This window comes from Gopherus evgoodei, chromosome 2, assembly GCF_007399415.2.
Source record: "Gopherus evgoodei ecotype Sinaloan lineage chromosome 2, rGopEvg1_v1.p, whole genome shotgun sequence".
NCBI classification, from domain to species: Eukaryota; Metazoa; Chordata; order Testudines; family Testudinidae; genus Gopherus; species Gopherus evgoodei.
In genome coordinates this window covers 226,058,291-226,130,379 of record NC_044323.1, presented here as the reverse complement: position 1 = coordinate 226,130,379, position 72,089 = coordinate 226,058,291, and the positions used below count along the sequence as shown (strand labels likewise).

Genomic DNA, 72,089 nt, shown 5'->3' with positions numbered 1-72,089 from the left:
AGTCTGGTTCAGTTCGGGGGTCCTGTGAGACACACTGCGATAACAATTTGCAATATTCAACAAGCTGGTCACCCATGACATACAATTCCCCCCCTCCAATGCACAGATTTCCTGGCATCCTCATCGCTCGCCCTGTCAGCATTTCAAAAGGAGATAAGGAATGTGGATTAGTAGGACTGGTTCTCATAGACATGAGAACCGCTTGCAGGTTGGTGACCCAGTCTTTCCCTGTAACAGAAAACATCCGTTTGCTTAATTTGTTTTTAATGGTTCGGTTAGCTCTTTCTACTAACCCCGAACTTTGGGGATGGTAGGGACAGTGGAATTTCTGTTTGATTCCTAGTGCCCTACATACAGTTTTCATCACCTTTCCTGTAAAATGTGTACCTTGGTCACTATCAATGAAGCATGGAAGTCCCCATCGGGGAATTATTTCAGTCATCAATATTTTAGCTACATCAGCTGCAGTGGCCTTGGCCACTGGGAAAGCTTCTACCCATTTAGTAAAGTGATCTATGATCACCTGAATATATTCTTTACCTCTGCACCTTGGCAGGGGACCAATGAAATCTATTTGTAACTGCTCGAAGGGCTATGTTCGTCTTGACTGATGTCGCATTCTCACTTTTACTGTGGGAGCAGAATTACATTGAGCACATGTTACACACCTTCTCACATAATCATGCACATTTGCATTAAGCTTAGGGTGCTACCAGGTGTTTGACATACGGTGAATCACCCTCCGTGCTCCATCATGTCCCAACATGTGATACACTTGTATCATAGTTCCCATTAGCACATTTGGTAACACTAATGTGTTCCCTCGACCTCTCTAAATGTTATCATCACACAGTTTGCCCCCATTATCCATCCATAACCACTTCTCTGCCCTCGGTGCAGTGTGCTGAATGTCCTGTAATTCAAAAAAGTTTGGGGTTTTTATGAGAGGCTGTGTTGCAGCAATTAATTGGGTCTCTTTACTTTCCACTGCTGCTTGTTTAGCTAGTTCATCTGCCCTTCAGTTCCCCTTGCTATGAGGATCTGTCCCTTTTGTATGGGCCTTTACTTTTATTACTGCTACTTCAGTAGGTTTCTGCATGGCTGCATGAAGTTTCTGCACTATCCCCCCATTTTGTATTGGGGATCCTTTTGTATTGGGGATCCTGTACTTGTAGGAATCCTTGATTTACCCACAAGTTAAGGTAATCATGTACAACCCCAAACACGCATCTAGAATCAGTATATATGTTTATAGCATGACCTTCCGCAACTTCACATGCTGCAATTAATGCCTGTAGTTCTGCTACTTGGGCCGATGCTCCAGGTAAACTGCCATGCGCCACCAGCTGCCCATCTTGAGTACAAACAGCCCATCCTGTGTGTCGCTTGCCGTTGACATAGAAGGAAGAACCATCCACGTATAGGCAAGGGGCATCAGGTATTTTAGTTTCTTTTACCAATGGAAGGTCCATGGGCTCTACCTTAAGGCAACCATGATGCGGGTGTCCCTCATCTGGGCTAGGAATGAGGGTGGCAGAGTTTAGCAATGATGCTCGTTGCAGATGTACTGAAGGCATTAGTAATCTCGTTTCCCATCGAGTCCATCTTGCCACATGGACTGCCGAAGATTTCTTTCCTGATAAAATAGCAAGGACAGCATGAGGCACAACAATATTTACATCCTGTGCACAAATAAGTGGTAAGGTCTGATTTAGGGCCATAGAAGCTCCTTCCACTGCCTGGAGGCACGGTGGCATTGCTTGAGCGACAGCATCTAGTTTAGAAGAATAGTATGCTACTGGGCGCTGTTTATCCCCATGTTTTTGTGTTAACACTGCTGCCATATGTCTCTCACTGACATGTGTGTACAATGTAAAAGGCATTAATGGATTAGGAAGTCCCAACCCTGGGGCAGTACTTTAGCCTCTGTTTCAATGTGGTAAATGCCTGTTCACATTCAAATGTCCATTCAATTGCATCATGTGGTCCACCAGCACCCTTCAGGAGATTATTAAGGCACTGGACAATTTTTGAATAACTTGGGATTTGAGTTTGGCAGAAACTGAATAGCCCCAAAACTTTTCTTACTCCCCTGACCGTAATCGGTCGTGGACATGCATTAATAGCCTTAATGGGGTCAACAGTTAAATGCTTGTACCCCTTGGATGTTAGATACCCCAGGTATGATACTTCCTCCTTTGCGATCTGAGCCTTTTTAGCTTTACATTTTACCCCACTGTCTGCTAAGTGCTGCAGGATTATTTCTAAGTCTTTCATGTGCGTTTGGCAATCTGGTGAGGAGATAAGAATATCATCAACATACAGTACAATACAAGAAGCCATGTCTGGCAGCTTTGCCAGCACATCAGCTAATGCTCTATGAAACAAAGTAGGTGAGTTATGAAAACCCTAGCTTAGGCGAGTAAAGGTATATTGCTTTCCTTTAACAGTAAATGCAAACCAAAATTGACTGTCAGGGTGCACGGGAACAGACCAACAGCCACTGCTAATGTCCAAGGCTGAAAACACTATGTGATCATCAAAAGCATATAAGCCTCCCACTACCATCCCCTCCTGTACCCTTCCCCAGAAGGGTAGGTTTGGGTTATTAAGCTGCAAAGATGGCAATTCCTTTAACATGCTCCGCAAATCAGATGGGCTTATAGGAGTATGCTCTAGACGACTAACAATAGCAGGGTTCCCTTCCCCTTGATTAGGATTAGGGACAGTGTGCACTCTCACTGGAGCCATGAAACTAGACTGATAGCCCCATGTTCCATATGTAGGGTCCAAAGGTGCTGACGGACAAGATCTCTTTCCCTGCAACTCTGCTTCTTTATACTTTTTTGCTTCTGCTTGCAGTTTTTCTACCTCTGCTTCTAACTCTCCTACCCTTCCTTTTAGCATATCACTCTTTCTAACCAGCTGTTCATAATCAACAATTAAACACATACCAGCCATTTCATCCTTCTCTTTGCTGTTTTTTAACCTTGTACACCAACAGGCAACATGGGATGTTTAGTTGGATAATCATAATGTGTTGGATATCCTTGTTTCAATGCCTTGTCATACTGAGACAGGAAAGATTTCACAGCCAGCAACCTTACATCTACACTGAGGACATCATCTTCCTCAGATAAATATTGTGGTTTATGCACAAAATCAATGTTGCCTGCCTGTAATGGGGGGTGGTCATCCTTTATTTTAATCATACAGCCAAAATATCTCCACAAGAAAGCTAATAAACTTACAACTACAATAGTTATAAAAGCACTAACTATATACTCTTCATATTGTGGATCTTTATATCCCTTCATCTTTCCAAATTTATAACTACAATTCTGTTTACAGACTAACAACAATTTATTCCAATAAAACACACCAGACTGAAATGCTCAATCAGCAGATTAATCCTTTTTCCAATTTATTTGATCTGCACAATTACAATGTCCAATTAGGAGATCTGGGCCTGCCAACACATCAGCTAGAGGTACTTATGGCTATACCTGCCCCTACACTAACTGTTGGTCCTTATAGCCTCTATGATTTCCCACTTCAACAGCACTTAGTCAGAGGAACTTACAGCTTAGCCAGCCCCCACACTAAGTACAATGCCTTAAGACTGCAACAAACCCCCTGAATTCCCCAGCACCTAGACTTGCTTACTACAAAAGGTATGAGAGTCACCAGTCAGGTCAGAGACACACAACCAAATAAAAAATGAACAATCTCACGCTCTAATTTGATTGTAGGTCGTGATCCTGAAGGATATTTCAAACCCTGCTCCCTGCGCCAAGAAACTGTTGGGATTTGGTGGTTCCCAGTGAGTCTGATGCTGGGTAGAAATCATGGGACTTCGATCCAATGAGATTCAATTCAATAAAGCTTTAGTCAATATGTGCAAAAAGAGAGCCCTGGTACAAAGAATCAGGCAGAGTCCCTCCAGCAAGGAGCCCCTCCCCTTGCTACTTTATAGCACATGGTGCTTATATAACAAGTTATATAACAACTTACATAACATGAACCTTTAACCGATCAGAGTTAAACAAACCTATATATGGGTTTGTTTATCACATGCTCATAGTGCTCCAGTCCACATGCCAAGCTCACACCCCTCCCCGTGGCCTTCTCCAGAATGTTGCTAGGCCGGTGAGCCACAGCATGCTTCCCTATGCATAAGCACCCTGTAAACCACATTTTATTTAAAATAAACACAACCATACCCTTCACACTGTTACACAGAGGCTTCTGTTTAACTGAGTGTGTAGACAGGTCTTGGAAGAAATGCTCTCATTAGTTGTGTTGCAGCTCTTTTTAGAAACTGAACATCATGCTGAACATTTATTCCATGCCTCAGTCCCTCTGAGTGGAGTCTTTCCTAGTTGCAGAGCTTCTGTCTACAATAGTGTTTCCCAAACTTGGGACACCACTTGTGTAGGGAAAGTCCCTGGCGGGCCGGGCTGGTTTGTTTACCTGCCGCCTCCGCAGGTCTGGCCGATTGTGGCTCCCATTGGCAGCGGTTCATTGCTCCAGGCCAATAGGAGCAGTGGGAAGCCGCAATTGTCCGGACTTGCGGATGCAGCAGGTAACCAAACCAGCCCAGCCCTCCAGGGGCTTTCCCTACACAAGCAGCGTCCCAAGTTTGGGAAACTCTGGTCTACAGGATTCCTATGCAAGCAAAAGAAATAAATTACATGGTATCAGAAACATTATGTATTACATGAACATTATATGTTATCCCTTGGCTTGTTTACACCATATGAGTATAAGCATTTTTATCTCCTTTAATATCTTGTGATTTTATGGCCTGTCTGTGGCAAAAGTGGAGGTGCTCTGTGATAATTTATGACTACTGTCTGTGACCTGGTTATTGGGAGGTTTACTATATGGATATGTTGGTTTAGTTTAATAGCAGGCTTTTGGAAAAAGAAGCAGGAAACAGGACAATGACTCAAGATAACCACTGATCTGCCAACACATAAGGAACCATGCAAGAGTCTTTTGCTTTAATGTCCTGTCTGTAAACCCCCATGGAGCTCACCAAACTATTTTTGGGCAGCAAGGTCTAAGATTTTGAACACAGGAGGAAAAAAGACCCCAAATAGTTTTAAAAGGTCCCTCTTTCAGCAAGGAAGAGACATAGTTGAGTGAAGCAGACTGACACCCAGATCCAAGAGGTTTAGAATATCTAAGATTAGAGGCCTGCCTAGGGGCTCTTCCAAGGGATGGTAAACCTCTAGGTAAGATAGATATTAATATAGACTTTTAATTATTTTAACAATTCATTTTCTCTTAAGTTTTGCTTTATTCCTACTGTTAAGATTCAACAATACTTTGGTTTAAGAAGGCTGTCTGATTGCAGTATTCCCCCCTGATCACAAGCTTCTGAAGGCAAGAACCACAGGTGCTAAACCCAGTCAGACCTGCTTGGGCAGTATGATTGAGGCACAAGGTATAGCAAGTAGCCCAGGGCCCAGTGTAAGAGTGGGAGAATCACGGGACTCCTACCAGGAGAGGTAAAGGCTCAAGATCTGAGACTTGAGCAGGTGCACCCAGAGAGAAGATGTAAACTGTAACACTGCCATTTTAGCTCATTTTACAAAAGTAATTTTACAGTCAGTGAACATCTCTCCAATACTATTTCTTGTGTGATTTTTTTTTTAAGTTTAATACTAAGGGATACATGATTCCCTATTGCCTCCTTTGGGCACTGACTACCTGACAGGCAGCTGATGAGGTTCTGCTGAACTGCGGGTAAGAGGCAGAATTTACAGAGCTTGTAGTAGAGATGGAGGTGGGGAATGCAGTGGTTAGCTTTTAAATTAGATGGAGCTTGACCACCTTGGCTATAATGTATATATTTTTATATAATGAAAACCATTTATTTCTTTTTCTTCTTCATTATATAATTTGTTTTTTGCATGAAGTTTGCTTTATCTTGGCAACCCTTTCCACTTTTGTAGCATGATTTCCTTCTGCTTGAGTTGCCTACACAATTTTCTATAGTTTTGTTAATATGAAGTTTCTCATTATCTCTTTCAGAATCTCACAACAAACTTACAGCCAAATTCAGCCATATACAGTAGTACCTTACGTCATGAGTCTCATGATTTAATGAGACTACTCATCAAGTAAGGCACTACTCAGAATGCATAATGGTGGCATAATTTGGCCTTTGTAATTTACACGATCCATTTAGTTGCTTGCTAATGTGATCATCTCCAGCATACACAAATGTCATTTTTAGCTTTTCTTTAAGTGATTGACAAATTGATCATAGTCCCATTTTCTTCTTGCATCATTTGTCTAAACAAATGTCTGTCACTTTGGCACATTTACATATGCTGCAAAACAGTAATATACTTTTCAGACTCGTTTCCATAATTACAGTTAATTTCAGTATCCATAATAGGATCAAATATATCTTTAATAGGCAAACTTCAGAGTGTAACACCTCACACCAGTGGTTTGTCTGTGGCTCATATACAGAGTTGAAGTATCTCCTATGTTTTTTCATCTTCTGATGTTGCCAATTCACACATGTAATCAAACAGCTCCATTATTACAAGGCCGCAGTGTTTGTAGATAGATATTAAGATTTGAGCATAAGCCTTTCTGTCACTTAGTGTTGGAGTACTTAAAATATAATTAGGCACATAATTTAATGACCATTATTCATTTGCAGATTGCACTTATATTTATGGTTAGCATCCCTATGATAGATACATATTGTAGCACCTACACCCTCTGCTGTTTGTATTGAATATAGCTATTAAAATGATTAAATTTGCTTTGCTTTTTTTATTCTTCACTTCAGAGAGTGATTTGGAGTACATCCTGTGCCAGCTTTGTTACAGTATTTGTGTGCATGAGGACAATGAGAATTAAGATTTCAGGACCAAGCCCGTGTTTGGTTCTCAGACCTTAACATCTTTTTCTCATTTGGTGGTATTCCTCAAATGCTGCAGTTTTCCACTGCATGCTAAAGTTTCAGTTACGTATTTTTCCTTCCCTTAAATGATACTTGTTTTGCATATTATGTGTTGCTAGGTTAGTGTCAATGCAGTTTTATAAAATCTTGGAATTCAGTTTGAGTTGTGTGTCTGAAGTACCAGTGATTGCAAAGTCACACTGAATCTTAGCTCTTTACTGATGGCACTACTTGCAGGGTTTATTGTTTTTTTTTAAACTCACAATTTCTCCCCATCCCAACACTTCATGAAAGTCTCAATATCTTTGCCCTGCATTGGTGTTTCTGCTTGATTTCATTCCCTCTTAGAATCAAGTGTGCTCTTTGCTGTGTCAAGTGAAAAGCTTTGTTGTTGTTGGGTATATCAATTACTTAAAAAATTAAGATGTAAAGAGCAAGGCAATGGCACAAGAGAACGAGGAAGTGGGAGAAGCTCAGGCTCTATGAGTTGTGAGTTGCCTATGCAGAGTCAATGTATTTTTTCGTGTAATCAACAGACAGATGGTGATTGAATAAAATTGCTATTTCTTGGTAGTCCTTTTTTTCAGCATCTGGTATATTCACTCCATCTTATCTGTTCCTTATTTCTGTCAGACACTGGAAAAGTAAGTAAACAATCTAAGCCTGATGAAAAAGAGACTAAGAAGCACACTGATGACACAGTAGTCTAAAATACCCAAAATCTCTTTTGGTGGTTTCTGTTTAAACTTAATTCAACAAGAAAAGAAACAAGATTGAGTCTTCTGGAGTCCAAGAGCTGAAATCCATCTGGGAAGAATAGTAGTCATTTTAGTAGACAGCCTGCACAGCTCAGGGATCTTTCCAAAAGAAATTAACAGAACTATTTTAAGGTGATTTTTGACTGTGAAGCCTGGCAGTGACTTCTACAGCATCTCAGGTTCTACAGTACAAAAGTCTGCTGAGAGATCAAATAGTATCAGCACCAGCAGATTATGAATCACTGACACTAACATTATTGCCATTTCTTGTCCAGGTCTATATCCTACTTGATTGGAAATCAAGGAATTGGAGGATATCAGATGCTGTTGGAGTTGGTCAAACATTACCTTCCCAATGGCCTTCCTCAAAAGGAGTGGTTGGATACCAGACAATAATTAGGAGAACATTAAGGACAAGAAATTTCCTGAGTATCCTTGACCACAGGTTAAGAAGTTGCTCTCTTTAAGGAAGGTACTAAAAATCTCTGCCCGTAAAGGGTTCAGGTATTCTCAGCAGCCATGAAGATATTGGATGCAAATCACAGGCGGCTGACTGCAGCTCTTCTGGAGCATTAGAACCTCTAGTTGCAGAAACTGGATGAAAGTCAATCAGGGAAGGATGTGCATTTGCTCCCTCCTGCTTTCATATTGTTACCATAGATCCTGTGAGGTTGCCCTGAATCTGGTTAATGTTATGAGAAAAGTAGATTAAAACTCCTCACAGTGGGAAAGTGCCCAGTGGGAAATTGCCTGAAGGCAATCTGGATTGACTGTATGGACCACCATCTCCAACAGTTTTACTGGGTGTGACTTCATAGAGATTATCACAGAGAAGAAGGACCTCTCTGTCCATTTGATTTAGGAATTAAGTCCTTATGTTGCAGTTAGTCAGATTTGGTGCCCAAATCTTTATCCTCCCCGTCCTTTATTGATGCAGCATCTTTACCACTCTTCATTCAGGAAATATTTGGCAGGTACTGTGTCATTGTACTGGTAAACTCCCTAGTTGGTTATGTTTCACTGTAGGGCTCCCTCCTCTATACATCTTTCTGCTGGAGGAATTCTGGGTTCTGAAAAGAGAAGAGGAAGGTGACCCAATGCTTGGTTGAGCTTTTTTCCTGAAGGAGCAATGGGTGGCTGTACCAATGACTTACTTTAAAATAGAATGTGAAAATCTTTCATTGGCAGATAAAAATGGAGCCTCCTGAGAATGAAGTTTAAGTGTTTACAATACAGTATATCTATCTACATGCACATGAGCCATGTAGGAATAATTATTTTATATTCTTCCCCCTTCCTTCCCCCCACCCTCTGGAACAGGATAAAATATAAATTCCTGACAGCTAGATTTCGCACAGACAGCTATCATTTCTGAATGCGTGTAGACAGGAGAACTTGGTTCCCATAGCAACCAAAGCCACTTGAAAGCTTTTTAAACTCGCTCTCTCATTATTCAGGTCTCTTCTATTGTAGCTGTTGGTCTATCAGGTAGCAAAGAGAAAAATAGTTATCAGGTGGACTAAAATGGAGCAAGCTAGCATATATTTGGGTGGTGGTGGTGGTGGGGGGGAGTGTGACTAATTATTATTTCCCAGAAGACTAAAAAGAGGCCTTGCTAATGATCACAGTCCCCACACCAAAGGTCATGGTTGAACTTCAAGTTTTCAGCTTTCTTCAGAGTTTAATTTACAAATCTCAAAAGACTATTCCATCTTCAGGGAACAATAATCGAAAGTGTAGCAGAAAACGAGACTTTTTTCATTCAACAGGGCTTCACAGCCTAATCATCTAGCATCTGGCAAAATGACAGAGACAGCAAGTAGCCTGCAGAAACGCCACTGTCTGTCATGATCCAGTCAGCTTGCAGAAGATGAACAGGGTCAGCACTTAGATGGGAGAGCTTAAAAGACACCTAATCTTCTGAGATGGTGACATCATTCCCATGCTGCAGCCTGCCACATAGGTGCTAGAGAAAGTAATGCTGGTGATTCAGTAGGTTTTGCTCTTACAGCTGAATCAGTACTGAATTAATGTCCTAGTATGTTGTTAGAGGGCACTGTGCTGCTGGATATGCCTTTTTATTTTCTTTTCTGATGAGTCTGAGGCCCTGCCTACTTGTTTTCATCAAAGATCCTAGTACGTGCAGGACAGCTATATGTTAATTAGATTACGTTTGACAGGAAATGTCAGATATATGGTTATCTGTGCAACCACATTTATATTGCATAGGCGACCATGCCTCTTGTTACTTTGTGCATCCAATCTGTGCAGTGTAGGAGGCAGGGGTTGTATGGAAAAAATATGTGATCATGTGATTATAGGATACCATAGCACAACTCTGGCATTTTTAAATATTTGAGTTGCTTGAATCTGCAACTTAAATAATATTCTTTTAATATACTATTTTGTATGTATTCTCCTATTTTTAAGGGAAAAAAGTAAAAATGAATTCCACTATGTATATCAACCGTGTATCCCCACCTCCATCATCATCAGGTCTGGAACCCTTTATTTTCATTACTGTAGCAGAAGCTGCAAGACTATGTACTGGCACTATCTGCTGGGTCCAGGGGCATGGCCTGGCTTGGATTTCTCTCTCCCTACCCCTCTACCACCCTGGGAGGCAGGGGGATCTTCAGTCCCATATGGTGTCCCCAGAGAAGGACATGGGCTGCTGAGTGGATTGCTAAGAACTTTTTTCTTTTTCCCCTTACCCATGTGAGTTGAAGGATCTCCTGTCACTTGTGATGACAGTTACTCCATTCAGTTGAGGATAGGGTTGCCAATGTTGGTTGAACATATTCCTGGAGGTTTCATCACATGACATAATTTTAAATCTTTAATTCCTGGAAACTCCAGGACAATCCTGGAGGGTTTGGCAACCATAGTTGAGGATAAGCATAACTGTTTGCATAACTTTTAGTACTTGGGGATCCTTTGTGATTTATAAGCCATAACCATACTCATTACTTACATAGAACTTAGATGGAGAATGCAAGTTGGGAGGAGGAAGGGTGCTTTCTTATCTAAACCTGAACACTTTATAAAGTTCAGGGTCAGTTATTAATTAATCTTACTGTATTTATTCACCCTCTTCATTTTAGATTTGTCTGGAACATCCAAAATAGCAGGGGGGTTTTCTCCATAAGAACATTTCTGATCCACCTAAAGTAACTGGAGAACAACAAACCACTTCCTCCTCATCCACCCTATCTTCAATTTAACAATCATAAGTCACACTTTATTGATAAATTGACCAAAATGCAGCCTATGTATATATATGTTACATGTTACCTCTGTAATATGGAAAAGTTCAAATAAAATGTTAAAAGTAATTGAAAATTACTGAATTAAAGTATAGATTAAAAGTGACAGCCAGTAAATTCCCCCCTAGCCAACACTTCAATCATATAGGCACCTATTACCCTCCACCCCATCCTGATTTTTCACACTTGCTTTTTGGTCACCCTACTTCAGTGAGGCCCAGATTAAAGATGGTCGCGTCACTGCGCACTATGGAAGTTGGGGAGCCCCCACCTTCTGTAAACTAGACAGCAAAAGTGTCCACCCAACACAGATCCCAGAATTCCCCTCTCCTCACCACACACACACAAACCTAAATGCCTCTCCCACTGCACATATATTCCACCAACTCTCCACCAGCCCCCATCCCAGAAACCGGGTCGTTCATCATACTCATTGCAGTCCCCAACACCTCAGCTCCACCAGCCAGAGCTCCCAACATTCCAGTCCTCAACACCACTGCTGCCCCATCCCCACTCCTGCCATAGCACCTCCAACTCACCTCTCTGCCTGCAACAGCTTCTCGCTTCCCAACAGCCCCCAATCACACCATAGCCCACCAGCTACTCACCCACAGTTCCTCATCTGCCGCCCCCAGGATGCATCTGGTCACTCTCCTTCACTCCTCTGGCTCAGTGCTTTGCTTCCAGGCCAGGGTGGCTCCTTCTGATCTTGGTGGCCCAGTTCTGCTCATTTCCATCACCTGCTTGCACTTACACAACCCCCACGCCACTCAGGTATAGCACAGCTGCCCCTCTGTCATGATGGAGGGACAGCCAAGCCAAATTTGAGCAGAGCCACTCAATTTTTTTTTCTCCTGGTCGTCAGGGGCCTCCCTCAGATGAGGTAGCTGTGCAAGTGCATATTGGTTAATCCAGGTCTGACTTCCATATGTTAAGATTGGCCTATGGGCTGCAGCCGGAGGAAGAAGAGAAGCTGTGGAGAGCAGCTTTTTTCATGGCAGTCCATAGGTCATTGCTACATCTTTGAAATGTGCATGACTCACTCAGGGACGTTTCTGTCATGTATTTGTTGCATATGTTGTTTTTGGTAGTTTCAATTTTATTTAAAACACTACAGCTTCATCTACATATTGGAGAGCAGAGAAGTATGCTGCGAAACATGGTTTGGTTTTGGCAAAAGTCAAGCATTGTGATTGGGTTTTCAAACCACATCGGCCCATGGGTTTGGAGCCCCTTTCTAAGATGTTGTTAGTCCATTATAACTCTTCAATGAAATCAGAGCATGGAGTCAAGTCTCTGCACTACAAAAGGAGCAAGAGGAACACATACCACCCTGTTGAACTCCATCAAAATGCACAGAAGCACTTTACACTCCGTCACCTGCCATTGTCTTTTTGTGGGAAGCCCTGCTTACCCCACTGTCCATCCTTACAAAGACAGCTAGTCTGTTTCTTCTCTCTGCTGCAGAGTGTGAGCCTAGAGGATCTTCTGTTTTGCTCACCGATTTGGCCTGTAGAGAGAAACCTAGCAGAGCTGTCCACCCTCAACTGGGGTCACATTAATTAAATAGCATCCAGAATGATGTTCAGGATCCAAATCCTGCATGACTGAATATTTTCATCTGATATTCAACTTTTAGGGATTGGGGTTGTGTACTCTCCTCCCCCCATATGCTGCTGCTTTGGGATATAGTTTATGGTGGAATCCCTCTAAACACATATCAGGTCCCTGAGGGGTTAGTTTCTGGTGGAATATAATATTATGGTGTCATGTGGCAATGGCAAAGACTCACAAAAGAGCTGCTTTCTTTTAACACTGTACAAGGAAGCTTATGAGAAAAAGAACAAGGATATTTTTTCTAAATCTACTGTCTCACTCTCTGCGTCCCTGCCGAGCTTCTGCCTATAACTTTCCGTAGATCCCTCCTAACTGACTTCTTGCTGTAGATATAATGAAATATTACACAACCTCCCAATGAGGAACAGTTTGGATCCAGTTTCATGAATCTACATTCTGCCCTCCCCAAAATATATTATGAAACACAATGTGCAAACTTTCCATTAACAGGAAAAAGTCAAAAGGGTTTCATTTGAGATTCCTGTTTTGTCCAGTGTCTTCTAGTTAGCAAAATTTGAAATATTCAGTAAGGGAGCAAGTACCATTGCGTGAAGGCCTTAAAACTGCCTAGGAGGGAAAAAATGGGACAGACAACTTGGAAAAGTGTGTAGAAACGATACATTCATTTAGTGTAGAATTTGTCTGTCTTTCCTTTCAACTTGTCTGCCTGTCAATGTTTAGACAGAAGTCATGTGAGCTTTTGAGCTGCAGGAACTGAGATAGAGGAGAATGTGTGCATTAATGCAGAGTGCTGCTGGAGCCCTGACAGAGTGAGAGTGAGACAGAGAGTGTGTGAGTGTAAAAGGGGGAAGTGCAGGGAGTTGTAGCTGCAGCAGCTGCTGCCACCTCGGAGCTAAAGACTCGGATTAAGCTCCATCTCCAGCACGTTTTCAGCTCTCCAGAGGCATAGATGCTCCAGGTTCAAGCATCCTAGAAGAAGAGTGACACGTCCAAGAGCTGAAAGGATGCTCCTCTACTACTCCTAAAAGCATTTGGGGACTCTGCTCCTTTTTCAGGACTGAAAGAGGTAATTATTGAAATTTTGTTGATCTCATTTAAAGGTGTCACATCTGAATGTGGAAAAAACTCAGGCAGAAAGGCACACAAATGCGGTGAAGGGGGTGGGGTGGGTCCCCCCCCTTCATTGTAGTCAAGGCAGTAAAAACATCTTGAGATTAAGGCACTGTTTGACTTAAAAAAATGTGGTGGGAGGGGGAAACCAGAGGAGTGGAACTGGGCTGTTTCTAAATTCTTATGGTCTCTCTTCTGTTTTGTTCCTAATGTGTAATCTCTAAGTGGAGGAAACTTTAGCCATGCATCTCATAGAGCATTTACCAGCACTTACCTCTTACATTAAACAATGATGAGATTTTAAAATATTGCATTTAATTAAATGGGATTTATTTAAACCTCTGCTTATTAAAATATCCCCTCTCCCCGCCATTGACCCTCCCATCCACCACACACATGATTTTGAAATGCAGGTCTGTTTGAATGGAAAGTTTGCACAGTGTGTTTCATTCTCTCTCTTCTCTTTCAAGCCTATTTGCCTTCTGCTGTCTCCATCCTTGTCCCATCCTGCTCTCTGCATGTGGTAACAATGGATCCCGTGGAGCCCCCTGTGCACATTTTCCGTGAGGAGCCACCCTCCACCTGCTCTCCAGGCCCCTGCCTCCTCCCCAGCAGCAGCAGCTGGTTCCTGGGCTGGGCTGAATATGGCAACAATGCCACTGGTGGCTTTGAAGACTTGCAGCAGAACCACACCAACATTTCCCCAGCAATCCCCATTATCATCACTGCTGTCTATTCTGTGGTCTTTGTGGTTGGCTTGGTGGGCAACTCTCTGGTTATGTTTGTCATCATCAGGTAAGGGATCTTGGGGAGAACTGTTTGGCTTTTGAATACCACACTAAGAAGGCTTCAAATGATACCCCATTGGAAGGGACATAAGGGAAGGAGTGGGAAGAAAGCTTTTTGGGAGGTATAAGGTGTATATCCTAAGAGCCATAGGGAAATGACTGAGCTAGTTGGCAGCTGTTCACATTTTGACTTTTGCCTGGAAGTACAACTAGAAACCCAAAGGAGAAATGGATTAGAAAGTTATAAATTCTGTAGCCTGTGAGTTGGAGGAGAGGAGGTGCTGCCTGGCTGTGTACTGGAAATGTGTGGATAGAGCCCCCACAAGGATCAGAAGCAGTTAATGTTATAGAAAAAGATGAACTAGAATAAAGAGACTTCTTCTGCAAAGCATCCTTTTCCTGGGTGAGGCACCATAAAAGAAAAGAATTGTTTATGGTTCCAGTTTGCATTATTGTATTATCATATTATCTTTTACTGATTTTTTTTTTAAGATAAAGATTTTATAAAAATTTGGAAAGTCTGAATATAAAGATGGGAGTAATTTTTCTTTAAATTAGGCTATTATGGTAGTTTCCAGGATTAAATGCCATTATTGCTTTTGGGCCTGATAAAATCAAAGTAAGCATTGGTAGGGGTTGCTTTTCATATTCCAAATGACAGGACAAAAAAGAGATTTATTTGCACTAATTGGTGTTCACGCTAAACAGCTTATTTAAATGCACTTATATTTACACATATATATTAATGTATATCTTTAATCCCCAGGAAATGATGGGGTGTGACTTTTTCTCTCTACTTTTATAATTTCCCTGTGCAAATTACTGTATCAAAGTACGCCATATAGTGCAGCTCAGAAGGTTTATAGCTCACTTCTTGGTGAGTGAAATCACTCAACCTTTATGTCTCCTGCTTCATAATGTATTTGAATCCTGCAATAAACACTGTGCAATTCACTTTCTGGAGCATTTCAGTGCTTGAGTAAGATAAGTCCATATATGAAAATTAAGCTGACATGAATTCAAAAGGTTCTGGTCTCGTTTGGGTCAAGCAGTTCCAAAATGAAGAAAAAATGTCAATATTGATTCAGATTGAAGTTAGGTGGAAGACAATGTAGTTGTTATTTACAATCAGGTGAAGCCCCTTGATTTTTAAAGGGATTTTATTTTTATTTTCAACACAGTAAATAAGATGCCTGTTTGACAATGTAAAATAATTAGTTTGCTCCAGGCTGTAAATTTTATGCTGCTACCTGCTATCTACTCTGTCCTTTACATACAGTAGAAAATAAAATCCCTAATGTATAGGGAGGACGGAGTCTTTCCCTGACACACCCGCAGTCATAAGGGGAGAACTTCTTTAAGCTGTCAGTCTAATAGTGACAATTAACTAGATGGGCAGCCAAAATAAACTCAGAGCCTCAACCCTGAAAGCAAACTAATAAGTATTATACTGGCTTGTGTGTATTTCCTCTCTCTCTTACTTCTTCCCTCTTGAGATTTTTTTTTCTGGCATCCCCTGCTAGTTATGCATTTCTTTCTGTTCTCCACCTCAGCTTTTTTTGTTGCTCTTTCCTCTTTGTGTCTTCCCTACCTATATTTCTACATGGAAAAGCCTGAGATTGTTCACAATATCTTCCCCCTTCCCCTCCCCTTATTTCTCTGTGGCAAATGGTTTAAAAGTTCTGACATCATTAGAATATATAAAATATACAATAAACCCTAATTTGAAATGTTCCAGTTGGTGTTGCATTGAGTGTTGCTATCTGATTTTTCATAATTCAGTGAAAAATATATTTTACATGTTGCAACAAACTCCTTTTCTCCACAAACACTGGCTCTGCGGGTAGCTTTGGAGAAAGTCGCATTGGAGAGTTATTTCCCTCTGCCATTTCATTTCTTTTTTCTTCTCCTTTCCCTGCTGCCCCTAGCAGTCTTAATGGGGAGGATGATGACACATTGTTGCTCCTCTTTTTTTTTTTTTTTACTCCCCAGACATGTGGGGGAATTCATGTGATGCCCCTCACTGCTGTTTCTACTCCGTACAGTCCCTTCAGGCTAATGCTGCTGTTCCCTTCCTAACATCAGTACTGTTGCTAGGCATTGATGCTGGGATGGGGAGACTCCAGCTTACTACTACTTCAGCTCTTCAGGTAATCAGTTGCCTAAAGGAGGCAGGGCTTTAAATAAGACACCTAAAGTCATGAGACTCAGGATAAGATTGTGAAAATTGGCAATATTGTATCACATGTAGGAGACCCACAGAAGCATTTGGGGACCTGCTGAAGGGCAGAAGAAGTGAGGAGCAGTCTGGAGGGCTAAATAAACCAGCCAACATCCAGCCAAAAGCTGCAGAGTAGAGAGGTCTGCCCTATTCCTCACCCCTCTTGGAGCTGTTAAAACAGCTTGTTGCTAAACCACAAAGAAAAAGAGGTGTCTCTTAAGCTGATTTTTCCTGACCCAAAAAGACTAACTTAATTGGCTTATGAGCAGACTGGGATGGAACTGAGACTTTGATTCACTAGCTGTCTTCCCCCCTGCCCTTCTAGATGGCCCAATGGGGAAGAATATCTAGTCAAGCTCTCCAGAGAATGTTCATTCTGTTTCATGCAAACTTCTGAGGTTTTGAAATTTGTCTTTGTGCCAATGCGGAACAAAACCAAAACTTTAAACAATTTTAATGAAGTGGAATTTTGTTTAAAAGTCCATTGTTGGATCAAAAAGTTGGGGTTTTTATGTGTTTTTCTCTTTCATGTGCATCTGCCCTAGACCTGAGAAGCTTTCTCATTTAAAACTTCATCAAAATACATCTGTGAAATATTTATTTTTTACTTTTGGCATTGTTCATCAATGACAACAAAAATATACAGTTTTGTCCAAAAAATTCCAGGCAGCTCTAATATGTAGCCATTGTGCCTGTTTTAGACCTGTAGTGTCTGAGCTGACTGGTGGTCTGGATTAGGCCTCTGGTCAGTAAATTCAGACTTTCAAAGACTTCTGCCTGAGCACAAACTGTTCAGAGGACTATAGTAACACTGGAGGGAAATGAAGTTAACTTCTCCAGAGCAGGGAGGGGGAGAGAGAGCAAGTCCTCACCTGGGGACTACATCCCCCCGTGAGAGCAAAGGGAGGAATGAGAAGAGAACTCTTTAACTGCATCCCCTTGGAGATAGGACCAAAGATGAAGAGACAGAAGTAGAGAAGAGCCCTACCTCAAGAGACAGCAATGAGAAAGGAAAAGAGAACTAAGGGGCAAAGACAGACTGAGGAGAAAACACCTACCACCTGAGGGATTCTAACTGTGGGAAGAGAGTGGGAGAAAGATAAAAGAACCCCTGATACTGGGGAAGAGGAAAGAGGAAAAATGAGAACTCACACTTGCAGGCCCATCACCAGGGAGGATAAAAGGGAGAGCTCCTGTTTTTGTGGTGAAAGGACTGGGGAAAATAGAGAGTGGGGAAAGAAGGTAAAGAGGAGTGAGAGAAAGCAGACATTCAGTGAGGCCCTCATCAATGGGGGAGGCTGTAGAAAAAAGGGGAGAAGAGGTAGGTGATGAGAATCAAAGGGGAGGGAAAGAGGAGTGAATCTCTACTTCAGTAGATAAGGTAGGGACAGTGGAGAAGAAGGTGGAAGAAAAGGCACTATCAAGAAGGGGTGAAGAGAAAACCTATACCTGTAGGGAGTAGAACTGGGAACAGGAGGTTGAGGATAAAGATACCCGGGCTTCCTCAATAACACCACATTCAAAGGGAAGGTGTGGGCATGGAATGCACAAAATAAGTGAAGTCCAGTCACTGGTGACAGAAGGGAAGAGAGAGAGAAAGGAGGTTGTCTTCTGTGACTGGCCCTGATGAGAGAGGGCAGTAGGAGAAAAGGAGATGTCTGTGGCAGGCTCTACAGACAGCTAAACCCCAGTTAGACTGTCTGGAGAGACTGGGAATAAGGATCCAGCCTGGGGAGAATCAAACTGAGGGAAGAGCTCTAGGGAGGAAGCCCCAAGAGTCAGTGACTTGGGTAGGAACTGGGCCTCCAGCAAGAAAGTACAGAGAATCAGTACTCTATGAGAGAGCAGGGTAGAAGAGCAGCTCAGGAAGGGTGGAAGACTCATTTATTTTATATTTCCTTTGGGACTATTGTTTAAATTTATCAGCAACATGTTCTGAGAGAGATGATGGGCAAAAGGTGTTCTGGGGAGGCTGACCCTGCCACGGAGGCCATATCAGAGCCTAGATAGCAGAGTAAAGAGAGACCCTTCAGCATCACTGTGGGAGTCGATACCCTATTGGTGGGAGGTTAGAAGTGGGAGAACGCCAACTCAGCCATTCCATCCCTGGTGGGATGGGGTGTAGAAGTGAGGTAGAAGATAGAAGAGGGAGCAAGAAGTCAGTGGTACTAGTGGAGAAGTGTGGCCTGGTGGATTGGGACTCCAGAGTCGAGCTGGGTGAAATTTTTCGACAAATAGTTTGTTAGCTGAAAAATGCACTTTTGGGTCAACTGAATCTATTAGTGAATTCATATTGAGTTTGCTGATTAATTTCAATTGAAGTTGAAATGGTCAAAATATTTCAGTAATGTTGAACCAAAACATTTCCTTTCAACCCACACGTTCATTTTGACAAAATCAAAGGAAAGGATTCGTAAAATGACTGAGGCAGAGGACGCAACTGCTCTCCCCTTATACACTTTAGCCTTGTCCCTTATAAATTTAGGGGTATGTAGTTGGTTTATGGGAGACCCAGGTTCAATTCCCTTTTCTGCCAGATGAGGCAGAAGGATTTGAATGTGAGTCTCCTACATTGCAGAACAATGCCCTAACCACTGGCCTACAGGATATTCTGACATGGGGATTTCTCAATCTCTCTTCTTGAAGCTGTTCTGCTTTTCATAAATGATTAGTCACTGGAGCAGGGATTTAAACTGAGATCTTCGAAATCCCAGGTGAGTGCCCTAATCACTGGACTAAAGTTTATGAGGGAGTGGGTGGCACCATCACCACCTCTCCTTCCTCCAGTTGTTTTATGAATCGTTTCCTTGGCTTTTATTAGAATGCCTGAGGGTGAAACAACATGAAATGTTTCCTTTTAACATTACCAAAAGATTTTGTTTTGATTCAAAACTTTTCAATTTGTCAAAAAATGTCATTTTTGATATGACCCAAAATTAAACTTTTGTTGGTTTTTTTTTTAAATTGCCAGTAAACTGGAAAATCCATTATCTTCCCATCTCTACTCTGGAGACCTGGTTCCTGTTTCTGGCTCTGCCACTGACCTGGATCCTCAGCAAGTCATTTCACCTCCTTTTGCCTCAGTTTCCCCACCCGTAAAAGGAGGCTAATATTTATCTCCTGTGTAAAGTGTTTTGAGATGAATGGATGAGAAGTGCTATATAGTACATTCAGAAGCAGTTAAGCCCTATTTCCTTTTAAGTGATTTTAATTAAATCATCCAGAGTTAAATAATTTAAATCAGATTGTCCTTGTGCCTGCAGCAGCCGGCATAACTGATCATTTACAAACATGTTCATTGGGAAGGGCCTATTTCCTTTAGAAGGGCGATAAACTCTTTGTGGGGGGAAAAACATAGTGGTGGTAGTTGTCATTACATAAACTCCTTTTTGCATCATTTGTTTTGGTTACTAAGGATTTTACCAGGCATGACAGCACCAAGTTATACTGCTGTAAGGAGGTTTAGTTATCAAACCAACCATTCTCTTTCTTAACAATACTCAACACAGTCAACATCCTCTTTAACACTTTATTCCTTGCACTACCCCCAACTTTCTAGTCTCCCCCGAGCTCTGCAGTGTCAGTTTGCGCAAAAACCCTTTTAACTCCTTATTCTTTTTCCTCAAATCACTGACATTTTTCAAAGTGATACATTTCTCAGCTGATTATTTTCAGTGTCTCTGAACTTATCTTTTATGTTTTTTTGCACTTATCCCTTAACTTAATACACTTTGCCTGAAAAGTTGTACTCACTAAATACAGTCCTTGAAGGATGGCTGCTTTTTACTTTGGATTTATGCAAAAAGGCAACAGACACTGTTTTCTCTCTGTCCTCTCTGGAGTCTTAGTCTATTTCCTCCTCTACACCTCTGATTTCTTCTCTGTGCTTTTTTGCTTTCACTCTTCCGGGTAGCACATTTCGTTTGTAAAGTGTTAGCTACCAGAAATAATCTTTGAAAAATTGCTGCTGCATTGATCTGGACTCAGGATTTAAAACAAAATAAAACAAACAAAAAACCTAGATGCTATTTTTCCATGGCTGCCAATGGGTCCTATTTTTTGAAAATTTTAGTGGCACAGACCTTTGCTGTGCTCTGCAAATAATTTATTTATTTATGGAATTCAACGGAGCTCTGCTGTGCTCTGCTAGGCATTCTTTTTTTGTTTAATCTAATACCACTCTCTGGATTTTCTTTTTCACCCAAATACTTCTCTAGGGTTTGCCCTTACATTTAACTCACTTCTTCAGCATGGTGCTAAAGAAGCATGGTGCCTCATATTTAAACCATTAAACCATTCCAATGCCATTTCCCTTAATGCTAGGTTGAAACCCTCACACTAAGGGATATCTACATTGCCTGCTCCAGATCTAAGTCAGTGTACCACTGTGTTGGGGTTCCCCCGAGACCTCTTGCACTCAGTTGTCCAAGAACTCCATTTTACTCTAGTCTCTTCACTTAGATTCCTTTATTTAGCATACAGCAAAGCTACACTGACTGGCTTAGATTCAAGCATGGGGGGAGGGGTACAGGGCATACCACACATTCACAGTTAAACAGAAAATCTCTTCCTTTATATGCATTTACTATACATTGCATTACATATTTGGGGATTGGCTTGGTTACTTTGGAGAAACCAATCCCTTTACAGCATGCTCTGCTCATATACTGTCCATACACAATTTATTTTTTAACCTCATCTTACATTCCAGGCCTTTTTTGTCCATTGTTATCTTGCCCATTGTGCATGATTCCATGGGTAGTCCCCCCCCGTCTCTTAAGTAGTACTGACATTGTTTCCAATCTACTGATCCATTTACCTTCCTGATACTGTCTCCCAAGAAATGAGGCTTCACCCATGTCCAGTTACTCATGTCCGGCCAGGCCTACATAACTCACTTGAGCAATGTTTATATTACATTGCAAGTGTCTATATTGCATTTCTACAGCAAGCCATTTTTGAGATATGACACCATCAAAGACCTTAGAATATGCTTCTAAAAGGGAAAAACACATTTTTAAAATTTCATATGCAAACAGGCCTTGTCCCTTTTACACCAGAACTTTTCCTGGCCCCTGCAAATGCAGCTCTGACTAGAGACTTTATAGGAAAAAATTCAGGCAAAATGGTGCTTTCTAGAGACAGTTAGAAGGGATGGAAAGGCGTATTTGTAATGGAAACTGTTTTACAATTTTAATTATGGAATTGCTATCACAGTATTGTACACAGCCACCATGGGAGCTATGTGTCTGTTGTTTCACTCATTCTGGATTCACCTCTTCAATGTGCTCTGTCTTGATTGCCCCAGGAGGTCACCTACTCGGAAGAACTGCTGTCATCAAACTCCAAGACAACCAATCCTGTATTTCTTTGAAAATTATATCGCAAGCCTCCAGTGGTCTGAATAATTCTCTAGGATTAAAAACAGTTTTAACAACAGGCAGTGTCACAGCTATGTGCATTCATTCCTAAAGGAAAAGAGGAGCTTGTACGCTCTAGTTTGTCGAATGTCTTAGGAAAAAAAAAAGCATCATTGAATTTAATGGCATCCTGTGTTACAGGAATAATTTATTAAGAAATGTCATAATGTAGTCAACTCTTTCTCAGATTACTTTTATGTGCTACTGCTGTAAAGATATTATTTGTCCCTTGTCAGTCTCTTACCACTTTTTTGTACTTTCATTAACCTGCGTGTCCCCCAGAAAGGTTTCTCCATGCCTCTTGGGGAGGGGGTACGGGCATGCCCCACAGTTTGTCCTCGGAGGTGGTGCTATTAATCCCATTTTATAGATGGGGAATTGGGGCCCAGAGAAGCTAAATTACTTGCTTAAGGGCACACAGAATGTCTGTGATGGAATAGGGACTTGAACCAAGTCTTCCACATCCTAGTTTAATGATCTAACCACTGGTTCCTTGGTGGAGCTGGGTGACACTTGTGCTTCCAGTTTGGAAAGCCAGTATTTTGAAATGAACTCCGCACTGGAAAGAAAACAAGCATTTTGGAATTTTTCCATTAAAAAAAAATAAATTATCAGTTCTAAGTCAACTGAAACATTCCATTTTGATGAAATTTAAATGTTTTCTTCCAATTTTGTCTTAAAATTGTTTTGTTTTATTATGATTTATGACAGAATATAAAATTTGAAACAAAAATAATTTTGAAATGAAAAATCAAGATGTTCCATTCCAACAAGGTTGACCTATTGAAATGTTTAGTTTCAACTTTTTCTACATCAAATTTTATTGAAATTGACACATTGCCATGGAAAGTTTAGATATTAGATGAAATGACACTTTTTGATAGAAATTTTTTCTGCTGGAAAATTTTTGACCAGCTTTACTCCTAAGTAACTTGCCAAGCCCCCCTATGTCTCAGTTTTCCGATCTATAAAATGGGGATAATTCTTATTTATTTACCTAACTGTGGTGTGCAGCCCATTGCTTTATTATTTCAAACAAAGCTAACACCCCATTTACTAGCACTCTCATTTGTTGAGTTGGAAAGGTGCCTCCCAACAAACACGTGCGTCAGACATGAGTGTACCAACTAAGTCAGCTTTGAGAGAACCAGGGAAAAAGACTTTGATTCTTAGGACATATACATTGAGTGGGGATGGGAAAGGCGGTTCTTTGACAAAAATGATTTCTGCACATAAAGAAAATGATTTAAAAAGGAAAGGAAGGAGAGAGCAAAACGAGGCACAATGGATCTTTATGGCCCTGCTGGGAAGCCTTGTTGACTGCTCTAACCGTCAAGGTTGAAATATTCTTTCTGGAGCCACAGGTTCAAATATAGTCAGGTTCAGCCTTTCATTCTCCGGGAAGGTAAAATGAGTTCCATATAGTTTACTATTTGGACCGTTCAGACAGGTCAATATGCTTCCGCCCCCCACCAACGATGCCCATGTTCCCAATGCTTAAACAGACCCCTTTTCCAGCACTCCACCCCAAAGGTGTGAGCTTCTGGTTTACAGTTTAACTCTCTTGGGCATGCACCAGTGTGAAGCAATCAACACACACACTTTGACAGCCTAACATCTTTTTATATATGCATTTTATATTTAATCATGAATAGAACAGGAGGAGTACAGAACACACAAAACAGTAAACCATCCTAAATGCAATGTCCCTCACTAGCTCACCCTTCCCTTGGGAGTCCTTGGGGAATTGCCTGTGTTCTGTCAGTTAGGCAGGCTGGCAGGCAGGGTCCCCTGCCCCTTGCCTACTCCCTGCAGCAGCCTCCCTTATCTTAATTTGGTGCAAAATGGCTCTCCCCCACATCCCCCTGTGAGTCCCTTTATAGACTCCTCCTGAGGTCACCTTCTTCAATTCTGCCATTTGGTACTTTTTTCATTACTCTCAACCTGTTACCCTCCTTCAGAGCAGAGAAGGAGGTGTCTTGTCCTATGTACAGAAAACCTATAGTCCAAAGGTGCTCTACTTTGTTCAGTGCTGATTGCTCACTATTGTCTCTGGCCTGGCAGAGATGTGACACAAACCTGCAAGCAGGGTGGATCCCCATACATGACAGGCTTTCCTTTACACAGTAATTTCATGACACAATTCATATAATCATTTCCAATTCAGAAGTTGTGCAGACAGAAACCCCAATTTGTCACAGCACATGCTGCAGGATTCTCAAAACCTAGCCATACAACTAGGCTGGTAGATACGAGCATAAATATCTATATGGAGTTTTGTTTGGGAATTTTCAAATTTTCAGTGCCTATTAAAAATCTGACTACATAGTTCAGTGCACAGATAATGGGAGCTTCAGGTGCTCAGCACTTCTGAAAAGCAGGCCCGAGATATCTCAAGTTGGACACGAGCTGGCATTGAAAATTGTGACTTAAGTTACCAATCACATAGTTAAGCGCACAGACACTGAAGGCTAGTTTGGTCAGAAGCTGAGGGTACAGGAAAGAGTGCCTGACAAGTTAATGGTGGAGTAGTTTGGTGGCACTCTGTTTCACTGCATAACTTACAACTGAGATTCCTGCTGCATGGATGCACTACAGAATTAACTCTGTGTCACATGGTTTGTTGAATGTGTAGGAAAATGTCCAGAGTTTACTTTTCTTAATTCTTATATGTTTAATCAGAAATGCTTAATGTCTTCAAAGTATTTTCTCCCAAATCTTGTGGAAGAGCTGCACAAGACACCCTGAATCTGCTCTTGGATCAAGCATTCTTGGACAATGGTGAGCACCCTATATATTATTACATTCCTGACCTTTGCTACATCATTTGTATTGACAGTGGGAAAGAGGGGGCATTGCATGCTGTTTGCTAGGCAGGTCTTATAGTGATACACATTATGTTACATTGCAGGTTGAGAGAGAGAAAAAAAATCTTCATTCCCCCTGAAGTCATCAATGCATTCCTCATCATAACAGTGATGTTCTTCAATAACTTTTATGGAAGATCTACAAAATATTCACTGGAACTATTCAAAAGAATATATCCTGGGGTTATCACCACTTGGAGAGGGATAGTGTCATGTGGTGGGCGCAGACAATACCAGGAACTGGCAAGTAATGTCATCACTCATCTGGAAGTTTTGCTCCTGAAAATATTTGCTCCTTTAATACCAGAAGTTTGGAGACATTTCAAAATCAGGATCAATGATCTGCCACTCAGTAGCTGATTCTATCCCACCTTGTCTTCAGCTGTCAGGGAAAACTCCAGATTGCATGTAAGCAGCTGATTGGGACTGTTCTACATAGCTGCTTCCATGGGTCTTGCCAATGGACAGATACCTTTTCTTTCTTGAATGAATTGTTTGAGAAGAACCATTCCTGGATGGAATTCCCTTTGTATATGCACTGGAATAGAATCATGCAGGGAAGAGTCACCAAGCTCTGTTGGAGAAAGTTTTCCTCCAAATCTTGTTGAATATTGGAGGAAACCTGTCTCATCAACTATATGCAAGATTATGTATAGTCCCAGCAACATACTGGCTAAACAAGGTAGGCCAAATATTTACCACTTCATCTACTTAGTCTTTTGACTCCTTTTCAGTTATAGCCTGTAATGAGGCTGAGTGGCCTCCCTCCAAGTGGGAGGAGGGAACCATTACACACCCCTTGGAGGGTGGAGCCTAGATCACCCTGCCTCTGTCACCGGAAATACTGGGGCATGGCCTGAAGTATAAGAGGCCAGCCCTGCAGCACAGTTGGGGGAGAGCCTGTGAAGGATGCTCTGCCTGTTCTCCCACACCCCCAAGAGGAACCTGCACCTGGTTGGTCTTGATTCCCAGACACTGACAAGGACTGGCCTGGAGTACCTACTGCCGTATATCCCGTATACCCGAGGAGCCGGAAGAGGCCTGGAGGCCACAGGTACTAAACCCTGGGGAGACAGGAAGTGGCCCAGGGGCAGCCCTGGAGCAGCTGGCTGCAGAACCAGGGGTGGCTCAGTTGGTGAGTTGTGGCTGGATCCCCGTCGACGCAGAGGCAGCCAATCCTGGCCCTGCCAGGGCCCTGGGCTGGGACGTGGTGGAGTAGGGTGGGACTGCATCCCCCTGCCAAACCGCACCAGGGTAGCTGATCCTCCTACACTGTGCAAGGAGGCTCTAGCTCTGAAGAGGAGCTTCCCTTACCAGTAGCCTTGAGAGACTGTTCTGGTTTGCTGGTCGCCTGAGCTCTGTCTGGGCCAAAGCCAGCCCTAAGAGGTGGTGTTTAAGGGCTGACTACTTGAGCTACCCAAGCCCAGGCTAAAGCCTGACAGGGACTGCTGTTAATTGCCGAGCCCTATTGTGGGTTCTTGGCTGTCTTGCAGACTCTAGTCCTGGCCAGACAGGGCCAGCCTGAGTGGTCTCCCTCCGAGCAGGAGAGTGAGGAATCATTAAATAGCTCCATCTTGACTGTGTCAAGTAATTTCTGGTTCAGGCCAAACCCAGTGAGGCTGCATTTCTTGGCTGGTAACTGCATTCCACACAGAATCATGTGAGAGAGAGGCAGATTATGAAAGTGTTTTCTCTGAAAAGATTTTACTATATGCTCTGAAGAGAATGGGGAGGGAGTTGCAATGTAGAGTTGCAGTCTCAAATAGAGGAATGGGGGTCCTAGAAGGTCTGTTCTAATCAGGAATAAAAATGGGAAATGGCAACATTATATTCTAAACACAAACATCAGTTCCTGGCCCACCTAAGTCGTCTTTGTGCTGTTGTGGTGTGAAAGAGTGCTGGGGAGGCAAGGGGAGATGGCCAGAACATCATAAGTTCTAGCAAACATGTAAGGCCATAGGAAAGCATTATAAGTCTCCACAAATTAGAGCAGTCCTGGGGCTGCTCAAGCTTGTGTGTGGCCAAATTGTCACCCAGCATCCTCAAGGATGGGGAGGATGTGAAGGTCCTGTACATCCACCATTGCCCTCCTCACATCTATGCCAAGTAGAGCTTAGCCAGGCCCCAGAGAGTTTAAATGCACTCACTGAACTATACTTTCAAACTCTACTTGAGTCTTCAGAAAGTCTTCACCATAATGAAGGGCATTTCAGGCAGGAAGGGCTAAGGGCATTTCAGGCAGGAAGGGCATCCACCAGTGCTGGTTCATGGTATGTAACAGAGAGCGTGTGTGTATGCACATGAACGTTCAGTTCTGGCCTAGTACAACATTTTATATGAATGGGTGTATTTGAATAGCTAATGGTCAATTTCCTCACCCAAGGCAGGATTTTTTAAATCTCTCAGTTAATGATCAGTGAATATGAGAATAGCTGCTGTTGAGATGTCAGGACCTCCTTCTAGAGGTAGTTCCAGAATAACTGGTTTGTCAAACACTGTCCAGAAGAGGAAGGCTAATTAGTCTCCAGAGAAGATCTGAGTTTGGCCCAAATAATCCAGGAGTGCTATGTCTGCCACTTCAGACTTTTCCCTGAAGTATCCCATTAGGAAAGATGGTACTTGATGCAGTGAATGCTATAGGAGATAACTGGAGAGGTATGGAGGCTATTAAGAACTGGGTAGTATGCAACAATGAGGTGAGGAAGATTGAGGAATGCATAGAGGCCAGAGGTAGATCCCACATGATCTCTCCCAAGCGGAGGCACTAGAGCTGTACCCCACCCAGAACATCAACAGGCTATGGGGACTTGAGACCACCCTGATGAACCAGCTCTTCACAGATAAATACACATGGGAAGGGTATGTCATATAATGTGATTTTTATTTCTCACAACTTCTGAGATGTATAGTGTCTTATGCTTACTACTCTGAATGTTCCCTGATACCCCAGTGGGCATTAACAGAATGTCTATTTAAGATGCAACTCCCATTGTGACGTTCCCCTGGTGTTATCTGTACTGGTGATCTGCTAGGCTAATCCTCAAATCTGGAAGCCAGCCTTACCCTGCTTTACTGTGAGAACTCCCACTCCTGGGCTGTTCACTCACAGGCTCTGGCATGTAAGCTGCTCCCGGCTTGTGAGTGAGCACTTTTGGTCAGTTGCTGCTTGGATTGTGCAACTGAATGGCACTAGCTAATATCTTCGGTCCCAGACACAACCCTAGGAACCTCCATCTTGCAGTATCCAACGCTGCAAGCTTATATGAGTTCAACAATTTAATAAAGAAATTGATATGTACCACACTTGTTATCCCAAGGGGAGCCTCTGACATCTTCAAACCAAATGCCCTGCTTCAGGTAGAATAAACAAACACATTTATTTACTACAAAAGATAGATTTTAAGTGATTATAAGTCAAAGCACAACAAATAGGATTTGGTCAAATCAAATAAAAGCAAAACACATTCTAAGCTGATCTTAACGCTTTCAATGCCCTTACAAACTTAGATGTTTCTCATCACAGGCTGGCTGACTTTCCCAGGCTTTCCCCTTGATCAGCGCTTCAGTTGCTTGGTGGTGGTGTCTGTAGATGGAGGGGGAAGAGAGAGGAAGAGCATGGCGAAAGTCTCTCCTTTTATCATGTTCTTTTTTCTGTCTTGGCTTTGCGCCCCCCCCCCCCCCCGCCTTCAGGGTCAGGTGAGCATTACCTCACTGTAGTCCCAAACTGACCAAGGGAAGGGGGGTGACTAATCTGAGAGTCCAACAGATCCTTTGTTGCTGCCTAGGTGTCCTTTGTTCCTGTGATACTGGGCTGGGTTTGTCCTATACATGCCCTGATGAGGTGTGAACTGCCCCTTTGTTCCTGGAGAGTTTTGCCTGGGCTTGTTTTAAGACGTGAGGACGCATTTTCAGCCTCATAACTATATACATGAAATTACAACCTATAATATTACTATAACAACAATGCTCAGTCATCATGAGCCTTCTGAAGACACCTAACATGAAAAACTTTGCATTGGATACCACACAATCATATTATAAGGATGAATGTGGAGGTGCAGGGTGTTCCCCCGAGATACAGAATGTCACAGCCATGTGTCCTAATTTTCAGCTACACAGTAATCAGATGGAGCATGTCAGCTATCAGTGCTCCTTTCTATTTCCACGGTAAGGCAGAAACCATGTGCTTTGCACTGAGAACAGACTGAAGATGTTTCCCCATGAGTAGTATTCATGCAGCGTACACACCAAGCCTCTGTTTGAGTGTATTGAATTTCCCCCCATTTTACTCTCCCACAGCCTGACAAACGCAGCCTGACAAAAACAGTTCCCTTAATAAGATTGGGCTGCCACTAGTCAGGATCTTCAGAGGTAACCATTCCTTAGCTCTTCAGGTGCCACAGCCCTTGCAAAGGAAGAAAGGGGGAAATGGCACCCTGACAAGCTTCTACTGCGTCACCCCATGAGCAATGAGACCTGTGCCCTCCACCAGGTGACACCTGGCCCACAGCATCCATTCAAGTGAAGGATAGAGTCTCTCCTTGTTGGACCAACTACTGAAGCATACAACGTACCTGGTTCTTCAGGAACTGCCAGGCAGAACTTGGAACCTTTTGTCCCAGAGCCACTGACACCTATTGAGGGAGGTTATGGTGTCCTGCAACAAAACCTCGCTGCAGGAAAGAGGAACACTGAGGCTGAAGAATGCTACATGGACAGAGAAGCAGCATTCACTAGGGAGGTGGTGAACTGGACCCATGTGAGTGCAGATTATCAGAGCGGGTTATCCAGCTTCCTATATACAGAATTCCTGACTAGTGTGGCTGTTTCCAAGGGCCCCCATTTTGCCTTACATTAGAAGTTCTCATCCTATCTAAACTGGAAGACCGTGATGACTGCAAGGTTAGTGAAATGGCAACATCTCAAGATTTGAGCAAGAGAAAATCCAGCTATTGCAAGAGAAAAAGATTTGCATCAGATGGTTTAAAAATTGTAATTTTTGTCTGTTTTTATTAAAACCTATTTAACTTAAATCACTATGTTTTTGGACAAAGGAAGTATTTCTTAAAATCTAATATCTTTCTCCTTTCAAGTGTGAGAAGTCCTTGAGTCTGGTTGCTTTCTCAGCAAAACCATGGGACACCAAACTTGACATTACTGCCATTAGTAAAGGTAAAACAGAAGCTTTCTTCTTAATTAAAAATGAACAACCCCTTTGAATCTTCTTTATCCAAAGGGGTGGGGGGGGGCGGGGAGATGGATTCATAGTGCAGCATGGCTTTGTCCTCAGTGAGTGACTTAGACCATGTTTGGAGTTTTATGAGTCTTCTCCTGCCCTTGAATTTACAAAATCCAGTACTTTAGTACAAGTATAAAAACTCAAACTTTTTGACCTGATTTCAAGCCCCATAGATGTCTCATTCAGGGGAGTAGTTATAAATGGAGGCCAATGTGAGGATTTTAACTCTTGTTGACCTTTGAAAGTTGGGATGAATTTCTACAATCAGAGATATATGTAATTCATATCAGCATGCTGTGGCTCTTTATCCTCCTCTAGGGCTAAACCATATATACAGGGTTAAGTCTATTATTCCATTTGAGCTATTAGATCTAGTCCTTTAGCTGTAGCATCTGAGGTTCATGCTTTTTGATCCAGAGTTCCCAGATTGACTCCCCACAGATGACCCAATCTATATTGCAAGGGAACTGACCTATTTAAAAAAATCCTCTGCAATTCATAGTTAATATTTTAATAACAATTTTTGTACAAAATTTTAACTAGTTACAATAAGATTTATAATGAACAAGTAAACGTTATGGCAAGGATTTTAAAAATGAGCATCTCAAGCTTTGCTCCGAAGTCCATATTTAGGCAGCTAAATCAGTGGCCTGATTTTTCAGAAGTGCTGTATCAGTGGGAGCTGCTGGGCACTCACCACTCTTGAAAATCAAGCCACTTATTTAGGTGCCTAGTTACAGACCTAGGAATCTAGCTTTAGGCAACTTTTTTTAAGTCTTATCCTATAATTAGTATGTTAAAGTTAATTTCAGTGACAGACAACTCTTGAATTTGTGTGATAACAATAATAATGATTACTATGAAAGTGTGAATTGATTTTCTGGGGTCCCTATTACTATAAATTTGAGACTGCCATGAATTCAGAATGTAGTGATAACACATGACCTAAAATGTGAATGTGAAGGTTGCAACATACTGATTTTTACACTCTATGCTGGCTCTGTGTTAAGTTTCATATTGACATACATTTTTAAATGACTTTTAAGACTATAAAAACATTAGATTCATTCTACTTCATATGTCTCCAGTCTTTCATTACGTTCTGATTCAATTGGTATTGACAAAAAAGCAAAACAAAACCAAAAAAAACAAGGAGTCCTTGTGGCACCTTAGAGACTAACAAATTTATTTGGGCATAAACTTTCGTGGGCTAGAACCCACTTCATCAGGTGTATGAAGTAAAAAATACAGGAGCAGGTATAAGTACATGAAAGGATGGGGGTGCTTTACCAAGTGTTATGTCACTCTAACAAGATAAATCAATTAATAGCAAGATACCAAAGGAGGAAAAATAACTTTTGAAGTGGTAAGAGAGAGGCCTGTTACAGACAGTTGACAAGAAGGTGTGAGTAACAGTAGGGAGAAATTAGTATTGGGGAAATTAAGTTTAGGTTTTGTAATGACCCAACCACTCCCAGTCTTTATTCAGGCCTAATCTGATGGTATCTAGTTTGCAAATTAATTCCAGTTCTGCAGCTTCACATTGGAGTCTGTTTTTGAAGTTTTTTTGGTTGAAGAATTACCACTTTGAAGTCTGTTATCGAGTGACCAGAGAGATTGAAGTGGTCTCGTCCTGGTTTTTGCATGTTATGATTCCTGATGTCAGATTCGTGTCCATTTATTCTTTTATGTAGAGACTGTCCAGTTTGGCCAATGTACATGGCAGAGGGGCATTGCTTGCACATGATGGCACATCACATTGGTAGATGAAATTGGTATTGAGTTTACCCTAAATAGATAAATATTGAGATCTGGGGCCTTTCCCAGTTATGCCCCTTGCTGCTGCTATCCATGGGAATTTCACACAAGAGAGCATAGCACAATAGCATCCATCTGTAGCTTAAATAAATGTTTGACATCTGTTTTTTGTATGTTTTAATTCATTGCGACAGCTGTCGTCCTATACCACTTCTTTGCTAGGCCTCATTCTATTTAATGCATTTGCACTTCACATATTAACCACTATCGTAGAAAGTTTTAGAATATTTGTCATTCTTGAAAACAAATTGATCTCATACTGAAGTGGAACATTTCAGCCTGAAAATGTTATTTTGTCAAAGTTATGTCTGGATGAAAAATGATTTTGAGCCTCTTTTTAGCTTTAACTAAACTCATTAAAGCAATACTATAATTTCTAAATCCTCATTCTCTTTGTCCCTGCTTGGAACAGTATTGTCAAAGAATCCTTACATATTAGTAATGTACATTGATACTTTTCTGGAATGTGTACCAATTTGTTAACACTGTGCCTACCAAACCTCAAATTTCCCTGTAGGTTTATGTTAGCTGTGATTTTTTTCCCCTCATTACTCACTGTCTTGAAAAAAATGTGTAAGTGTTGACGATGTGTCCTGTTAAATAGCTGCTACATCCTACCCCAGAAGTGAGTGCATTGCAGTGATGGGTGAAATAAGACACATAGTAAAATTTTCAAAAGTGCCTAAGTGACTTAGGAGCCAAAGTTCATTTAAAGTCATTGGAAGTCAGTAGGCCTTAGGCTTCCAAGTGCTGAAGTTGCTTAGATGCTTTTTGAGAATTTTACTCATAATTTGTGAGCAGACAAATGGCATTTCCACTCTGCTCCTTACAAAGTGGACACACTTTATGGTCATTTTTCTTCCTGGGGTTTGGTAACTTAAACAATAATATCCAAGCATAAATTTAAGCCAAAGTTTTTCCTCTAGGATATCTCTATTCCTCTCAGGTATGTTAGTACCAGAGAGGCTCCAGCCACCCCTATTATTTGCTAGCTGGAGATAACAAGATCTACCTATGAACATTAGACAGCAGAAATTATTCTGCATCTTCATACAGGCTTCTAGCACCTGAGCTTATGTTGACTGAGGATAGGAGCCTTTCACTTTTATGTAGGATCATCAAAACTGCTACTCTGTTACATTTCTCATTATATCATGGACAATATTTGACCCTCTTTCTGTGCACAGAACTTCCACTGAAATTAATGGGGGAAGGGGACTGGGGTTGTGCAAAGACAGAGGGTAAACTATGATCCATAGTTTATAAATATTTTCTTAAGGCTCTTTGAGAACTTTAGATGAAAGACAGTAAATGTGAGTCATCTTCTATGTGCTGCATTAAATCCAACAACTCTGCTCTTAGTCCCGTACTTGACATTTTAAAACAGAGACTGATATTTTCCTCACAGCTGAAGTTAAACTATTGGATCAATAATTTTAATTTTCTGCAGCATCCCTGAACTTTTTTTTTTTTTTTTTAAGGAAACCATGGCATTTTAAGTCAATACTTTTACCCAGTACAAGTGCAGGCCTGTGCAAAGCAAGGTACTTGGAAAACCAGGCTTCCCATAGACCACTGACTTCCATTGTCTGAGGTCATAAAAAAAACAGGGGAGAGAGAGGACAGCCAGTCAACCAGATATCTCTTCACTTTTTTGTCATGTATTGGAGAGTACAAGTAATATGTGATTTTTGAAAATTCTATCAGCACATTATGGCATCTTTCTGGTTGCTTCTACTGTGCATTTACTAATTGTTTGTCAAAGAAGCTGTCTGACTCCAAAGCTGATAATAGAAGCATTTCTGAATCTAGAATCATAGGGTTGGAAGGGACCTCAGGAGGTCATCTAGTCCAACCCCCTGCTCAAAGCAGGACCAATCCCCAGATTCCCAAGTGGCCCCCTCAAGTATTAAACTCATAACCCTGGGTTTAGCAGGCCAGCATTCAAACCACTGAGCTATCCCTCCCCACAATCTAGCAGCAGGCAGTCACAGCAATGAAAATGAACCTAACTCCATTCCATGTTTTTTGCTGGTAACTGATCTTATGACACCAATAATGATAAAGCTAAAGGGGCAGGGCCTCAAGCAGCATGTCGAAGTGCCGCCGTGGGCAGCAGGTGCAGTCTGTGTGACTTTAGGGTGGCACGCACGTTTCTGCCACGGCAGAGGCAATTCAGCAGCAGCTTCTATGTTTAGCTGAAGCCGCTGTGGACAGCTAAACATAGAAGCTGCCGCCAAATTGCCGCCACCGCGGAAACGCACCTGCCGCCCTAACGGCGCACGGACTGCCCCCGCCACTCGCGGCGGCAATTCAGTGCGCTGCTTGGGTGCAAAAACACAGGGACTGCCGCCCCTTGTAGATTGCCGCCTCAAGCACCAGCTTGGAATGCTGGTGCCTGGAGCTGGCCCTGTAAAGGGGGATAAGGTGCTGGGCTAAGATATGTCTGTGTGTGTATGTGTAAAGGAAGTCCAGCCCTGACTGTGCTTTCTCTCTCTTCCCCCGCATCTTTCTCCTGCTCCTGGTTTTGGAAGAACTCCAAAGGGTGGAGGAGAATGGTCCACTGGGGCCATGTGGAGGGTTAAAGGGCTTATGTGGGGGCGCTTGGGTTGGCTGTCTGTTCTCCCCACCTTCGGTTCTCTGCTCCAACAGCTCTCAGGTATTCTCACTGCAGTGTGGGCTGCTTTGGTGGAGACATGAACCTGACTTTTGAATATTCAGTGACTTTGGCAGGCTGCCAAACTTTTTTTGTGGTTGCAAGTGAGAGACTGAAAATGGCAATTTGAACACTTTCTATCTCAGCCAAATCTGAATGGAATTTCATGGGATAAATAAAAGGCACTTGTGTAGCTCAAGGGGATCTCCCTGGTAAGTATCAAAGGCCTCTCGTCAACAATGATAAAGTAAAGGTCACAGGAATCCTCTGTAATGTAGTGTTAGGCAACTGCTACCAGCTCCTTCTATAATATATTGCTAGGCTACAATGAAGCCAGGTGCCCTCTCACCCAAGGTCACTAGTGCTTCTGGGTGAGACATTCAAGTTCTCTCAACTTGCAGATTCAGGAGACGAGCAGAAAAGATAATTTTCCCTTCTAATCTTTGAGAGTCTTTGGACAGCAGTAAACAGTCTGATTCCCCTATTGGGCAGCAGATCTGTGAAAGACATCTGCTACTGCAACCTGATTGGACACTGATCATAGGGCCATAATGCCCATTAGCCTTAGTTTGGGGGCGCACTTATGGAGAGGTAATTGTGTAGGAGGGTTCATGAAAGTCTTCTCATTACTAGACTTTGTACATTTACTTTTATATTAAAAATTAAGATTTTAGGAGAAAGTGGCTGTGTTACAAAGTGTTGTGCTCACAAATTCTAGGTTTTCAGGTACAAATCAATTATATACCCAAACAGGTAGTTAGGCACATTAATGCCTGTTTACACACACATTTGAGATCTGTGGATAGAACAAGTTTGAACAAGGAAAAGTTGTTGTGACTCTTATAATACTTTCAGATCTATAGAGAAAAAGTACTCTCTAAAGGAAAAGTAGCAGAGTCAAAAGCAGATCCAGATTTCCTGAGACCCAGTCTCTTGTACAATTAGCAAGACCACAACTGTCCTAGAATAATAATGCCTGACTAGTGTTTATCAGTATATTCACGTTGACAATGATGAGAAACAATCAATATTCTGTTGCGTGCCACCTCAGAAACTTTAAGGGCCCGCCGTTGAAAATGTGGCCCCCATAGTTTTGTATGCTCTTGCAGGCCACGTTTCTTAATCGGTGTTACACAAACCAACAAAATATCAGTTTTGCTTGAATGTATATCGAGAAAATAGTATTATGCTTAATATAATTTTTATGGACTCTAGTAGCCTATTTAACCAGGTATCTTATTCTACACTCTACAGGACACTTAGCTTGTGTAAATTGGCATAGCTCCCATGAAATAAATTGAGAGATGCTAATTTACAGCAGCTGAGGATTTGGCCCTGCAAGAGTAATGATTAATGGTTTATTCATGCCATAGCATGGTGAGACGAGGATACCCATTCTGTAAAAAAAAACAAAACAAACAAAACAACAAAAACCCAACAGGCAGTAAGGTACATCTACACTGCAATAAAAAAGCCATGACACCAAATCTCAGAATCCAGGTCAATTGACTCAGGCTCATGGGCTTCAGGCTGTGGGGCTAAAACTCGCAGTGTACATGTTTGGACTCAAGTTAGAGCCTGGATTCTGAGACCCAACTCCCTCTTGGGGCTTCAGGCTCAAGCCTGAACATCTACACTGCAATTTTTAGTCTCACACTTTGAACCCCACAAGTCCAAGTCAGCTGACCTGGGCCAACCACAGCCATGCTATGGATCTTTGATAGCAGTGTAGATGTATTTTCAGATGCTTGTAAGGAAAGGAACTGCTAGACTTTTCTATCACTTGCAAATGAAGCAAATAATTTTCTCATTTATTTATAGTTGGATTTTAGAGGATGAAACTAAATCTACCATCTTCATAATGACTTGACTAATTTACATGATCCCGTTAAAATTACTCAAAAATCCATTTTTGCCTCTGGCAAGAAAATCTAATTGGTGATACAGCAGCAGCAACATAGCTGAGAGACTAAATGTAACATATTTAATATAATCCTTCAGTCTTGAACGTGCTTGCATTTTTGTCCAAAAGATTGTTACAACACAGTTTCCCTAATACACTAGCTTCATATTTTATAGCAACACATTCATTAAGATTTATTTTTCTTGTACTTCAGGTATACAAAGATGAAGACAGCAACGAACATTTATATTTTCAATCTGGCTATGGCAGATGCTTTAGTTACTACGACTATGCCTTTTCAAAGCACTGAATACCTGATGAACTCTTGGCCATTTGGGGATGTGCTGTGTAAAATAGTTATTTCAATTGACTATTATAACATGTTTACCAGCATATTCACATTGACCATGATGAGTGTTGATCGATACATTGCTGTGTGTCACCCTGTGAAAGCCCTGGACTTCCGCACTCCTCTCAAGGCAAAGATAATCAATATCTGTATCTGGCTATTGTCCTCATCTGTTGGTATATCTGCCATAGTCCTTGGAGGCACCAAAGTCAGAGAAGGTGAGCATAATTTTGATCACTTAAACTCAAATTCTTTTGCTTCTAAAATAATAGAATTGTAAAAATGTAACTTGGAATACTGAGTAGAGTGGAACCTTATTGAATCCCACTTCACTAATTCATGCATCATTTAAATTGTACGTAAAAAACCCGATCACATTTTCTCAGCAAAATTGTAATAGTGGAATACTTCTCTAAGAACTCATATTTCTAAGACTTCAATACTTAAATATGCTACAGAATATTATAGTATGAAATATTAAAGTTAAAGATAAGATACACTGGTCAACTAAATGAACAAATGACATTTTATGATGCATTATCCTTGATAAGTCTAGGAGGAAGAGGTCAGGGTAAAGGTCTGAGATTTGCCAGGAGAACTTCATGAGAGAAGTTTCAATGGAGATCGGAAAATGGAAGCCAGATTGGTGTATGAAGAACATCAAGCAGAATTAGAAGTCAGAGGCTGATTGCAAATAACCGATTCAAGGAGCTTAGGGAAGAAGAGGGAAAAGAAGATAGGTTTTGGTACGTCAAGAAAGGAGTTGGGAGTAGGAGCAAGATAGGGCAACAGAGAGGCATAGGGTCTATGGGACAGGTATCTCAAGCTCCCATTGCCTATAATGGGAACTAGCATTCTGAGTAAGGACTGCAGGGTTACCCCTTAGAAGCAGAGTTTCCCTGTAAATGGACATGCATGCACAAATGAGTTTCAGTGAATCTGAGTACTCTGGCCTACTAGATCAGTGCTTTAAACCTATGCCAAGTGAGTGTAAAGCACAACCATCCTGATAAGGTAGAGTTGAACACTTAATTTGCACAAGCTACAAAGTAGAAGGCAGCAGAGAATTGGGCCCTATAAAACAGAATGCTCTATATTCCAAATGGAGGAACATCTGAGGAAAAAGTAGAAACATTTTGATGCCATGCTTCTCCAATGAAAGATTTAAATGCATAAGATTAGTAGATCTTGACTTTTTTAGGTAGAGTCAGAATAAGTACTACTTAGAAGAGCAAGAAGCCATGTATTGTAATCTATATCTGCTTTCCTCTAAATATTTGTGTCACTTAGAAGATTATGAATTCCAGTGCATATTCAGTGACTTCAGATTCCATCTTAAGTAAATGTAAGCTATATTGTGAACCCCCACTGAGAAGATGAGGACAGTTATAGCTCCTGTGCTCTCTCTTACTCAAGAATTTTGTTGGGTTAGCACTTTGAGCCACCCAAAAAGTGGGTGAGGATGGAGCAGTGATGTGGTGTGGCCATGACCCCACTGCTATGGCATCAATCAGCAGACATGGTCAGCTACAGAATGGAGCTCATATTGTCCCTATTATGGGGCATAATAGTGGCTGCATATCTCTAAACATTGTGGAACTCCAGCAGACAGGAATCTATGAATTTTATGAAAGATTGCTCTACCCAATTATGAAAGCAGCTGCTACCGATTTCAATTTCTGTTAAATCGTTTGGCATAGATCCATGCAAACAAAACATTAGCAAGTTCAGAGAGAAAACTTTTTGGCTATTGGTCTGCACTGGCGTGCAAAACGTATGGATTTTGTTCCTGATCTTAGGTTGCATTCAGACCTTTGGAAAGAAAGTGTCTTCTCTTGCTCTGCAGCAGTGGTTCTCAACCTGTGGCCCAATCAGCACAGAGCTATGGCCCATGTGACATCCTCAGGGCCATACTCCTAGTATTGGATCTGGCCCACAATGGTAACTAGGTCGAGAACCACTGCTTTTCAGGAATTTTTTGACTCATAAAGCATCAACAGTCTCAATAAAGCTATAACTGGCTCTGGAAAGAGTTCCTTCCAGGTATCCTCAGCTGGGAAGAATAGATGTCTGGCTTGCTTATAAAATATTTTTAAGGATTTGAAACACTTAAGTCAGCAAGGTACCTAGGAATGTGCATAGCTTTTTAAGTACAGGAGTAATCCTATTCATTACAATGGGGTAGAGGTGCTTAAGAGTTAGTCATGTACCTAAGTACCTTGCTGAATGATGTGAGTGAGCTTCTTCCTCCTGAAACTGAGAGACTGATAATTGTGCATAGTGAGATTGACACTGTTTGCAAATGCACTTCAGTACTGACTGCAAAACCCCTGCATTTCTAATTGTCAGCCTCGTTTGAGTAATTACGGCCAACTATATTGTTTGGTGCTTATTTGAATTCAACAAATAAATTGGGAGTAGGATGAACAGAGGTGTCCATTGGGTATGGTGAATTGGGGTGACTGCTGCAGGCCCTGTGTTTTGGGGGCCTCACAGTCAGGTGCGATTGGTTGGCGGATTCGGTCCTAGAAGTGACGGGTTGGTCCCGGAAGTGACGAATTCATCACTTCTGCCCTGGGCTCTGCAACCCCCTAGGAACGGCCCTGAGGATGAAGTGACCATGCTACTTTTTTCACCTCCAACCAAAGCTCAGGTTTAACCTCTAATTCCCCAGTGGGGAAAAGTATTTCTGGGTAGGACTCTATGTGGTCAGTTTAACATCTGAGCATCAAATGACCTTACCCATCTCTAAAAAATATTCTCTTAGATCATCTAGCCCATCATGTTCTCCTAATGCAGGATTATTCCCAACAGTGTATTTGCTAATACTTTCTTCCTGCAGCATAAGTTTGGTATGTCTGACCTTAATAGAGTTTCTCCTTTGCTGACAGACCAATCTCTTTTTTTAAAATGTGGAATTCTAGTTTCTTCCAAGGCCCAGATCCTGCAAACTGACCATGAACAAATTCAGACTGGAAATTAGAAAAAGGTTTCTAACCATCACAGAGGTGAGGTTCTGGAACAGCTTCCCACTAGGAATGGTGCAGGCAAACAACTTAATTAGTTTTGAGAGAGTGATGGACAAATGTATGAGTGTGTTTGTGCAACAGGGTTTCTTGTAATGGTAGGAGTAGGGCTCAATAGCCCTGGGTCTTACTTCTGGATTATGTCTTATGTTCCTAAGGTTTCAGAGTAGCAGCCGTGTTAGTCTGTATCCGCAAAAAGAACAGGAGTACTTGTGGCATCTTAGACTAACAAATTTATTTGAGCATAAGCTTTCATGGGCTACAGCCCACTTCATCGGATGCATAGAATGGAACATATAGTATGTGTGTGTGTATATATATGTATATATATATGTATATATACACACACAGAGAACATGAACACTGACAGAGCCAGAAGAGTACCCAGAAGTCACCTACTACAGGACAGGCCCAACAAAGAAAATAACAGAACACCACTAGCCATCCCCTTCAGCCTCCAACTAAAACCTCTCCAGTGCATCATACAACCTATCCTGAAAGATAATCCCTCACTCTCACAGACCTTGGGAGACAGACCTGTCCTCGCTTACAGACCGCCCCCCAACCTGAAGCAAATACTCACCAGCAACCACACACCACACAACAAAAACACTAACCCAGGAACCTATCCTTGCAACAAAGTTTGATGTCAACTCTGTCCACATATTTATTCAAATGACACCATCATAGGACCTAATCACATTAGCCCCACCATCATGGGCTTGTTCACCTGCACATCTACCAATGTGATACATGCCAGCAAATGCCCCTCTGCCACGTACATTGGCCAAACCAGACAGTCTCTATGCAAAAGAAAAAATGGATACAAATCTGACATCAGGAATCATAACATTCAAAAAACAGACTCCAATGAGAAACTGCTGAGCTTGAATTAATATGCAAACTCGATACCATTTACTTGGGTTTGAATAGAGACTGGGAGTGGCGGGGTCATTCCACATATTGAATCTATTTTTCTATGTTAAGTATCCTCACACCTGCTTGTCAACTGTCTAAAATGGGCCATCTTAATTATCACTAAAAAAGTTTTTTTTTCTCCTGCTGATAATAGCTCATCTTAATAATTAGCCTCTTACAGTTGGTATGGCTACTTCCAGTTTTTCATGTTCTCTGTATGTATCTATATCTTCTTACTATATGTTCCATTCTATGCATCTGATGAAGTGGGCTGTAGCCCACGAAAGCATATGCTCAAATAAATTTGTTAGTCTCTAAGGTGCCACAAGTACTCCTGTTCTTTTTATGTTCCTAATAACTCATGCTTCAGGGTTTTAATGGACTACCTGCAGGGAGTCAGGAAGGGATTTATCCTCCTGCCCATAGATTTTTTAAAAAACAGAATATCTTTTCTCTGAAGCATCAGAGATGGCCACAGTTGGAGATGGGACATAGGCCTGGGGATCAGATGGATTGTGGGGAGGCAAGGCTCTGAGGTGGCACTTAACATTCTCTTTCTCAGTTGCTTGCAGGGTGGCCAGGTGCCCAGTTTTAGACCAGAAAGTCTGGTTGAAAAGGGAACCTGACAGTGTTTGGTCAGATCTGCTGACTGGACAACCAATGTCCAGTTACTGTGAGTTGGGGAGGCGGAGAGGTGCCAGGTCATCACCCACGCCAGCTCTTACTCTTACTGGCTCTTATCTTCATTGGGTGGCTGAAGCTCTCAGCCCCAGCTCTGCAGGCAAGTCCCTCCTGATCTGGGTGGCTGGTGGGAGGGAGAAATCAGCAAGTGATGGGAGGGGAGGGGTGGATGGAGATAGAGCCTCAGGGGAAGAGGTGGGACAGCAGCAGGGCATTGGGGGAAATAGGCAGGACAGGCGTGCGGCCTTGTGGGGAAGAGGCAGAGTAGGGGAAGTTCCAGCACGCCTGCTGGAGTGCCCAGCTTTTAAATATTAACAAGTTGGCAACCCTAGTTGCTTGGCTGGTCGGTCCTTGCTCACATGCTCAGGATCTAACTGCTAGCCATATGTGGGGTCAGGAAGCAATTTTCCCCCAGGTCAGTCTGGCAGTCACCATGGGGGATTTTCACCTGTTGGGTGTGGGTCATTTGCCAGGATTTTCTGGGTTTATTTTACTTTGCCATTTCCCTGCCATTGTGGGGGCCTAGGGTAAGTTTTAGTAAATATTTTACTAAAATATTTAGCTAGGATGGAATCTGTTGAGTCAATTCCAACAGTTTCTTATTATGTAATTGAAAAAAATATAAAAGAAGGTACTGGATCTAAATCCACAATAATGGACTTTGAGTAATTGAAGTAATTTTTAATTTAAAATTAAAGGAATGTGGATTACTGATAAGTGTACATGTTCTTACTGAACTACTTTGTCTATATATTCAAAACTAATTTGGTAAGTAATTGGTTTTACCAGTTTCAATTTCCAGCTTAGAAGATTTTAACCTATTAGAAGTTCAAAGATCTAAAAATGGCAGCTTTGAAATTCACATGCACAAAACTCATAGAAATATGAAAAAGGAAATGTGTAAATGGAATATCTTCCAAATATGTTGCTCTAATAGGTTTGTTAAGTTAATTACAAGTGTGCAGGAACTTTTTTGGGAGGGAGTTTCATGACTTTGAAATTTGTTTTGTTCCAGGAAAAAAATGTTTTTGAATAAGATTGGGGTTAACGGAATTTTAAGTATGAAAGTAAAATAGAAGCAACATTTCTTATTTCTCTCAAAGTGTAAATCACGCACTATACAGACCTCATGAACAAGTTTAAAATCTGTTGCATGAGAATCTAATAACATTAAGTAACTTTTGTGCTGTAGCCTTTAAACAGAGCCAGTCTTAGCATGTTTCCAAGTTAAAAAATATATTTTGCTTCCATCTTCTTTCTCAGCCTCCTCACCCCACAATGATGTATTAACTGTGATACTGCTTCAAAATAACAAATCCAGGAACTTGCTATGGTTTTCCAGACCCCACAATGACAGCTCTGGATGACCATGAGGACATTGTGAATAATCTGAGCTCATTAGGAAATGCAGTGACATGTTTTCAGGGGTAATGGTCATTTTACTCTTTCGCTACAAGGAGAAGGTCTAGAAATTTTCCAAAAAATGAAAGCTAAATCTAAATTCAAATTCTCCTTTCCAATTTTTGTTCCATTGGGGAACCACAGAGGCCACCTCTTTCTTTAAATACAGACAGTGTGAGGGAGGTCTATATTGTGCTTTCTCCTACTTAGGAAATGCATTAACTGCATTGCACAAGAATGAGACAGCTAAATAATATAGACACTTGTTCCCAGACTCCATAAAGCTGTCACATTTATTAACTGAGAGTGTAAAAAGAAATGAGTTGACATCTAAATCAAATATTTGCCGTAATTTATCTTGCAAAAAACATGCAATACAATATCAAAGATTTGGTGAATACTACAGCTGAGAAGACAGAGGAAGAGCTGTTTCACAAAGGATTTTGAAATTTGGCTTCATTCAGAATTGAAACAAAACCTGAATATTTCAAAATTCTCCATGAAGAAAAGTTCTGAAATAAATTAGTTTCAGATCAAAATTTGACAGCATTAAATTGAATATTTTATATTTATACATCTATTCTTGTAAATATTATATAGAATATATAATACAAGTTAAATAATTTTGAAAAATGTCATTTCAAAATGAAAAATCAAAGTTTCATCCAAAAATGTTAAAATAGGATGTATTGACACTTTCAGAAGTTTTTCCCCCTTTCAGTTTTTTGGTAAATGAATTTGCAACAAAATTGACCCGATTTCAAGAAGTGTTTTGATTTTGACAGAACTGTATATTTTGACAGAATATGGTTCCCTCAAACAGGGCCTGCTCCAGGCCCCAGCATGCCAAGCATGTGCTTGGGGCGGCATGCTGCGGGAGGCGCTCTGCCGGTTGCCGGGAGGGTGGCAGGCAGCTCCGGTGGACCTCTCGCAGGGGTGTCTGCGGAGGGTCCGCTGGTCCCACGGCTCTGGTGGAGCATCCGCAGGCACACCTGCGGGAGGTCCACCGGAGCCAGGGGACCAGCGGACCCTCCACAGCCACATCTGCAGGAGATCCACCGGAGCCACGGGACCAGTGAGCAGCAGAGCACCCCCCATGGCGTGCCGCCATGCTTGGGGCGGCGAAATGGCTAGATCCTGCCCTGCCCTCAAAGTTTCTTCTAGTGAATAGTGTAGATTATGAAACAATGATGTACAAATACATTGAATCGTGACTCCTTTTAAATCCTGATCCAGTAAATGCCAATGCATAACATTTAGTAGAAGAATGATTCTAGTGGAGGAAAATGAATATGCACAGATGTAACCTTTGGGTGGGCTAAAGTTCACTTCATTGCCCTTCTCCAGTGCCTAGAAAAGCAGCTGGAGACCCAGAATTAGTCTCTAAGGATTTTCAGTATGGATTGCACAGGGTCAGCCTCCCCACATTCAAGTCCCCAAAAGGCCAAAAGGAATGAACTTAAGTACCAACTGTATAAAGTCTTATGATAAACATAATAAAAAACAATAATGTTTATAAGATGGCTATTTTATAATCCACATACATTATCTTCATTATTATACATAATGTAAATAAAGAAAACAAATTAAATCTAAACAGGTCAGTCTCCACAGAAACACAGTGAAAAGAAACTCAGAGTTCCCAAAAAGCTTAAGTTGAGTTCACCTGAGTCTCAGAGTCTTTGAAAATCAAATCAATAAATCTGCTGAGTCAAAAGCAACATCTTCCTTCCGCTTGCTTGTAGGAATCTTCAGCTGGAATCCATGCAGGCTCTTCCCTTCCCTCTGCTGAAATCAGAGTTAGCCTATCAGCTAGTTAGCCAGTCAGCTAGCTGATTAACCAACCACTCAGTTAAGTATATAGATTAAAAACAACTGTTATAAAAAAAATGAAAAAAATGAGAATACTAAAATAAATAACTTATTCTCCATCACATTTAAATAAAAGAAAAGTTGGTGAATCACATTAGTTGAGACAATTCAACTACATTCAAAATTTGAACATTCAAAATATTCAATTAAAATAAAAGACATAAGTTTTCCCTCCCAATTTCCCCTTTCTATAATTAACATTGCCCATGCTTCTCTTTTGGAGGGTTAACAATATCACTAACCTGCTGCAAAATAATTCAGAGCTAGGAAAACACCCTGCTTCCTTTTCCTGGGCTCAGCTTCTCCCAACCCACACAGGACACATGGCCTTTTGTATAGCAGCTGCCCTGGCTTCTTTCTCTTATGGAGTCTGACTCCAGCAGCTACGGATTCTATTGAGCATACCCCAAACCACCATACCCAACTCCAGAAACTTCTGGATGTGGAGTGCAAATTGTGCATTTGCCTAGCAACAGTGACCCAGACACAGCTCACCGCTGTCCACCCCTCAACAGATCTCATAAAGAGATATCTCCCTAGTAGGCACATCTCCCTAGTAGGCACAGATGGGAATGAAAGCCAAACTACCAGTCATAGTGAAAAATGCCCAGTCAACACTAGTGGAGAATCTGACCCTTTGTCTTGTTTTTCCCATTGATCTTGTGTCTTGTTTTCCCTTGTGCTTGGTTTATATAATGGAATACTACACTGAGATAAGCAAGTGAACTTAAGACTATCACACTACTACAAGCCTCCTGCATGATGAAGTAAGACTACAGCATAAAATAAAACGTGACCCTCATTCATAAAATTATAGCAAGAACAGAAGTGAACTGATGTCAATGGGGTCAAATCCTGCATTGCCTACTCAGACAGAATTCTCAATGAAGTGTTCTGCAAAAGGAGCAACTCAGTTAGACTCTGTGTATACCAGTTTGCTTTACTTAGGATTCATTTTAAAAAAGATTTCCAAGGTGTGAGGGTTTACGTCCCTCATTACCGGGCAGCACGGCCTAGTGGCCAGAATCTGTAGAATTGCCCCTGGTTACAGGGCAGTAGGACCTCACTACAGACTCAGCAGGGGGTTCCTACCAAAACATGCTGAGGCTCACTGGGGCCAAGATACCAGTCCGTCACAACCACCCCCCCAGGTCGCTTCCTACCGGCTCAAGCGTTGGGGTCTCCCATGAATCCCCAGATTCTCCACAGGTCTCTGGGTCCATCACCTCCCCGGTTCCTCCTGCAGTAGGGGTTCGTGCCAGCTTACAGAAGCCTCCATTTCCAGCAGATTCAAGAGTGTTGCTTGGTCCTCCATAGGAGCTTCCCGGTTAGGGCCTTCCCTTGTGGCTGCCAGCCCAGACTGAGCTGAATTCCCTCTCTTTATACTCCCAGAGCACTTGGTGCATTCCCAGTATGCATGGGGCGGGACTTCCTTTGTCAGAGCTAATGGTCTGACAACACTGGGGCTAGTGCGGGGTGGGCTGCCCCATCACACAAGGGAATGCAGCACTTAGACTGCATAGCATTTGCACTGAAGAAAGCATGTGGGAAAACATTTCTGCAAACTAATTGTCTCATTGCAAGATTGTCTCATGAAGGCAGAAATCTCACAGGATCAGCTAACCTCATGAGATTTTCACGATTCAGGATGGCAGAAATCTAGCCTTTTTTGGTGAAAATAGCATGAAAGCAGCTACAAGATTTCAACTCAATTGAACCAGTGGTGGAGCTAATAAGGAGGTGTGTGTGTGTGTGTGACTCTCCCACCCCTGCTAGCCTTTGGATGTATGTGTCAGCTTTCACACTGGGCTTATGGTTGAGTCCATCCCACTCTCACCTGGCAGTGATAGTTCCTGTCCTGCGGAGCTGGGCCTAGCACCCCACTCTGGGTGCTGTGACATGGTTCGCAGGTTTCTGTGGTGCTGAGACCCCATGTGCAATGGCGCAATGCTACTCACTTAAATTTGGCCCACACAAACCTCCATCATGACGGAGACGTGTCCCGGCCAAACCTGAATGGGGCTGTGACCCCATGCTCCAAGGCACAACACCATTCATTAAATTTGATCTGGCTGCCCTTCTTTCATGATGGAGAGGTGGCCGGGCCAAACCTGAATGGTGCTGCAGCCCCAGGCACCAATGGCCAGAGTGAAGAGCCAGACCTAGTCCTGTGGGACAGGACCATTGCTTCCCAGCGAGTGTGAGGCCTCCAGTTCACCAACAACCTATTGCCGCTCCCTCAGCTGCAAAACCTGGCTCTGCCACTGCATGGAACCTGGCTTCAAATCAAATTGATATCCAGAGCCTAACAACTGTTCAGTGCATCTCTAGATTGTGTTTTTGTTCCTCTGTAGGTTTTATGCTGCTCTTGTGCACAAAAGTTTGTAGGTAATATAATACATTTTAAAATATTCTCCAACTAGTCCTGAAAGACAGCAGTGGAAAACCAGTTTCAATGAAAACTGAAAGTAATTATTGAAGTGATTTAATGATAATTCCATTTATTTGTATCACATTACATGGTAATCACTTTTGTAAGCTTATACTGTAATGCAGATATAGGTTGGAATGTCTAATAATAAAGCAATTTTCTTCTTCTTCTTGCCTCTTCCATTTATAGATACTGCTAGTACTGAATGTTCTTTGCAGTTTCCAGACACTGATTATGTGTGGTGGGACATCTTCATGAAAATCTGCGTCTTTTTCTTTGCATTTGTTATTCCAGTTCTCATTATCATTGTTTGCTATACCCTGATGATCCTGCGCTTGAAGAGTGTACGACTTCTCTCAGGGTCTCGAGAAAAAGACCGAAACCTTCGTCGGATCACCAGATTGGTTCTTGTAGTTGTGGCAGTTTTCATTATCTGTTGGACTCCCATTCACATTTTTGTGCTGATTGAGGCACTAGGAGATGTGCCCCATAGCACCGCAGCAATCTCCAGCTATTATTTCTGTATTGCTTTGGGTTACACCAACAGCAGTCTAAATCCTATCCTGTATGCTTTTTTGGATGAAAACTTCAAGCGCTGTTTCAAGGACTTCTGCTTTCCCTTTAAGATGAGGATGGACAGGCAGAGCACCAGCAGAGTCAGAAACACAGTCCAAGACCCTGCTTACCTGAGGGAAGTGGATGGGACAAACAAACCAGTATGACTAGTCGTGGAGATGTCATCTTACTGTCCTCAAGGAAGAGGAGAATCAAATGATCTTGGACTAACTCAAATAACCACTGTGGTTTGAGACATTTTTGATAATATTTAGGAATTCTAATAGTTTGAACTAAAATACATTATTTGCTTAGGGCAGGGAATTCCCTAAAATAAGCTCAAAGAAAAAAGAAGACTGACTGACTGCCAGATTTTGGAACCATATTTACAGTGGAGCTGAGCCAGTGGTAAAATACCCACTTTCAGTAAGATAGGAAGTGCTTCATATTGTATCAGGTGACTCTGGACAAGAAAAAAAAAAATCAAACTGTTCTTCTTATAGTACATATCTACCACTATCTAGTCTATACCCAGCAACGTTTGCTGATAACACTGAATCAGGTTATGGTGGAAACTCTGTTTTGACCTAAAAATCTTTGCTTCAGAAACAAAAAGAAGGCATCTTCACTTACTTTGTTGCTTTACAATGAATAGTATCAGTTCTGAGACTACAAAACATGGCAGAGCTATGTAATTCAAATTCTCATTAACTACTTGGTGTGAAATAACATACGTTTGTCTGTATTGTGGAGATCTAGTTTAAGCATGATCTGCCTTCAGACCAAAATGATTTTATTGTGTCTGTGTATTGTGAAAACTTTTCAGTGTGTAAAAAAATCAAGATTTAAAGATAATCCTTAATATATTTTAGCACGTTAAGTCACATACAATACTTTCTGTTTTTATATGTGGTTCTCCAAAAGATGTACATCTATTGATTTTGGATATTCCAGTATGCCTTTCAACAACTTGTTTTTCAGCAAAATACTAGAAAAATGCAAAGAATTCTTGACTGGTCACTAAATCATTAAAAAAAACAGTATAACACAAGACCCAACAGTAAAAGAGCAAATAGGCATGGCTAAAATTAATATTATATTAGCTGGTCTTCATATATACACCATTTAAGCAAATTTTAAAAAGCAAAGAATGTATGTGAGGACTGGTTACTAAAAATGTAGTAAATTGACACAAAAATCAATGAGAGTTAATTGTATTTATAAGTACACACTATTGCACTGGCTAGAGAAAGCTCTCATTACACATTTAGTCATACTGATATATTTAGCCTCAAAAGAGACTTATACACTGAGTAAGTGATACTATCTCCATTTTTCAATAAACACATAGAAGCCAACGGAAAGAGAACTTAAGTGACTTGCCCAAGGTCATCGGGTAAGTTTATGGCAGAGCTGAGACTAAACTATGGAACATCAATCTCTCACCCATGTGCTTTTAACTACTAGAACAACTACACCATCTAGGATCTTAATCTTATTCCCATTGAAGTTAATGGGAGTGTTGCTGTTGTGTTCTTTGGGAGCAGAATTAGACACCAAGTGAACACCAACTGTTGGATCATTTTCATCACTCATAGTAAAGACATGAGGTCTCCATCATAGTTTACAGTGCACTTCAACTGGAGGCTGTTCTGCTGGTACCTTAAGCTGCCTCTTAACACAAAGCAGACATGTATGATTTTAACTAAAGATACACATGCCAATATTTTCAATAATGGGTGCCTAAATGTAGACTCCTAAGTTCATATTTAGATACCTAACTGAGTGCAGAGTCCATAGACTGCTAGGTGCCCAGCACTTTTGAAATTCATGCCACTTACTTAGGCACTTAAGCATTTAGAATCCTAACTTTAGGACTATTCTTGAAAATATTGGCCACAGTATCTGGTTAAATCTAACACTTTCTGATTGTGCCTATATGGCCAATATTTAATCATTTTTGTTGCTCTCCTCTGGACTTTCTCCAATTTGTTCACATCTTTCCTGAAATGTGGCATCCAGAACTGGACCCAATACTCCAGCTGAGGCCTTATCAGCATGGAGTAGAGTGGAAGAATTACTTCTTGTATCTTGCTTACAAAACTCCTGCTAATACATCCCAGAATGATGTTTGCTTTTTTTGCAACAGTATTACACTGTTGACTCATATTTAGCTTGTGATCCACTCTGACCTCCAGATCTGTTTCCACAGTACTCTTTCCTAGGCAGTCATTTCCCATTTTGTATGTGTGCAATTGATTGTGCCTTCCTAAGTGGAGTGCTTTGCATTTGTCCTTATTGAATTTCATCCTATTTACTTCAGACCATTTCTCCAGTTTATTCAGATCATTTTGAATTTTAATCCTATCCTCCAAAGCACTTGCAATCCCTCCTAGCTTGTTGTCATCCGCAAATATTATAACCGTACTGTCTATGCCATTACCTAAATCACCAATGACGATATTGAACAGAACCGGATGCAGAACTGATCCCTGTGGGACGGCACTTGATATGTCCTTCCAGCTTGACTGTGAGCCACTGATAACTATTTTCTGGGAAAGGTTTTCCAACCAGTTATGCATGTACCTTATAGTAGCTCCATCTAGTCTGTATTTTCCTAGTTTGTTTATGAAAGGTCACACAAGACAGTATTAAAAGCCTTACTAAAGTCAAGATATACCTTGGCCTTTTTAATTTTGTTCCTACATGCTTGACTTGTTTATTTATATTCATCCTTCTTAATTTGACAGTTTCCACTTTTTGTAGGACTCCTTTCTGAGTTTCAAATAATTGAAGATCTCCTGATTAAGCCATGGTGGTCTCTTGCCAAATTTCTTATCTTTCCTATGCAGTGGGATAGTTTACTCTTGTGCGCTTAATGTCTTTCTTAAAAAACTTCCAAATCTCTCAAATTGTTTCTCCCCTAGACTTTCTTCCCATGGGATCTTATGTACCAACTCCATGAGTTTGCTAAAGTCTTTCTTCTGGAAATTCGTTATCTTTATTCTGCTGTATTCCCTCCTACCATTCCTTAGAATCATGGCCTCTTATCATTTCATGATCACTTTCACCCAAGCTGCCTTCCACTTTTTAATTCACAACCAGTTCCTCCCTATTTGTCAAAAATCAAATCTAGAACAACCTCTCCCATGGTTGCTTTCTCTACCTTCTGTAACATAATTTGTCTCCAATGCATGCCAAGGACTTTTTTGATAATCTGTGCCCTGCTGTATTATTTTCCTAACAGATGTCTGGGTAGTTGAAGTTCCCCATCACCAACAAGTCCTGTGCTTTGGATGATTATTAGTTGATTAAAAAAGCTTCCTCCACCTCTTCCTGGTTAGGTGGTCTATAGTAGGCCCCTATCACGATATCACCCTGTTTTTTCCAACTTTTATCCTTACCTAGAAGAAAGATTGAAAAAATTGGGTTTGTTTAGTCTTGGGAAGAGAAGACTGAGGCAGGGCCTCCCAGATGGGGGGGAGGGGGCGGCAAGTGGGGCAATTTGCCCCAGGCCCTGCAGGGGCCCCGCAAGATGCTCTGGGTTTTCAGCATCACTTCCACGGCGGGCCCTTCACTCGCTCCAAGGGCCACCTGGAGGAGAGGGGGGCAAGTGGGGCAATTTGCCCCAGGCCCTGCAGGTGCCCCACGAGTTCTGGCCCAGTGGCGGTCCGGGTCCTCAGTAGCATTTTGGTGGCAGGGGACCATTCAGTTGCTCCGGGTCTTTGGCGGCATTTCGACGGCGGGGGGCTCTTCAGTGCTGCTGAAGATGGGGAGCGAGTGAAGGGCCCCCCACCGACAAAATGCCACCGAAGACTCGAACTACCACCAGGTGAGTACAAGCGCCGCAGCTCCCCTGCTTTGCCCCAGGTCCCCTGAATTCTCTGGGTGGCCCTGCTCACTCTGGGTCTTCGGCGGCAGGTCCTTCAGTGCAGCACAAGACTTGGAGTGAGTGAAGGACCTGCCACTGAAGTGCTGCTGAAGCCTCAAAGCACCGCCTGGTGAGTACAAGCGCTACAAGTGGTGGGGAAAAAAAAGCCGCGATCAGCGGTACTTAGGCTGCTCTACTGCCGCCGCTTCAGTCTTTGGTGGCAATTCGGCGGTGGGTCCTTCCATCTGAGAGGGACCCGCCACTGAATTGCCACCAAAGATCCGGCCCTGCCCCAGGGCCCTTGAATCCTCTGGGTGGCTCTGGACTGAGGGGGGAACATGATAACAGTTTTCAAATAAAAATAAACAGTTTTCATTAAAGGCTGTTACAAAGAGGTGGGTGAAAAATTGTTTTCTTTAACCTTTCATGATAGGACAAGATGCAATGGGCTTAAATTTCAGCAAGAGTAGTTTAGATTGGACATTAGGAAAATCTTCCTAACTGTCAGGGTAGTTAAGTAGTGGAACAAATTGCCTGGACAGGTTGTGGAATCTTTGTCATTGGAGGTTTTTAAGTACAGGTTAGACAAATACCTGTTAGGAATGGTCTAGTTATTACTTAGTCCTGCTTTGAGTGCAGGCTACTGGAGTAGATGACCTACTGAGGTCCCTTCCAGTCCTACACTTCTGTGATTTGATTTGCATGTGCACATCTGTGATTTGCAGATGCAAGTCAGGCTCCTGGAACAACTACACGTTCCCAACTCAGAAAATTTGGCTCATAATACTTTAGTTAAACTTTGCCTAAATGGCTGTACTCCTTTCTAAATACTTTTACATTCAAAGAGATAGTGAATTTTACCCTGAGCTATCACATGTGCCTAATGCACTAAGGGCAAAATTCTAGTCTCTAAATCTCAATGTGGATCTACATTCTACTGCATATTTGTCCTCCTCTATGAAGAATTCTTAACGTGAGGTTCTGCGCAGTGTGCAGAGAATACACAATTCGGTTCCACATTGTGGGTCAGAGAGCCATAGGATATATATGAAATGGGTTTCGTCCTTCATATGGCATTTACAATGTATAACTATAATTTTTTAAATTTAAATAATATGATCTGACAAAAGACGACAAGTGAAATGTTTGGAAGGCAATCCAAAAACCCTGCTCAAAGGAGAAAATCATATGTGAATGGTAAAGCATCTTCCAGTTATTTAAAATAAACATAGGGTTATTCAGTAACTTCATAGTATCATCTGGGGAAATGTTGAAAAAGAGGAGTGAACAGACTTGACCCCATGAGTTCTTCTCATTCTAAAAAAAAAAAAAAAAAGAAAGTGTATTTGTGTTCACATTTTGCTAGTGTACTCTATATATGTACATGTTTAAATAGAGGTGTTATTCTCTGCATTATGTGCATTGCCCTGCCTTGTAATGAAAAATCAATGTAGCTCTTAAGTTGTAAAATAGAACTCTAATAATCAAATTTGTGTTTTGACTTGGTTATTTATTTAAATCACCTGACCTGCCTTAGTGGGGAAAGATATCAGCTCCTAGTAATTTTTGTATCACATGCAAATGTTATACTTGCTGAAGAATCATACATATGTTCTTAAGCTTGTTTTTTTCCTTGGAAGCTTAATGGATGAATCAGTCTGGATAAAGAAGCAGGGGGTGAGAAAGTCATCTATGCTAATATGCAACAGCTGAAGATGTGACCCTACAACATTTACTTCATCCTATTTGCAAGGCTAAAACATTTCTTAGAGGAAACATGAAAAAAGTGGATTATGCAGAAAACACATTGCACTAGTTGCAAGGTTTTGGTAATACTTCCAGAAAACACAATTTCAAGGGATTATTACTGAATTGTATTGAAACTTGTACACTTAGGCTATGTCTACACTACCACTTAGGTTGGTATAACTTATGTCGCTAGGGCTATGAAAAAAACACACTCCTGATCAACAAAAGTTACACCAACATAAGCGCTGGTGTGGACAGCGCTATGTTGGAAGGAGGGAGCTTCTCCCATTGACATAGCTACCGCTGTTCATTGGGGGTGATTTAATTATGTTGATGGGAGAGCTCTCTTCCATCGGTATAGAGCGGCTGCACAAGAGATTTTACAGCAGCAGCTGCACTGGTACAGCAGTGCTGCTGTAAGCTCTCTAGTGTAGACATAGCCTTGGTCTCTTTTTTGAAATCTCATCTAGACCTCTGTGTCATAATGGGTGATAGCAACCGGAGAGATAGGTCTGACTGCATGGTATTCCATATTGATATCTTCTAGGTCTATCTTTTCTCTGATACCATGGTTAGCTCTCCCGGTGACCGAGATGGGGAGAGGTTGCCTTTTCTGCAGTGTGGAGCCTGGGTTGCTGGCTAGAATCACCTGGGTATATCTCACTTAATCAAATTTCCTTAGGCATCGGTGCACCTCACTGTCTGCTATTCTCTGCCTGTGGCACACAATAGTTTAATCTCCTGAGGATCATAATACCTTGGTCTAATGCCAGTTCTTGGGTTAAGCTGTAGGTGGCTGGGTGATATTAGTGACCTGTGCTCTATAGGAGCTCAAACGTCACTAGATGATCTGGTGGTCCCTTTTGGCCTTAAACTCTGTGATTTTTTTCTGTGGCTAACCCAATGCTTTGGTTTAAAATGATCTCGCCCACAGGATTGATTGAAATGACTAACAGTAATTGAACAGTCATGGACTGAAAGCATTATAAGAACTAGCCAAGACTTATTGCTATAAGCTGTAGTCATTTTTGTGCACACTGCGAAGAATAGACACAAGCAAAGAATCTTTAAAGATGCAGTTCATGCTTCCCTTGATTGCCATACCTTTATTCAGCTCAGCCTTGTTTTTGGATAAAGATAAACCCCTCTTCTCATGATGTTTTGAATTCCCCAAGAAATGATCATTAACAAAAAGAATTAAAATCCAGGTATGTCACAGTACCATTGATATGTTGCTTCATTTTACTTACTGCCATGTATCTTACATAGATTGTACATAGTGACCAACACTACTGGACATGTCTTGATACCTAGACTTAATCTTCTCCTAATTCCACTCCCAAACTAGAAACGAGGTCATGTTGCCTTCAGTAATAATAGTTAGATGGGCCACTGTTTCTTACTGTCTATGAATAAATTGTGACAGAAATTTTTTTTCTTTTTGTTCTTTCAGCCACAGTTATTTTTCTTATTAACCTAATGAAGGCAGAGAGAGAGAGAGAGAGCAAGAGAGAAATTATTTAGCTAATTTCCAGCTAGTTGTAACTCAGAGACAGAAAGAAAATATTATTAGATTACAACCAGTCTCTACTAACACACAGCACCAGAAGATCTCACTTATGCAAGTGCCTTTGAGTGAGTGAAGGAAAGTTTCCCCTCACAGATTAAAAAGGCTACTTTTGTGCATTACTTCTGACACCCTAAATAAATAAAATGTAAGAAGAAACAAGTTTCAGGCATTATGCTATTTGGTCATCTGCTCAAATAAAATTTTGAAGAGCAACTATACATTATTCCTAATAAACAATCCAACCTGTTCTATCAGCATCAGTGAATAACAACATTGAGCACACTTTCAAGTAGTGATTAAACTAGTTTGAGGTGATTAGTTTGGTAGATAGGATAGTTAGGGTTCAAAAAAGAGCTAGATAAATTCATGGAGGGTAGGTTCATCAATGGCTATTATCCAGGATTGTAAAGTTATTTGGTTTATTTGTGATGGGTGTTTGGAAACTCTTTCTTTAACAAGCTGCCCTGATATGAAAGAGGTATAGTAACCCTGTGCACTTGGACTCTGGGGGATGGGACAGCTCACATGCAAGTCAGTTCAGTTAATGTTCAACATGCGCGCAGAGAGAAGGAGAGAGCTCCAAGAGGCAACATCTCTACTACCTACCTCCTGATCATGAGCTCAGTCCTGATCCAGCTGCTGTTGGTCCAAGTTCCTTCTGTGCTTCCTGACGTCCCGGAACACAGTGGCAGGTCCGGATCTAACCTCCCAGAGTCAAGGCAGAAAACCAGAGGAAACCCTTTCTGGATGATTTTGATCTGTAAAGTACAAACACCTCCATAAATTATACCGTAGGGGAAAAGGGGTCTGGGCTTCATGCCCTCACAGACCTCTGAGTTATATTTATGTATCTACTTACCCTATATTTAATAAACCACTTCTAGCTTAATTTGTTCCTTATTAGTCTTACACAGTAAAACCAGCAGGTGACAGATCCTGACTCAGGGACAATCTGTGCCTGTGTCTTCTTTAGCAGGGGTCCTTTAATATTTTTCTAAATTACCCCATTACAGGATGGCCAGGGATGGTATCCCTGCATTGGCCACTCTCAGAAGATGTGATACTGGGCTAGATGGACCTTTCGTCTGACCAAATATGGCCTTTCTTATGACACCATCTGATTAAATTCCAAAATAGTATGAGAAGAGGCAACTTTTGCAGCATTTCTGGCCTACCCAATACTAAAAATCAATGAAAATCCCAGGGGGAAAACCACTTCTTAGGAGCTATGTAACCCACTTTGGCAGATCTGAAAGGTCTCAGATAGTTTAAACTGTCAGAAAAAAGTGCAAAAGCATTATAGTTACCTTTCTCAGACATAGTACCACCATTCAGTAAGCATTTGCCTCAGGATGGATGCAGCATTTTATCCAGACTGCAATATAATCATTTTCACATGTTGCCTAACCAATTTTCAAAGTAGGGTAGTGAGACATAACCTTTCAAAATTAGCCAATCAAAGTTCTCAAGTAAAATTTCAAATCCCAAGGAACAGGGAAGAGATCTGAAAAAGTACAAAGGGGACTTAGCTACCTAATTCCCATTGAAAATCAGTGGGCCTTGGGTGCCTAATTCCCATTAGTGCCTTAGAAAATATCCTTCTAAAATGATAAGATCATGGCACTTCATTCCAAACTTGGGAAATGAGACTCAAACAACCTGGCCCAGATCCTCAAATCAATGGGACTTAGGTGCCTAAATATCATTGAGGCTCTGGGCCCCAATGTTTTTCTATGCCTAGCTTCAGGAAGAGATAGGGATGGTTATGATTTTCAAAGAAGAGTCTTAGAGTTTCACAAAACAAAAAATTAAAAAAGGTCACTGGAGCTATATTGATTTAAAACTGGTAAAAGTCTGGCTCCTGATGTTGACTTTACAACTGTTAAAGAGTTGTCCAGCATCCTGATCATATTGCTTGCTCAAAGACAGATGACATCCAAAAATGGCTGGCATTAAGAAAACAGGACATGCATATCCCTATCCATTAGAACATTTAAAGGTATTTAGAGTTATTATAGATGTAAATAGGTCACTGCTGAAATGGAGAGACTGCTTGGTGGAAACATTTTGCTATTAATTACATCCAGCCTCTTTTCTAATACAGGGGATTGGAACTATTACTCCTAGGGGAATTCTGCGCCAATGTGCAAGCACAAAATTAATGTTCCCTACAGATTGTACCCTTTCCCCACAGAAAAAATGGGTTCACATGCCTCTTCTGGGCAGGAATCAGGGGTCCGTGTGTGTGTGTGTGTGTCTGGTTCGAGCAGCCAGGGGAGATGTAAATCGCTGCCTTGGAGGATGGGGCTGGGCTCTCTCTGTCCCTCTCACTCGCTAACGTGGTGTGCCCAGGGCTGGGGATGTCCTGGGATGGTGGCTCCTACTGTCTACCGGGATCCAGCTGTTTCTGGCTGGGCGGAGGTATGGGGAGACAGGACTGCCTCTTCCCCTTCACAGGCCACTCCTGGGGCCAGAGCTTGGTCAGACTCATCTCTAGGAACTTCCCCCAAGTGCAGGAAGTTCCATACCCCCTCCCACTTCCTGCCTGCATTGCACCCCAGCGATGCGGGAGGGGCACTGTATGGCGAGGTGCCCTTGATCTGCCCAACTCCCATGCATCCTGACCCCTTTGACACATACCCAGACCCCCCCTTGCCAAGCCTCATGTCCCTACATCTAGACTCCTTGCACCCACACTCCCCTGCCAAGCCCCACCCTGCTAAGTCCCACCCACACTCCCCCTCAGCACCTACCATTTTTTCCTCATGGGTGCTTCAGGCCTGTGGTTCCAACCTTGCTAAAGACTCATGTGGATGTCAGTGCAATACCACAGGATGGGCTTTTTTTCGTACCTAAGGCCATACCCCTCTCTTTAGCATTTCCTATTGGCTAGCTCAGATGGCTCCCCATTCAGCTTCTGTGAATTCTATTCTTAGGTGCCTACCTCTCCCCATGCATTGTATAGGGATCCTGGGCACCTAACCAGGGGCTTAGGATTCCACTGGGTGGCAGGGTACCTAGAGTTAAGCATTGAAATGCTGAGCCTAGATCCCCTTTGTGGGTCTAGCCCTAAGTATTTTGACCCAAAGTTAGAAAGACTTGGTTTTGGAATTGCATTCTAAGACCTCCCAGCCTTTAGTCAGACATAGACTGAGGCTAGAGCAAGTAGCAAGTAGACTGAGTACCAGCAAGGGCGGACCATCCCAATATAATATACATTTAGTTAAAAAACTGCATTAAAGTTTTTCCAAATGTCAATTAAAAATGTTAAAATGTCCTTTTTCTCCTTGCAGTTGACATGAGGAGCATGGGGACACATTCTGATCATTTGCTGTTTGGCTTCCTGCAAAACAATTGTGGTCACCTAGTAAGAATGCTAGTTGTACACTTGTTCACCTTTATTAACTACATTAACAATAAGGGAAAATGCAGCTGAACAAAGCTAATTTATCTCTCAGAATGGATAAAGAGTTAGCTGTTTATCTGTTTTCTTTCTTTGCTGTTTTTATGAAAGACTAAACCAAAACCTTTAGTTTCAAAGGAGATGTGTGGGCTATGGCTCTTTTGTGACTATTTACTGTTTGTAGCATGCAGCTATAAGACCTCTTTCAAGTTAGACATATGGCTCTGTAATGAAAGAAGATCTAATTATCTTGCAGTGGTAACTTCAAAGCACTGATCTTAAAGTTAAGTTTTAGTTTTGTTCTCTGATTCAGTCCAATTATTGATTATGCACAAAAACAAAAGGTTTAAGCTACTTAAAAATGGACTTTTATTTCCAATAGCCTTTCTTCTGCTTCACCACCTACAAAGATATAAAATTTCTGAACTTCTAGGATTCTGTTACATATCAGAAACTGACAAAAAAACAACAACAAAGAGTAAGAATAATTGATCCAGAGGGACCTAACCAAGCTAGGCGATTGACCAACACAATGGCAGAATACAAAAGATGAAATGCTGGTCTCACTAAAGTCAATTCAATACTCCTATTGACTTCAAATGGACTAGTATTCCACCCAGTGTTGAAAATGCATTCATCCCAATGGATGAATACTTTCAACTACTCGTATGCCTTACTGGATTCTAAATTAACTATAACACCTCAGTAGCTGGTAGAAAATTCAACAAAAACTGAAACACTTCAAGAGAATGTATTTATTTTTGTTGAAAATTTTAAGGGGAATTTTCACAAGATTTCATTTTGCTAAGGTTGAAATGTTTCATTTTGACTTGTGTTATAATATTGGAAACATTTATATTGAGTGCATATGATGAAATTTTTTTTGATAAGATCAAAACAAAATATTTTGAATTTTTTTCATGAAAAACTGAGACTTTGACTTTGTCCCAATTTGGAGCAAAACCAAATTTTAAAATCTCAAGTTTTCCTATTGGATAAAAATTTCGGTTTTTTGACTATCCCTGCCATGTAGGAAAAAGACAGAGGCATTGGTATGGACAGTTTGTTGTAAACCTCTGCTTCATATGCAGTGGCAGTCAATAAAGAAAATAAAATGTTAGCGTGGGCCTGGCTTGCACGCAAGCACCTTAAGCACAGAGTGACCGCTGAACACCACAAGCAGGATTCAGAAAAGGATTAATAATTTAGATTGGATAATAAATAAAGGGAATGGAAATCTTCATGCTTCATGGCGTAAATCAACACCTAACTGACAAAGCAGAAACATCACCTATGGGATGTGTTGCTGTAAGGGTAAGCACAGTGTTACCGGCACACACCTTTACTTTTCCATGGGCTCACAGTGTAACCCAGTTCATCTAGGAACCCTCTCCCTTACCCAGTTCCTAGGGGCTCAGGGTGTAATCTTATGTGGGTTTGTGGGGCTTTTTACCAGTGAAAGAGCCTTACACAGCAATATCCTTAACCTCTATTTATTAACAGTTACCAAAACAGAATACACATGCTAAGCACACAATTCCCAATAAGGCAGTTGAACTTGGTGTCCAGTCAAGATTAGATCATCTGGGAACTCTGGCTTCTGCACAGTATGATTGCCAGGGTGTTGAGGTCTGGCAGCTCTGACCTTGGACTGTGTCCTGGAGTTAGATTCCAAAGAACTTTATTTTGGACCCCAGTTTATATAGTTTAACTTGTGTCCTTCTTAGCCATACCTTAACCAATCATTTTAAACTACAGTACTAAAAAACAGCATTTTTCACACTCCTAGCCCATTGGTTAAAGAACTGTTTTGTAATCAGACCCCATCATCTTAGCTGATTTAGACCTAGCAAAATTTGTTATGCAATAGACAGAAACAATTACGAATCAGACAGAGACCTGTGGTGGGGTGGTTACCAGCTCCTGCCCTGAGGGATTTAAAAAGTGACCTGGGAGGGCTTGAATGCTGCAGCTCTAAAGGCTAGGCTGATTGGGGAAGGCTGCAGCTGGGCCACACTCTAATCAGGCCACAATTGGCCTGGATAAAAAGGCCAGGGACGTCAGGAACAAACAGTCTCTCTCTGGCTGTAGAGGGAGAAGGGCCTGGCTGCAGGGAGCTAGACACAGGGTACCTGAGTGAAGCAGGGCTGGGGAGCTCCTCCCTGGAAAACCCCAGGCTGTGGCCTAGCTTAAGGCCAAGAGGTACTGGGGATTGCAGGGAGCAGCCCAGGGGTAGGCAAAGGCAGCAGATCCAAACCCCTTTGCCTATGATGAGTGGCTGATACTGCAGTCTGCCCCAGTGAATGGGGGCTAGATGGAGATTGGGCAGTAGCCATATACTGAGGCAAAGTGAGGATAGTGGATTGGGGGTTCCCCAGGGAGGGGAGACCCAAATTGGTGGGGTACTCCCAGGGGGCAGCACCCCAGTTAAAGGGGCACTGGGGTCCAGAGGACAAGTGGATCACCAGCCTGTAGAGGGTGCTCCTGGCTGGAAAAAGAGCTAATTCCCAGAAGTCAGCAGAAGGAGGTGCTGCAGGGGTGAGTCTGCACATCTACAACCATACAAATAAACAGTAGGAACCATAAAGACAAAACAATAAAGCAGAGATTTCACAATCACAACTGTTGATAAATGACTCCTTGCCAGACAGAATACAATCAATCAAAGTTGTCTTTAAACATTTTAAGAGCTGTTTCTGTTTCTGGTGATGGTGGGTACTATTAGGATGGGAGTGCCTACTAAAGATCCTGATGTTATATTGTTTTGATGTAATTTAGATGGAACATGAGGATGTGACTTGCTGTCCTTCCATGGCTGTTGCTTACTGCAGAAAAAGGCCTTGGATCTTACAATGGATAGAGTTAGTTCTGCTCCAACTTACAGTTCAGAGCAGTAGGGCATTCTGGGAATTGTAGGCTAAGCTGCAATGCATGCTGGAAAAGAAAGTATAAGTTATAAGAGGCAGCCTCCTATAAGCTGTTTTCTTTTCCAGCATGCATCATTATATATTTTTTCCTTTGGATTGATCCTAGAATGCCAGATGGAACTCCTCTTCACTTCAAAGTAGGGTTTGCAAGGTCATTCCCCAAGTGTATCAAATGGAGATCTTCATGTACTATAAATAGGTCTTCAGTAACAGTGTATTTTAAAAAAGTTACTATTTGTCATGTTAGGACTCTCTCATTTCTGTTTTGTTATATTTGTCTTTGGTACTTATTTTGTGGTGTATCTTTTCTCTGTGCATATAGAGTCAAATCAACGTGAGACTTGTGTGAGCAAGGTGTACAGGGCTTGGTCATTCCTCCTTCAAATAGGAACACAACTTAATGTGATAAGGCGACGATTCCATCAAGTGGTTCTAGTGGCATCCAAAGAAAACACAACTCATTTTGTACTGTCTTTCCAAGAAACTCTGCTCCAAAATGACTTCTAGAACTCACCATTACAAAACTAAAACAAAAAGTGAACGCAGAGATATTAAGATGCATGGGCCAGCAGGAAGAGAGGTGTTTCAGACCCAGGAAGACTGTTTTAGATAGCATAAGCTACAAAGAAGCATGTCCTCATGCCCCCAATTTCCCCCCAAAGGAATGAGGTTGTGTACAAGAGGAGAGAGGAGAGTTCTGCTAGGCAAATAGGGAAAAAATGAAAGGCTAGACAAGGGTTTTAAAATAAAGATACAAATTTTGAACTAAAACCCAAAATGAATGGCAAGCCGGAGAGATTGTTATGGATGGGACTAATGTCCTATTTTTTTGAATATGTGAGATTAGAGGCATTATGTACATGCTGGATAATAGAGAGCTGGTATTTGGGAAAATTACAAAGATAGGAAATACTTTTTTCATTTTATTTTTAAAAAAGAACAGTTTATTGTCTGGCTAATTTTGCAGGAGGTACTTTACATTTGTATCTATTGTGATGCACTTTAATGGATAGACCAGAGTTTTTAAAACACACATTGCCAAACTCATTCATGTTGTCATTCTACTTAGTAAAAAAAAATGGTGTATAGGTGAAAGAAGCAGATGAAAACCATGTCTTCTGTTTCAATACTTGTCCTTGTGTCACAGATGCTAAGTGATATCACAATTAACTTAAAAATTTAAGGCTCCTTCTCAATAGCTTAAATTCAGATAACAGCATTTGCATATGCAAACAGTATTTATTTGTAAACCGGTCATACAAAAATACTTTCATGTACAAGAAAATTCCATTTTTTGTGTATAACTATTTAAGTATGCAAATTCTGGCTCTGATCAGCAATGTACTTAAGCACATGCTTATCTCTAACTACACATATAGTTCCAAAACTTAGGCATACATGTAAGCAACTTGCTGAACTGGGACCCCAGATAACATTTTTGTATTATTATATTCAAAAAGCAATTTTTTTTATCTACATCTTCAAAATGATTGAAACAGATTTTCACACCAAAACACTCAAATGATTATATACCATTTGCAATATGAAATCTAGACGTTACTCTTTCTATGATGTGTGCGCCGTGCTAACTAATACCATACTCTAATCTTGAAGATACTTTAATATAGTAAATAGATGGAAACTTCTTATTTTGACATCAGGTAAAGTGTTGAAGCTCAAACTTTAACAACAACTGTTAACATGGGCAATGGAATGCCACAAAATAACATTAAAAGAAGAAACATTTTTATGTCTCTGTTACACTATTTTCAGCCCCAATTAGTAGTGCTATGAGCCTTGTTATGCTACCTAAATCAGAATTTGGCAGCTTCAAGAACTTCCTTGGGCTAGCTCAGAATTGTGTAGCATCTGGTAATCAGAACGCTTAAATGTTTATCATGGGTTTCAGAGACTTCTATGCACACTATTTGCTTTCAGTGATGCATTCCTTTGCTAACAAGGAAGTAAACATTCTCCTCTTTTACAGCCGAATGTAAAATTCTGAGCAAAAGCAGAGTGATTTTTGGCAATCCTGAGGACTAGCAATGTTTTTTGGCTGTAATGTTTGCTTAATGCTGACACCCCTGGCTGAGTCGTCATCTGCAGGGATCAAATGTGAGACCTCTGGATCTTCATACATCAGCCTCTATTTCCTGTGCTAAAAGGTCCAGCTCTCAACCAATACAGTGGCAGGCTTATTAACCTATGTGTGGCCTATCCACCACCAGAGGTGATAGTTGCCGACATTAAACAGGCATAGCTTACATTCCACAGGCTGGAGGTTATTTAGTTCAATTCCCCATACAGGGCATCACTTGTAACAGATCTTCTTCTTCGGCTATTCCTTGATGTAAGGTTGATGTCTGCCAAAGGGGTTCGTTGATGAGTTTTTAGGTGGCTAAGAAGCCCAATTCATGCCTTGCAGATTTTCTCACAGAAAATGAGTGACAGGTGTGATCTTGGAGGAGACATAGTTGTGGGCTGGAGTGTTGTGCCCTTTCTTTCCTCCTTTGTTGCTTCTGTCTCATGAGCACGTCTGTTTTCCTCAAAGTGGACTGTGGCTTGGTGTATGGGTGGCACCACTGTATTCTGTTCCATGCCAAGTCCTCCCAGTTTGTTGGGTTGATGCCTCCCTTTATAAGGTGTACTTCCAGTATGTCCTTGAAGCACTTCCACTGCCCTCTGTGAGCACGTCTTCCCTGACTTAACTGAGAGAGTACTTACTTCAGGAGGCGAGTGTCAGGCATACATACACAGTTACCAGACCAGTGGAGTTGGTATTTCATGACCTGCGCTTCTATACTGCTGATGTTGGCTGCAGAGAGAATGCTGAAGTTTGCGTATTGGTCTTCCCAGCTGATCCTAAGAATCCTTCTGAGGCAGGGCTGCTGGAACCATTCCAGCTGCTTGAGATGTCTGTAGGTAACCCGGTCTCTCACCCATAGAGAAGGGTGGGGATGACAGCTGCCTTATAAACCAAGTGATCAGCAGCAGTAGAGTGTGAAACTGGGACCTTTGGATCTAAGGCATCAGCCTCTACTGCCTAAGCCAGTGGTCCCCAAACTGGGGCGTGCCGCCATAGAGTGTGGAGGAAAATTTGAGGGTGGGTGGGTGCAGCAGCACCTGGCCAGGCCCCATCGTGGAGGGAGGGAATGCCACCTAGCTCTGACCCTCACCCTTAGTCTGACCTCAGCTCTGCTCTGACCCCACCCCCAGCATAGCCCCCCGCTCCCTGCCCCATGCCTGGCCCTGCCCCCAGTGGCCCTGGCTGCTGACCCCCACCATGGCCCAGCCCCAGCCTTGGCCCTTCACCCAGCCTCGGCCCCCACTTGAACTCTTCTCTCAGCCCCCTTACCTCTTTCTGTACCTTCCCCCCCCCCCGGATTTGTGGTCTCTCTCCCAGTCCCAGTGTGTGTGTGGAAAGAGGTAAGGGGAAGGGCAGGTGCAACCCTGAAAAGTTTGGGGACCACTGGCCTAGAATAAAAGACACAGCTTTCTTACAGTGGCTGCTATCATTGGCAGGTGAGCCCACTTCTCCACAACTTGTCCCACTAGCTGGAACCAATTGTCAGTTGTGGATGTAAGGGAAATATCCCTGGACATCAAATCCCTTAGGGTATTTCATTCCAGTGTTAGGAAAGGCTGTAACTTGGTATTAAAATTATAGGTGTGGGGCCATTCTTGCTACATTCTCAACCACTGTCCTGGAGGATGGCTATACTTCAGATGCTAGCACCGCTTTTGGTACTCTAGTGCCCATTCAGTACTGCAGGGCACTATATCAAGGCACTGGGGCCCCCTCTTTTGGTGCTGGTGGTGTGATGGGAGTCTTTGCCAGACCTTCACAGTGTTGATAACACTCATAATCGGTTCCTTTGGAGTTTCACAGAGGATTCATGTTCCCATAAAGGGTTTGTAGGATTCCAAGCCTCCTACTTTGCTCCACTCACAAAGCAAGGTGCTCCCTATCTTCTACTATAAGGCCTGATTGTTTAGGTGACGCTGGACTACTGCTCCCGGGCAAAGCAATGACTTTTGAACTGACACTACTTGCCTATTAAAATCTTCTAGTAAATTAAATCCTAGTAGTGAAGCCATCTGTGGCCCCACTCCTGAATTATGGCTCTAACCTCCTCCCTGCTGCTTGCTATGGGGTGCTCGCCACCTCCTCACAGTGCTCTCCCATCTCCTCACATTGGTGGGGTTCTGGGTTCTTTTTCTGACACCTGCTGCCTCCACCCAAGATGTCTCCTCATTGTGCCTGAGACACAAGGGGCGCAATCCCCTGGGAAAATGAATAATGCTACTAATTGGCACCGAGTATAAAACACAGTACTCAAGAAACAATACAGCACATCAGGGCAACCCTAGCAAAGAAATGGTACAGCCCAAAATAAGTGTACCAAGGGACTTATGGAGAACAGGCAAATAGGGGCTGGCAAAGGAAAGGGCTAGGGGTTAACTAGTAAGTATTAAGCATTAATGAATAAACACATGCCCCCAGCCCCCTTCTAAGGTAGGTGGTACACTGACAATGAGTCTGGAGATAAGTGTTGCAACACTGAAATGTTGTCTAGCTTAAACAAAAGGAAAAAGTTTCCTTACTGAGCTACTTACCCTATTGGGGTAGGGTCCCCTCCTGTCTCCCTGGTCTGGAGTACTGTCGGGGTCTCAGCTGGCTCTCACTAACTGGTGCAGGGGCAGATCTCTGCCCCTCTTGATGCAGGTCTCTGCAGGGCTTGAACTGCCTCACCCATGCACTAAATCCCACTGTAGTTCAAAGACTCCCTTTGTGGAGAGGGGGCGTTAATCAGAGGCTCCCTGAACTGTTCTGCTTCTGTCTGAGAACCCAAACTCAAACCTCAACACTGAAACAAAAACTAGTTTCTTGTCTCTAAGTCAGGCTGTCCCCTGAGAGGCTGAGCAGCCATGGCTCATCATTGGCCCAGCAAAGTGCATACTCATATCAGCCCACATAGAAGCCTCCCTACTGGTATCAACAGGAATTTCCTGTTCATTCTGTGTCCCCTACCCAACCTAACTCTAAGCATGCAGGGAAATGGTGTCAGAGGGCTCTGGGAGCCATTGCTGTTGTCCATAAGGTTTGACCTCCCACTAGAGGTTCAGTTCAGAATTCCAGAAGCTGATAAATGTTTGTCAATTTACAGCCTGTCCAGACCTTCCTCTTCAGATACCAATGTAGTTGTATGCCAAAAGTCAGAGGGCCGTCAGTGTCCAAGGAGCTGACACTGTAAACATGCCCCTAATGAATTTCACTGAAAGACATTGTAAGCTCCAAGTGCGGGTTTGCACCTGTTAATGAAAAGTCCCAAGGTGAGCAGGCGCCATCTAATCACTTGTTAATTTTGACATAAATTGGCATGTTAACATATTCTTTCATTTCAGGGAAGTGGCAGGGCAGATAACTGGCTGTATTAACTTAAATTTGCTGCATGAAAAACAGAAGTTCTAAAACCAATAATGTGTCATGTGACTTGATCTGAAGAGCTATAATATGTGTTGTGTAAATAAACAAGATCTGTATCTAGTATCCATATGTGTGTGGCAGGAGATGTGGTGATGGTTGGTTTACTTTAGTTTAGGTAATTGTCATATGCCTAGTAGGTTTTACTGACTTATCTACAGGAATCCTGTGTGACACCAATCAAAATAGTGAACATTTACTCATCCTATTAGGGCACAGTTAAGAGAGGACCTGATCTGAGCCCACTCAATTCAGTGGAAATCTTTCTATTGATTTCAGTGAGCTTTGGATTAGGTCCACAGCTAGGTAATGAATGCCTCTTCTATATTGTGAAATACTGAGATGAGTGCACTTTTTTTTTTCTTATTGATTAATTAGTGTCATGAAAGACTGATGGTTCTGGGGACCACCAACAAGAGCAACATCCACATTAGCTGTATGAATTTCCCTAGACTCTATTGCAATGTTTAAATCGAAATCTGAAATTTCACGAAGATTGGGTGAAAACCTTGTTGAAATGGGTAAGTATGACAGCTATCGTCCCTTCGGGATAAATGTAAGAAGCAATTAAGCTCTTTCTGGGGTAGGATGACTGAAACAATATATAGTCCACATGCAAGGCCGGTCAGAAACTGAACTTTGTGGGCAGAGGAGTTTTTGGTGGGCATTGTTTGATGGAGGGGTATGTCTGCAGTCAGAAACAGGCAGAGAAAAGTAGCCTAACCCAAGTGGACAGCATGACAAAGACTGAAAAGACCCTGAGAGAAAGTAAAGAGAGGGAGATTTTTGGGTAGAGTTGTCAAGGTTTTTTCCCCACTTTAAACTTTGGCGTCCAAAAAGTGGGGACCTGCATGATCACTTTTAAGCTTAATTACCAGCTTAAATTTGGTACACTGCCACCAGCCAAAAATATAGTGTTTGGCACACTTCCTGTTCCCTCAAAACCTTCCCTGGGAAACCCAAAACCCAAACCCCTTGGTTCAGAACACAAGAAGAAATTAGCCTTCCTCCCTCCTTTCCCCTCCCAGACTTCCCCTCCCTGGGTTGCCTTGGGAAGCTATACAGATCCAAAATCCTTGGATCTTAAAACAAAGAGGAATTAACCATTCCCTTCCTTTTTCCCCACCAATCCCTGGTGAGTTCAGACTCAATCCCTTGGATTTCAAAACAAGGAAAACTCAATCAGGTTCTTAAAAAGAAAGCTTTTAATTAAAGACAGAAAAAGTAAAAATTTATCTCTGTAAAGTCAGGATGGTAATTCCTTACAGGGTATTCAGATTCATATGGACTAGAGGGACTTCCCTCCCTCCCCCAGCCTGAGATTCAAAGTTACAGCAAACAGAGGTAAAAATCCTTCCAGCAAAATACACATTTACAAGTTAAGAAAACAAACATAAAACTAATCTGCCTTTCCTGGCTAGCACTTACTATTTTGAAACATAAGAGACTGACAGAAAGATTTGGAGAGTCTGGTTGTACGTCTGGTCCCTCTTTTTCCCAAGAGCGAACAACAAACAAAACAAACAGCACAAACACAGACTTCCCTCCACCAAGATTTGAAAGTATCTTGTCCCCTCATTGGTCCTCTGGTCAGGTGTCAGCCAGGTTCACTGAGCTTCTTAACCCTTTACAGGTAAAAGAGACATTTGTCATAAACAGATGGTTAAGGGTTAGAGTGCTGGCTGGAACAGAGTTCAGAACTGCAAGCAAAGAAAAGGTCTCCTGCTGTTTGATTCCTACAGTTTTCAGGGAAACAGGACTTTCTGTAAATTATTTGTAAATAAACAGGATTGCATCAAAGAGATACTTGACTCTAGCATCTATTTTTCTTCCTAATGTAAACAAACAGGAAGACCCCAAATATCAATTAATCCCTTGGGCCAAAATGGCTGAGGATGTTTGAATCCAGACTTTATTTTGTCCTACTATAGAGTGAAGAATTGGATGTATATCCATATTTCCCTAAGTACAAGGATGTTCACATCTGAGGCTTTGATTTAGCTCCATCTGTAACTTAAAGATTGACTTTGATTGTTAGCAAATGAAGTCTTCCCTAGCAACAGCTGAAAATGTTTGGTTTCAGTTTTTACTTCATATATAATAAGTCTAAAACCTGCTCAACTCCCCATCAGCATTGGAATGGACAGTACAAGTCATAAAAACACAGCCTTGTGATTTCAGAGTTGTAGGTCACTGGATATCATGAGACTGCCAATAGCCTTTGGAAAGTAGAAAATTATTGGTAGTGCTAAAACCTATAGATTCGGAGTCACTGGGTACTATAAAAATGCCAGCTGAATTGGTATCCCTTGGATTTATAAAAACAATGGTAGGCAGCAGCTGCAGAAATGGAATCCCTGAGAGTTATAAAGCATCTTTTATGTGTCCTAATCTTCTTAAAAATTATAGGGGTCAGAAAAATGTGATTGTCATGTGTTCTAGTACAAATACTGATGTAAGTTCTGCTAATAAAACAATTTTGTCTGAACTGAAATATTAGTGGAAGACTCAAATTGGACTTAATTTTCAAAAATATTATGGAGAAACTTTTTTTAATGGTTCTGAGCATGGTGATTGGTTTAACTAGTCAGAGCATTGAAGATCTGGCATTTCTTCATGTTTGCCTTGTCAGGTTCAGTTTCAATGTGAAAATTTGAGGAAAATATAAAGACAAAGTTTTTGTTTTTAAAGACAGTTTCAAAGTTTTCCATATGGCCTAGAGAGCAGGGCTTGGAGATCAAATGTCTTATGTGCTATTCATCTATGGCACAGAGTGGTTTTAATAATACAGCTAGTTGAAACACTTTTCTGTCAGACAATACCACTTAGTCAAAAATCAACATTTTCCAAAGGGAACTCAGCAATTTTGTCAAAATTGACTAAAAAAAAAATGAAATAAAGTATTTAAAAAAATGAGCCAGTGCTTCAGCCTTATTGAAATGGAACATTTGGGGCTATTTTTATTTCAAAAATGGTTTTACACTTAGAAACTTTTATATTATTAATTATAAAATTAAAAAGGTAAAACTGGAACAAACCATTTTAATTTAATCAAAACAGAACATTTCGATTGACCCACAATCTTTTTTTTTTTTTTTAACTTCACCAATTGGGAAAAATATGAAATTTTGTTTTTGTTCCTATTCAGAATAGAAACAAATATTGAAATTGCAAAATGGCCGTCAAGACAGCTACTCAGGTACATGTACAACTCTACCTAGCAACAGAGGAGCAGTTGTGGGAACTTTGGTCAAGGTTTCAAAATACTTGTTATGAAATCAAAGAGACTCAAAGCAGGAAAATCAAGCAGAACATAGAACACGGTTGCTAATGTTCAAAATCAGGGCTTGAAATTGAGAGGAAAAAACTCTGATCCTGTGGAATTATTGTTGGATGGCTGTCACTGTAATGCCAATTTCTGGAGGAATAGTTATTTATCTTATTACTACAGACTCACCATTCAACACTGAGTCTTCTCTCTTGCTCTGAAAATGTGTTGTTACTTAAATATATTTTCCTGAGCAGAAATATTTGAAAAGCAAGGTCAGAAGGCAATCCGGACAGAAAGCAGCTCATTAGTCACTACTACTTTTGCGGATAAGGACCTTAAAACTATCAAGAATATAGTTTTCACTAATTCTAAAACTCTGAAATAAGACATTCAAATGGCTTGACTTTTCTGCCAGAATGTTTTGTTTAATGTGAAAGTATAGTATGCCTTGAAAGGTCCAAGTGTTATGTAGGTAAGGAAACTGCAGAAAGCATTATTGTGAAATACAATCCTTCCCTTTTCCTCCCTTCCTGTCTTCCCTCCTCCCCCCTACTCTCCCAGAAAAAGCAAAAACAAAAGCCTTTTCTCTGTAATTAACTTAGATCCTGGTAAAAGCTGTCATATCAGGGAGTGCTCCAAAAGAGCACTTACTTATTGGTAAGTAACTTCTGTTCCTCCAGCCATGTCTAACGTGACCTGTGTGGACAACCAATGTTAAATTATTTCATTTTTTTTCTACAGTCAATTTTGACAAAATTGACGCCTTGCCTTAGAAAATGTTGATTTTCAACAAAGTGGTGGTTTCTGACAGAAAAGTGTTTCAACCAGCTGTATTCAGGGCCAGAGATGAGTCAGCAAGGCTTGTCCTTTTTTCCTTTAGACAATGCACATCACACACAAGGGCCCATGACAGAGCGCACAAGAGGGGTGGCAACACTATCTACTGGGGAAAATGGTCCCCCCACAGCAGTTCTAAATTGTGGCTTTAAGCCACAGCCCTCAGTAAGGCCTGGTCTACACTACACGTTTAAACCGATTTTAGCAGCGTTAAACCAATTTAACGCTGTACCTGTCCACACTACGAGGCCCTTTATATTGATATAAATGGCTCTTTAAATCGGTTTCTGTACTCCTTCCCGACGAGAGGAGTAGTGCTAAAATTGGTATTACCATATTGGATTAAGGTTAGTGTGGCCGCAAATCGACGGTATTGGCCTCGGGGTGGTATCCCACAGTGCACCACTGTGACTGCTCTGGACAGCAATCTCAGCTCAGATGCAGTGGCCAGGTAAACAGGAAAAGCCCAGCGAAATTTTGATTTTCATTTCCTGTTTGCCCAGTGTGGAGCTCTGATCAGCACAGGTGGCAATGCAGTCCCAAATCCAAAAAGAGCTCCAGCATGGACTGTACGGGAGATACTGGATCTGATTGCTGTATGGGGAAACAAATCTGTTCTATCAGAGCTCCGTTACAGAAGATGAAATGCCAAAGTATTTGAAAAAAAAAATCTACAGGCTACACAGTGCTGTGTGACAAGCATAACGGGAAGCCAGAAACTCAAATGGACGCTCATGGAGGGAGGGAGGGGGTACTGAGGACTCCAGCTATCCCACAGTCCCCAGCAGTCTCCAAAAAGTATTTGCATTCTTAGCTGAGCTCCCAGTGCCTGTAGGTTCAAACACATTGTCCGGCGTGGTTCAGGGACTAGCTCGTCAATGTACCCCCTCCCCCCACCATGTGAAAGAAAAGGGGAAAAAAATCATTTCTTGACTTTTTTTTAATGTCACCCTATGTCTACTGAATGCTGCTGGTAGACACGATGCTGCGGCAGTAAAGAGCAATGTCTGCTCTTCTTCCCTCCCCAGTGGCAGACGGTACAACATGCTTGATAACTGCTGAATACCCCTGGCTGGCCTCAGGAGCGCCTAAGTAAAAATAGGAATGATTCCTGGTCATTCCCAGTAGATGGGACAGAATGGCTGGTAACAGTCCTCATCAAAGCAACTGGGGCCTGAGCGCCATCAG

At 41.7% G+C, this 72,089-nt stretch overlaps 1 protein-coding gene across 1 annotated transcript; it reads left to right on the top strand.

Annotated features, from left to right (window-relative positions):
* Positions 1–13,409: 13,409 nt before the first annotated feature.
* Positions 13,410–48,599, top strand: OPRK1 (opioid receptor kappa 1). The gene is made up of 4 exons (XM_030549565.1): positions 13,410–13,599; positions 14,114–14,438; positions 36,770–37,122; positions 47,423–48,599. Exons 2-4 carry the CDS (start codon positions 14,173–14,175, stop codon positions 47,953–47,955), a joined length of 1,152 nt encoding a protein of 383 aa, XP_030405425.1. The 5' UTR covers positions 13,410–13,599; positions 14,114–14,172; the 3' UTR covers positions 47,956–48,599.
* Positions 48,600–72,089: the final 23,490 nt, after the last annotated feature.

Bases quoted from the DNA above. Each gene is read 5' to 3' on its own strand.
- OPRK1 (XM_030549565.1), top strand. From the start codon at position 14,173: ATGGATCCCGTGGAGCCCCCTGTGCACATTTTCCGTGAGGAGCCACCC. The intron at 14,439-36,769 runs GTAAGGGATCTT...CTTGTACTTCAG, and splicing joins GTTATGTTTGTCATCATCAG to GTATACAAAGATGAAGACAG. The intron at 37,123-47,422 runs GTGAGCATAATT...TTCCATTTATAG, and splicing joins AGGCACCAAAGTCAGAGAAG to ATACTGCTAGTACTGAATGT.